Source organism: Falco cherrug, chromosome 11 (genome assembly GCF_023634085.1).
Source record: "Falco cherrug isolate bFalChe1 chromosome 11, bFalChe1.pri, whole genome shotgun sequence".
In the NCBI taxonomy this organism is placed as follows: Eukaryota; Metazoa; Chordata; class Aves; order Falconiformes; family Falconidae; genus Falco; species Falco cherrug.
The window spans coordinates 29,815,816-29,887,904 of NC_073707.1; the positions used below are offsets into that span (position 1 = coordinate 29,815,816).

A 72,089-nucleotide genomic window follows, 5' to 3' on the forward strand; every position below is an offset into this window, starting at 1 on the left:
TGTGCCTCTGAGTTATTTTGTCAAGGTTTAGGGACTTGGGGTCTCTGTTTGGGTTTGTGTCGTGGGATGGTCTTGCCTCTTGTGTCGCTACCCCCTAAAACTGGTCTCGTCTATTTAGGGAAAGTCTCAGGATCCAGCCTTGAATCTCAGCCAAGTTTTCTTTATACTGTCTCGTGTACAACTAGCAGGTGATGGGTTCAAAAGCAAACTGAAAGGAACAGTTTTTCACAGCTCATGTACTTAAGCAATGGATCTTGTCACCAGATGTTCTGGATGCCAAATGTTTACAAGGTTGCAGAAAGTGCTTGAACAAATTCAAAGGAAAAAAACCTCTGGGTGGCAATAAGATACAAAACCATCACCTCCTACTGAGCCTCAGTTTTTCTGGCTGGAAAATTATACCTGTATCATACATTTAGAAAGCTCTTATACTTTACTTTTGACAAAAATTCCCTTTTGTTGATTTGCCTTTGGTCAGACTTGGCATGGTCATTCTTACACATTCTTCTTATGTAAAATTTAGGTTATTTAGTGGAAGATGTTATTACTTCTCTCCAGTTAACATACCTCTTCAGTCATACATAGTGGGAAAGTCATTTTGAGTCACGCTACTGTCTGAGGTGATGAGTCCTGCAGGGGAACAACAACCAAAAAACCCCAAACAAACAAACAAAAAAACCCCAAAAAAACCTGTTCAGTTTGGTGGTGATTTACTTAGAAACTGTGTAATGGGGAACCTGAAAAATTAAAACTATTTAGAGATTAGCAAAAGAAAGAAACAGCTCAGGTATAAACTATCAAAAAGGGTAACCTGAAAGGTATTCTGGAAAAATTATGGGTTAGTCCAGCATGCCAGAGGCACTTGTAAGATTCAAAGGGTTGGTCTAGTGCCAGTGGCATTGAGGTTCCAACTGCAAATGGACACGGTGTCCAACATCTTCACCAATCTCTTCTTACTCAAGGTGTCCTTCGAGCTCTCCCCTCAGTACACTCCTGGTTCCTGAAACACTATAGAGTTTTGAAAAACTGAAACGGTCTATGCGGGGGGGGGGGGGGGGGCAGGAAATGCAGCAGTGAAAGTAAGCTGCAGTGATGAATGTTAATGGATGGTTTGTTGGGAATTGCACTGAGTGTAACACCAGCTCTCAGGTCAGCTTTGCAGTGCCTGCATCCTAAGCCTGCGCAGATGCATTATTTATTTTTCTACCTGAATGTCATGGCCAGCAAACACTGCCAGTGGTTTACTAAGGAAGTCCAAGTCCTATGAAAAATACTGAGCTGTATAATCAAAAGGAAAAATGGTCTGAGGGACTTGTTTTCTTTCTGGTTTTCTAGGATTTTAGGGTCTTCCCAGACAAATAACAGCCATCAGATGAGCAGAAGTAGCATATCTCAGTGGTGATGTGTATTGCTTCAGGGCAACAGCACAACCTTGTGGTTCATAGTTACTCTAATGCATCAGGTATCTGCACAAGAAAACACAGGACTTTCCCTTCCACAGAAACCAGCTCATTACCTGTACAGAACTGAAGCTGTTTTTCATTAATTTGTTTGTAACATACTATATTACCTGAGGATTTTGGAATAAATAGAAAATACTAGACTGCAAGGTCATAGGCAAAAAGATAAATTAATAGGTCCTTTCCAGTATCTGTGGTTCTGGAAGCTTGAGGCACTGTTGTGATGAGCCATTTTGTGTGGTTTTTGTGCTGGATATGTCTGAATTTTTGTTCCAAGATAATAGCTAGAGGCATTTAACTAAAAAGAAAAGCTTGCAATGTGCACTATGCAAAAATTTTAAAAAAAAAGACAAAAGGAAAATGTGTGCAGAAGAAAATACTAGTTTGTCTTGCTTGCTTCTTCTATTGTGATGAAGTGAAGCAAAGTATATAATACATTTACATAGATGGAATATTCAAACACCAATAATAATATTTATTCTCTTTCTTCTGTGTCTTCAGGGTATGTGACATTGGTCAGAGTGTATCTTCTGATGTGACAGTGAAATGAAATGGGTGCCAAATGTGCTCAGACAGAATTTTCAAATAAAATTAATTACATTTTCTATTTTGCTTGATTCTGAAGAACAGGCTATGTTATTACTAGCAATGCAGCTGGCGCTGGTGCAGTCGCTGAACAAAATTCTTGCAAATGATATATTCAGTTCATTTACTGATCATATAGAATGGGAGGAAAGCCACTAGCTGTAACTGGAAAAGAGGCACCAGTCTGATGCTGGGGCTGGTCCTGGAACTGTGCAAGCTTTTTTTCGTCTACAAGCTGTGCTGAAAACACAGACTCCTTGGTCCTGCTTAAGTTGATAGGAAGAGCCTTTGATTTCAGCCTGTGTGGGTTTGGACCCGAGAGAAAAGGGTTCTCAGGAGATGCTTACTGAAGCACTGACAGACTGAAGTTCTTTAAGCAAAAAGTAGCATTATTTTTATGCAGTGAAGATTCCTATAGGATTGTCACCACAAGAATGCCAAAGTTTCTCATTGCTTCATCTGTGCACTTTAGTCCTGTTCATGGCTGAAGTATGACTTGTTACCTTTGGTCCAAGAAAGCACTTTAGTCCACGTGGAAGTATGATTCATGCATTTAAATTTACACTCAAGCTCACACTTAAGTTTAATTTGTTTTGTTGTGATTGAATATATATGAAATGTAAAGTGCGCTCAAATTTATGAAAATGCTTCTTATTCTGCTTTAGTTTATTACAGAGGAAATATTTCATTACATAAATAAGGCAAAATACTCCAAAGACCACTGATGGTATTTCTCAATAACTGTACAAAGAGCTTTGTAAAAGTGTAGAATGAGTTTAAAAAAAAAAAAAAAAAAAAAAAAAGAAAGAAAAAATTCTTTTTTCTTTTCCTTGAGTGACTAATTAGAGACAGAATGGTCAAAGACCAAATTCTGTTGTGAACATGGGATAATAGTGTGGAATATAGCCCACTATACAGGACAGAACAGAAACCATACACATCTGAGATTAAATATCTTTCTTCCGGCTTCCCACACATTCTGCTTCACATGGAGAATCTCCAGAATATCTTTCAGCTTGCTAAAAATTATTGATGTGCATAGTGATGTCAGGTCTACTTGTTTTCTAGGTTTTATTTTCATCACTCAGTAATTATAATCCACCAGTTCAGGCACTGCTTTTTGCTTTGCTCATGAAGCAGGTGACAGTGTTGGTTACTGGATGGAGAACCTCAAATCAGCTGGGTTGAGCTGACATGTCTCCACTAGCCCCTACTTCCCGAGGTGCTGTGTAGTGTCTACATGGAGGACACACACCACTTGGGTAGGATCAGTCCTCCACTCTGTTTCCCTTACTGTTTCCTAAAGTTATTCCATGTTTTCATAGCAAAAAGAATTTGTTGGCAACAATTGAATGTACTGCTTGGGGACATCTACCAGTCTTTACAACTAAGGATCAAACACCCATTTGGAGAACAAGCACATATCCAATTTTTATGCTTGTGCACGAGAAAGTTCTCCTTTTTCCATGTTAAATGGAAGGAGCATAGGGAGGGTCTGCACTGCTTTCACAGCGCCAGCCATGCCACCAAAGTGGACGCTGTACCAGCGCTTACAGTACATTTAGAGGGTGAGTCATCTTTTACTCAGAAGAGTAAAAATGCTGTAGTACAAATTCAGTGTGTTCCCATATGTGTCCACCGAAGTGTGCTCTCATTGCTACAAATTTTGTATTAAATTATTTAGGTCAGCTTAAATTTAGAAAGCAACAAAATAAACACCATTTTGGCCTCATTTACATGTCAGTGATTATTGTAAAATGGTTTGCTTCCTAAATTAAACTGATGCAAGCAGTCTGCCAGGAAAATAAGCGGCAATATTTTTTGTTATATTTTTGAAAAGCTGGTTGTAACACTCAGTCATTAACCCAAGAATAGGTGGGCACCAGAAAAAATGAAAACGCAGATTACTTTAAGCATACAGTGCACCTGTGGGTGCTCAGGCTTGAAATTTCATAATTTTTCCTTTGAACTAAATGACATTTTGAATCTTTGCCTAATGGTTTTACTATATACTGTTCCAGACATGGGTAGCACACTTTGGCACCGTACAACTTTCAAGCTCTTAGGGTGGGTATATCAATATCCATGATCCGGTGATTAAGGACCGCCTAACAGCATGCATTGTCAGGGTATGGGGTATCACATCAAAAGTCATTAATAGCCCTGTCCTGTGCACTGGCATGATGTAATATAGCAGCTGTGTCGTGGAGAAACTCTTAAGGCATCCAGTTAAAGGTAGACTTGCTGATGACTGTGGCAGGCACGGGCATATTGCGTCGTGACAGCGCCAGAGCCCTTCCTGCTAACAGCACTACAGCAATGCCAAGCATGGTGTATATAGTGCTAAAAATCCATGCATTAACAGCTCCATTTTTAGTGACTTTCTCTTGCATGCCATGCCAAAGATTTATAGTAAATGAGTTAACGTGAGCCAAGATCAGGCTTATTTCATGCAACTTTGAGGCACCGTGGGGACAACAGCAGCTAGCAGGCAGATGCTTACGCTGCAAGTCTGAATGACTTGTCCTCACTGCCTGCCCTCAGCCTACCCCTTACAGCCACTGCTGTTGAGATGCCAGCTGCTGCCAAGAATTCCAGACTTCATCTCTGGCTGACCCTACCTCAGACAAACACCTCTCTGTTCTTCGGGGCATGGGAAGGAGCTTCCCGTAAACATTTCCGCACAGCTTTGTCACCTCCTATTTTCTTGCACTCCTCTGGGTGTGTGCTGTGTGTGCTGACAGATGTTGCTTTGTGGTTTTCAGTGTGTCCTCCATCTTTCTGCTTCCACCAGATGCCACTTATCTTAAATTGAAAGCTTTTTGTCACTAAGACTGCTCATACCTGATGTCCTTGCGTTCTGCATTACATGAAAGTCTTGATAGTGACTGATGAAGACCCAGCACAACTTGCTGAGAGAAAGGTTTGCTCTCTATAAACATATGGTAAAATTTTCCTACGATAATTTCAAAAAGATCTTGGTAAAGATCTTTAACCCAGTAATGGAGCAGAGGAAACACCTTCTAAAGGGCTACAAAACAGTAAATGAAAGTTACATTTTGGATGTTTGCTTTGTCAAATGCTGGCTGGGCATTGGCCGTGGTGTCACTGCCATCTCTGGCAGGTGTCTGGGGCTTTACTATGCTTGGAGAATCCTACACCCATTATCCAAGTGAGGCTGTTGGCTTTAGCAGACTGTGTTTCCCACCCCTCAGGATCTTTGGGTGAGGAGGAAGAGGCGGTATGTTTGTCTTTCAGCCACTTGATTGAATAAATATCCATTGAGGTACAGGAAGCACTTCTGCAGCCTCTGCTTGTTGAATCTGTGTGCGTAACGGGAATGGGTAAGCTGGTAAATCTCTGCTTAATACCTATAACCCCCTTGGGTTTGGCTCCAGTGTAGCGCACTAGATGGGCAGTAGCAGGCCTGCTGAACAGCCCTTCGATAGCTCATCCCATAGCAATCCCACATCCGGAATGGTGGAGGTACCAAAGGAAGAGTTTGAAAATCTCTCCAACTGCTTCAGGCAGGAGCTGTCTTCCCATGCTTAACTCCACATTGCTCAGGGGCAAAAAGCTCTTAGTCCACAGAACAGATGTCAAACCCCATGTAACCAGGGCTTGGAGCTGCTTATGTTTATTGATCCTATTGACTCCTCATTTGATAATCCGAAATAAATGCTTATTTACATTTACCCTGGCTCAATGCTGAAGGCTGTTAGGTACTGGCTGCGCACAGTCCCATTTTCTGGTTGCTGACCAGGTGGTCTTTGGGTTTGGTTGCAGAGATGAGTTGGACATGTCTGGGTGCTCATGTTGGGCTAGGGAGGTACCCATGGACACACTGTGGCTGCAATGGCAGGTAGGGAGCAACAAAAAAGCCAGTTCTGAGATCTGATGGTGTACACACTGTAGTGCTGCTTCTTTCTTTTTTATCTTATTCCTCCTTTTTTTTTTTTTTTTTTTCCCTCCTCTCTCCCCACCAGTTTGGAGAAGTTCTAGACTGATCCCATAGACTGAATCTCTATTGCCCATGCATGAGGTGCTTGGCACAAACTAAATTCCTACTGTCCAGGCACACATCATGGAAACGTCTGTCTCAGCATTAGCTTAAAATCATTTGCATGGTGGCACACTGGGATCACTTAAGCCCAAAACGACAATGATTTGTGAAGCTGTCATGGTTTAACCCTAAGCTGGCAACTAAGCACTACACAGTCGTTCACTTTCTGCCCCCCAGCAGGATGGGGCAGAGAAGCACAGGAAAGTGCCGGATCCATTCACTTACATTCCCTTTGGTCAAACACCTTGTTTCTTGTCTGTTCTGTTATAATTATCTCAGCAACATTTGATAAATTTTACTCCTTGCCCATCTTCTCTTGAAATAGCTTCCAGGTTTCTCCATAAAGTACTCTGATTCAACCCCTTTTCCTACTTCGTGCACCAATACTTAATTCTTGTACAGATTTTTATTGATTGTTTTTCTTTAGTGTTATTTTATTTTGCTGTTTTATGGCTGCTGTTAACATTTAGAAAAAACTATTTTTTATACTCTGCATGTAAGAACATCACTGCACTACTTTTTTGGCAACACTGAGAATAGCTGACTGAAAATTGGGGGGGTGGAATAAGAGGAGGAGGAGAAAAAGGCAATATAGGAGAGTTAGCAAATTGCTTTCCACTTTTCACATGGTTAAATTCTAAACAATGGTAAATTCCCTTTCACTGGGGAGGACGTTTTGTATTTGGTATAAGGACAAGTGTATTTAATCAGAAAGGTAACACCATGGACACCTGCATTTCTTTGTGAGACATTCAAAATCTTCGTCATTTTCATCAGCTGGTGGTAGAATTTCTTTGCATGAACACGAAAATTAAAATCACTTGAACGTTTTCTCTGAGCAGGCCTTAGCCATTGCACTTTATCCCTCCAGCAGCACTGGGAAATAGACTGACATTTTATTAAAGCTGTGTTCCTGCAGAACAGGCACTGAAAGGCAAACTGTGTAAAACTCACTTAGCAGCGCCTGCCTGCCTACCTGTGGGTTTTCTTCGACGCAAGTGCGTCGCTGCTTCGGCAGAAATGAAGGCATGCGGTTTTGCGCCAGGATATTCCATCTGTGCCTTCTGAATCTGTTTCCAGACCAAATCCTCAGTACAGCCTTTATTATGATTAATTATTTTGCGCAAAAGATTCACGGCTATGGTGGTGCTCCAAGAGGCACTGGCAGCTCCAGGGCAGGGTGCTTTGCAGTGGCTTCCCTTCCCCATGGGATGTCTACCAGCTCAGGAGCCCAGCAGTGTTCTGCTGCAGCTTCTTTTGATTATTGCCTGTAGTGACTTTTAGAAAATGCAACCTCTGAATCCCAAGGGCTGACTTCTATTTACTGTGGAAAATGGATGGAAACGCTGCTTTTGTTTGAGATTGCCACAAAGAGTCTTCAGTTTATAATAATATATTGAGAGAAAACCTACCACATTGCAGCTATATCACTGGGGGATTAAAAGAAACCAAGGATGGTGTTTTAAATTTCTGAATGTTTGAATGCAGTTGGGTCTTTCTTATGATCTTGGGTGCATCTTTCAATTTCCCAGTATCCTTGGACTGATAACTTAAATAGAAAATCTTTCAGGCTGCGAGCTGTCTTCGTGCATTTTCTACTGAACCTGCCTTCAGGCAAAAGTGAGAGATTGAGCAGAGAATTGTAACGTTCCTGCAGCTGCTAAAAATGCCTCTTCTCCCCAGCTGAGGTCCGCGAGGTCTGTCCATAGCGCCAGGTTCTCTACCAGTGCACTGAAGTTTTCCTCTCCTGTTCCAGCCTGCTGCAACCCTGGCTAAGGGAAAATGTGCTTAAGGATTGTTTTTGGTGTTCAAATGCTACTTCGTGTTAGGGGGAATGGGACTGGGAAAAGTCAGTGTTGTTTCAGGCTTGTATGATTTCCTTTGTGCAAACAAAGGTGAGAGGAAGAAAAGATAAGTTTATGGGGTTGGTTAATCCATCAGGAATCTGCATAGGGCTGAATAAACGTGAGCAGAAGATACTATTAATAGACTAATGGAGACTACTAATGAAGAGTAATTCTAATTCTTATATAAAATAATATTTCCTAAAAGTTATATACGATTAATGTTTTAAGGACACTGTTGGAATTGGAACGCCCTTAGTGTTTTGACTTGTATCCTTGAACCTCACATTGAGCGTCGTGTTTTGAACACCATATTACCTTTAAGTTAATGTTATATACTTTGTATATAGACATATAGCAAGACTTAAGGGAGTCTACTGTACTGTACCACTAAACCGCCTGTTCTGACAATTCTTTTTTCAAGCAGATGGCATTGTGATGAATTACCCGATATTCGCCAATCATGACGTCTCCCTGAAAAATGTGCACAGATGTTTATAATGAGATTTTCATGATTACACAACACTTGCACATCCACAGAACGGAGGTGCCTTCTGTTCAAAAGTCACTCACCCTGAGAAGTTTGCATCTCTGATGGGACTACAGCAGTGCTCAGCAGTGCCTGAGTTTTCCTAAGTGTAGTGGTCTCTGGGCATGACCCTACAGCCAGTGCCCAGCTATGTGTGTTGTGCCACACTGGCAACAAAATAAGCAGAACCTCTTCCAGTGTCATCTATTTTTCCTGAGGTTATATTTGTTTCATGAAACACATAGGCAAAGATGTCAAATCAGCTATAAATTAGAGGGGGGGGGGGAAAGGAAAAATGCCTCTGGAATAGGTTTTGGTTTTGCCCTGCTGCAGTTACAGTGAGTAAAAATAAAACGTGTGACCTGATGTTGACCAGCATCAAGGCTGCCTTCCTCTTACTTGAGCAAAGCTGTTGGAAAGGTGCAGCCCAGCTGCCCTTGTTGCGTGTAGGCTGCACAAACCTCTCCATCCTCCTCTCCCACAGCTTCCGACCCTCACAGAGCAGCAACAAGGCATCACTGTATCCGAAGTTTTACCTGGAGCCAAACACCTAATTATTTCTGCTAAAAATCCATAGCTGTGCTATATTCAGGTGCTGTGACCCATTTATTGGAGAGTGGACTGGGGTATGTTGAAGTTGTTTCCCCTGCGGCTCCCCACCTGCAGGTCCCAGCAGGTCCCAAGCCTGTAAGCTCAATCCTTCATTCCTATTTTCAACATGCTGGGCAAAACTGAGCTCTGAAAACCACAGTGGCTTAATCTAAACCTTTGAACATCTCAAACGCATTTTTCATTAGAGATTTGTATCTCTTGTGGATGCAGGAACTGAAAGGTGGAGGATCATAGTAGTGATAAGGCCTAAAGTAAAATGTGGGAATCGGGAACTGGGAAGAGTTCTCACCTTCCCGTACAATTTCTACTTAAAGAGATTCAATTAAGCACATTAATCCATCAAACTTCTTAATTATTTACAGAATTTGTATATGAGAGGACATATTATTGTGAACTTCACACTGCTGCCAGTAAGTGACTACCAGCAACCAAGCTTGGTTTTTTTGGATATCTTTACATAATTTTAAACAATTAGAGCTTTACTATCCGCAGGAAAGGGAAAAGAAAGAGAAATGGAACGCAGTTATATTGTCAATTAATTAATCTTCTGCAGAAATCTGTGAAAGCTAACTTATAATTTAATTAGCTTTATTATGCTCACTCAAGATTTCAGCTCTTTGCTAACAGTCCAATTTTGCATGTTTTCTTACAAGCTAATCACCAGGCTATAATAACGTCATGCAAGACATATTGTGTAAACATTAATCATTTTTTATTTTCTTTATTGAATCTATCTCTATATGAGACAAAACACTGAGTTATGTAAGAGTACCATAAGGAATTAAGAGTAAGTGAATATTCAAAAGAAATAATAATAATAATAATAATACCTTTATCTTTTAACTGTCTTTATTTTCTCATTGGCTCTGATTTCTTCAAGAATTTTATAAAAGTGCAGACCATAACTGTGCTAATAAAGAGAAAATCATGCCAACCTATAATTAGAGTAATAAGGAAAAAGGTACAGCGGATCATAATTGAACCAATAAGAGGAAAATATAATCATGTTTAATGGCTTATATGAGTGTTAGTGTCTTCTGTATGCTTAATAAATCGGTATCCATTTTCATGGTATGTATCTAAGACACCTTTCCTAATGTTATCACATTACCCTTCAGAACTACTGCTGGAAATTCTGCTAGGCCTGCAAGCTCCTCCGGGGTGAGGCTTCTTTGAATAAACCAGAATAACAACAGAATTCCAGAAGGGTCTGACAGTGTGCCCGTGTGTCCAAGAAGGCCAGTGGTACCCCAGGGTGCCTGAGGAGGACCATGGCCAGCAGGTCAAGGGAGATGATCCTCCTGCTCTGCCCTGCCCTGGTGAGGCCATGTCTGGAGTGCTGGGTCCAGTGCTGGGGTCCCCAGTTCCAGAGAGACAGGGAGCTACTGGAGAGGGTCCAGCAACAGGCTACGAAGGTGATGAGGGGACTGGAGCATCTCCCTGAGTAGGAAAGGCTGAGGGAGCTGGTCCTGTTTAGCTGGGGGAACTGAAGACTGAGAGGGGGGTCTTATCAGTGGGGATGAGGTCCAGCCAGCATGGGCTTATAAAAGGCAGGTCCTGCTTGACGAACCCGAGCTCCTTCTACAACATGGTGACCTGCCTAGTGGGTGAGGGAAAGGCTGTGGATGGTGTCTACCTGGACCTCAGATAGAAGTAAGACCTTCTTTGCCTTGAGGGTGGCGGAGCACTGGAGCGGGCTGCCCAGAGAGGCTGTGGGGTCTCCGTGTCTGGAGATACTCACAACCTGCCTGGACACAACCCTGTGTGACCTGCCCTAGGACAGCCTGCTCTAGCATAGTTGGCCCAGATGCTCTCCAGAGGTCCCTTCCAACCCCAACCGCTCTGTGATTCTGTGACCACCAGCTACAAACACCTGTAGCAATGCTTAAGCTCCCTCTGGGTTTCTTTAAGGTGTCCCTGTTTTACGTTCCTGGGCACACAGTGGTGCTGTGCGCAGTACCAAGTATGGTATTTGCAAAAGAAATACAGAAAAGGACAAAGGCGTAACCTTTGGGGCCATTGTATTTGGGCATGAGAAGATGCTCTGCAAGCAGGGTATACTCAACTTCAAAGTAAAGGCAATGACTTATTTCTTAATATGCACAGTATAACAATGTGATGGCAAACCCCAAGGCTGAGCTTCTGCAGTCCCTTGCTGCTGCCAAGCTCCCATCTTCTGTGGGTTTTACCTGAAATTTCACAGCTTGCAGCTTTGGTGTTTTTCCCTCTGGGTCCTTGAACTGCTAACTGTCCCCATCTCGGCAATCGTACCCCTGTCTGTAATTTCACCTTTCGTATCTTGTACAGCTGGAGTTTGCTTGCTCTCCTCACAGCTTTTTCTCACAATGTAGCAGTTTTCTCAGAGGTTTGAGCCAAGGTCACACAGATGCGCAGTGTGAAAACACAGCTGGGGATCGGAGGTGGCCGAGCACCCTCTGAGGGAGCTTACCGAGGCTAGAGTTTAAACAAAACCTCCCCACATGTTCATACAATAGCATTTCAATTTCATATAGTTGAGCTATAATTTGCCTTTTGATTTTCCTCTGAGCAATTAAAAGCAGTAAGATGATTTCCTACTTGTACATACTATTAGCACATAAATATTTCCTCACATGTGCACACACTTCATATGTGATATCCTTTACTTTGAAGTGACGTTTGCAAAGCTTTCGCGCCCAGTTATCCTTAGAGACGCCCAGGTGCTCTTTCTGATGGCTTGGAAAGGCAGGATCAAACCTGGTCAGCGGGACTCTTCACGTGCAAGTAGACCTTGAAAGCTCAGAGGAAACCCTGGGAGAGCGGTACGTGTTTTCCTCCAGAAATATCTGAGATACATCTTTTTCCAAACGGTTTTATCTTTCACAGATTTCTCAACTCTATTAGGTAAGTCCTGAAGATAACCCAGATGTACATAAAATAGGATATTCATAAGCAAAAACATCTGCATATGCTTAGGTAGTATCCTGAAGGGCAGTTTCATAGTGAACTAAATCACAACAGAAATGTTTGATATTTCCATAATCCATATTGTTTAAATTCTCTAAGCTTCTTAGCCTGCTAAATGTCAATCTTCCCTAGAGTTGGCCTTTGCTTTCATTTCTTAAGAGACTTGGACATCTCTCGTATCAAAATGCCAGTGTGACATCTATTTCATATGTACACATGAAATAATGGGAAGACTCTTTTATCTTTGGTGGCGATTTTTAAGAACATCACCATAAAAATGTACGTAACCTCAAAAACTCCCAGCGTTACAAATAGATAGGTAGATGGATAGAGATATCTAAAAGTACCTGTGCATGTACCTATAGATGTATGCATGTTTAACAGCACTTATAAGCATGCACACACACGTATATATGGTGTTTTGCCTGCTGGATTGTACTTCCTTTCCTTTCAAGCTCCCAAAGGAAAACTGAGAAAATGACCACTCTACACAGAATTACTAAAGGCATTAAATGTATTTAATCTCTAATTTTCTAGCAGGTATTTTTAGTAAGCTAAGTAATAACTAAAATAAGTGTTTCCTCTCACAGCACACAGTTGTGAAACTTTAATTTATATGTTAATTTTTTAATTAAAGGGAAAAATTATAGAAGAGGGCTTAGTTTTCTTAAAAAGTACAGCATAATAGTCTAACATTAAACTGAAGTATTATAGTCGAGAAGAGTAACAGTCTGAACAGTCTGTCCTAATGCTCCCCTTCCCCGAAGACATCCAGGTAACCCTGAGGCTGAACTCGGTGCTTCCTACTGCCCGAGGAACAGCCCGAGACAGCTGATTCACTTATCCCAGGTCACCTTGTCAGAGCCCATAGAAATGCTCCACATCTTGCATTTAGTGACTGTGCCTGCCTCGGAGCAGGAGGCTCTTTCAGGTGCCTTGGGCACCATACAGGCAAGCAGAGAGGGGCGAGGAGGGAGGAAGGGAGCGGTGGTGACAGAAGATGTAGGACAGCACAGCCAATGCTGGAAAATAGATGAAGTCAGGAACAGCACTTTTGGTGCTTGAGTCTCCTGCTGTTTCTCTACTGCTCGAGGCAGGAATGAGGGTTGAGAACACAATGGTTTGTCATAAGCGTCAGAAATACCTTATTTAAAAGTGGCCTCTAACAAGATTTGGGGCTTGTGATTCATTCCTCTGATGTCATGGAAATGAAACAAATGTGTGTCATCTGGGCATGTTTCCAAATGGGTTGAAGGGGCATTAGAGACAGTGAATGAGTGTGCACGTGGAAGAACGTTGAAGATGGCCTCAATCTGAAGAGGGCAACTTAGTGTGTCCTGCAGGTGAATGCACTTGAAAAGTTTTAATCAGCAGGAGTTCTCCCTAGAGTTGATTCTGAATTAATCCTGTTTTGTTATTAAATATTTATATTTACATTACTGAGATAACAGTCTTGGCTAAGAATTCTGAATTCCTAACAAGCAACTATATTGGACGCTTCCATGGTGCAAGCTTAGGGATTTATAACCTGGTTTAAGTTTAGACTGGGACATATTCTTTCCAATGGATGTGTCCCTGCAATATACCTGTCAAATGTCTGATCTTAAAGGTAGACTGTAAAATTATTGGAAGAAACTATATGACCGTGCTTGCTTGAGATTTTCTCTATTAGAACACTATTTCACATGCTAGCTTTTTAAAATCATTTGTAGTCTCCATGTTAAGGTCTATAAACTTCACACTCAACTTTTTATTTCTGCTTTATTTCTGTTCTATGCATTGCCAAATATTGCTTTTGTGTAATTGAAACAGAGCTGTAGTTTGATTATTAAACAGAGGGAAATTAATTGCCTTCAGCTCTAACAGGGGAAGCAAAGGCTTTCGGTAGCAGAAAACCTTAAATTGTGGAAAAGTTGTTTTTTCTCAGAGCAGAGCTAGGGTGCAGATGCTGCTGGGGGTCAGCAGCCCCACCACCAAGGGCTGGCTGCCTGGTTTCACATGGTGGCTCAGGGATATGGGTTTGACCAGGCATTTTCTAAGGGGAGTGTATGTAATTTATTTGTAGACTCCACCCCTCTTCTTTGTTCTGCCTTCATCTGTACCTTGAAATATTTGTACTCTACATGCCCCCCCTGTGCTGTGGGACACGTCCCCGGCTGTGCTGCAGCCCTGACAACTCTGCCCTGCGGTTTGGACTGGCTCTGCACCTGCAGCGCTGGGTTCTGGGGGAAACAAGGTTTTAAGAGGGTCAGGCAAAAGGAGGGTATCGGGTGTACTAAGCAGCATGGGTAATTTCCTATTTGAAGCCTAAGAAGAGAGAGAAAACAGCGTGTGACACAATGTGGGTACCATTTTTAACCCTAACATCAGGCGAGGACAACGCAGATTTCTGCCGCAGCCTGCAATTGGCCATGAGTTAAGTAACACAAACGATGCTTGCCAGTTGTTGACATGTCTGTGCAGAAGACACTCCTTTTTTATCTGCCACAGTTGCTTAAAACCAAAAATAACTACTTATCTTACAGTGAAAAGAAAAGTTTGAGGTACTTTAAAATGGTGCTAATCCTGAGCTGTACAATAGCAAAAAGGCCCAGGTGAGATCGGTGCTCTAAGCGAGATGAAGGAAAGAGGGGCAGGATTTTATTACATTTATAATTCTGTTCATCTTTTTACATGATAAAACTGTTGCCCTGTGCTAAAGAAAAAAATCCCTGTATCTTCCCTTTCCTGTGGAAGCTCACGCCTGACTTTCTCCCAGACGGATTTCTCTCTGTAGCATTTCTACAACGATACCATTAGCCTTTGAGCAGATGTCAGATAGTAAGGAACGGCTGCCGGCAGATCAAGTTGCTGCTGCCAACTCTCGCGAGCTCTGTGTCAGAAACAGTTGATTATAATGTCAGTACTGTCCAATTTACGGGCTTAAAGCAGCAGCTGCATACTGCATTTTCCCTGAAGTATTCAAAGATCCTGACTCTTAAAAACTTTGTAGTTCTTGTCATAGAAGTGGGGTAAGTGATTCTCTATTTACACATCTCTGTCTGCCAGGATAATTTACAGTTCAGCTTGATTTGCACGGGGATTGGGATCTTTTAAAATGTTATGCTCTGCCCATTTGTTGCTCTCTTGGGAAAACTCACTCTGCTCTGCAAATGGAACGAGTAAGCAGGCGTGTGTATCAGACCTTGATATTATTCAAGGGATCCTGAGCTAAGTAAATTAAGCTGAGCTAGAAATCACTTATTAATTCAACCATCTTTTCTATTTAAATACTGATTATGTAGTCTTGTGTATAGATTTTTTGGCTGGGTAAAGATTTGCGAGGAGAGGACATAGTGAAATAAACTGTGTTCCCTTGCTGAATGAGAATACAAAAGTGTAGTCAAATGTTTAAGTTTTGCTGGAGGAAACTACTATATAAGCAGCTTTTTAAAGTATGCAAGTGCATTATATGCTATATCTCTGCTCGGTTAAAGTTGAGGAGCTAAAGCAATCTTCCGACCCTTTTACTCTCATAGTAATAATCAAGTAATATTTGTTTTGCTCAGTGTGCTTTACGTTGTTGGGTTTGGTTTAATGCAGTCGTAAAAACCTTATTAAATGTAATATTTGCCATACATTCAATGTGTAATAATAATCCTCTGCCACTCGCTACTTTTATTAATATTAGCAAAGTAACTTAGGACTAGACAAGACCTCTCATTCAGAAGTACAAAACTTGTGTTTTTCAAACTTGATCTATTTAAAACTTTTTTTTTTTAAATGCCATCTGTTTTTTTGCAGAGCTAATTAAGAAGGTACAGAACTGATTTTTGGGTTTTTGGTGGTTTTTTTTTTGTTGTTGTTTTTCCCTTCCTAAAATTCTTGTCTAAAACTTCTTATGGTCAAAATCTGTGCCTCTGTGTTTTGCAGTACTACAGTATTTTCCTCCCACCCCGTTCCTTTCTAATTAACAGGAAAGTGCAGAGGGCAATTAATTTTAATTACTATTTAGATATTAAAAGCTTTAGGAACTTTAATGCCTCTCGCTTTTCTTAGTACCATTTTATCTTCTTCATAATGACAATGTTTGAAATCTCTTATTCTTTCCAGCTTGTTGTTGTGGTGGTGTGTTAGAAGTGTGTGAAGAAAGACAGTGTCAGGGAAACAACAAACTTAGAGAAATTACTTCTCCCATCTGGCAGTGCTGTGCATTGGCTGCACATTTACCCAGCTGGATCCCTACTATTAACATTTCTCACAGTTCCTCCATTGCCTTGGTTGACTGTGAGATAGGGTGAAAGAGTTTAGCCTCAGGCTAATCTTTACATACCTTTTCTCACCCAGCTCTGGAAAGATTTTGTGACAGGAATGGATGGAACAAAAATATGATTGGCACTTAAAGAGGGGGCCAGATGCCACTGAACGATGTGAGCATCCTGGTCAGGTGCTGCGGGCAGCCAGGGAGAGGCTCTGCTTACCCAAACTCCTTGGGAGTTGCTGGACCGTGTGAGTTGCCCAGATCGACTACGCACATCTGTAAAGTTTAGCATACATGAGGTCATTTACAGGTTTATATAAGTCAAGCTGAAGGCCAGATGGAATGTCAGACCAACTCTGAAGTCTATTGCCCCCATTCACTACCTTATCTTTTTTCTTTTTTTTTTTTAAAAAACAAGAGTGTAAAAGTTTGCTTTCTAAAATTTATCTATTTTCTACCTGTTTATATGACTGATAAAAATATTGTCTCTGAAGATTCTTCCCTGTTCCTTTGATGCTATCTCAAAGTTAGGAATCTCTCTGCACAAAATCTTCCTTTTCCCTCCCCTGCCTTTTCTTATTTCATTTCTAAGAATACGCAAACAAGTAGGAGGAGCTTAGATTAGGCCACAGCTGTACTTTCCACAGAAATTAGCCTCTTATTCCTTTTAAGGACACAAGTGCTTGTCATTAACAAAGAATGGCCTGTTTAAAGTGGCAGGACAGAGTACACTATGTACGGCAAGGCAACAAGCAAAAAATAGAAGGAAGCTTTGTTGACCATTTTCAAATATGTAAGCCATAGAAATGGGCTTATGCAAAAAGTCTTTTTCTGACTTTCCACTAAGATACTGGGGGTTTATAGCATTTGAAAAGGTTGGGGTAAATAGGACTATTAGTATGCTTAAATGTGGTACATAATCAGCATCTATACCTTTAGCTTTAAGGTATTACTAATTACTACTATGAAAAGTTCTAAGGAATGCCATACTCAAATTATTAGGCACCACCTACATATATTAAAAATTGTTGTCTTTTTAGTATTTTAATATTCATTCTAAGTAGCAAAAGTATGACTACTTCTTATGGCTATGGTGGTTATAACCTTGGTTAAGTTGCTTTAGAGAAAAAAGATCTTGAAATAAATGTTTCATGTAATTCTTGGTGTACTTCTGTACGCAGTTGCCCACAGGAGCTGACCTGCCGGTCAGGTCAGATGTCCTTCACATACCTCACTTGTTAAAACACCTTCAGATCTTAAGGCGTATGAGTAGGACAACAAAATCACCCTGTGCTTTGAGGTTATAGCAAATCGTGCCATTGATGGTTTGTTTCAGCCCAGGCATCTGTATGTGATACAAACATGTAGTTCAAAACTTACGTGGACCCGGAAATCCTTGGATTAGAACTTGGCTTCAAGCTCCTTTTCCATGTTCATGGATTGTGTGTTTATGTGTGGAAAAATCCGTGCCTAGTGATGTTTGTTATCACTCTTTATTGATTTGAGAACACAAATTGCGAAAGCAACCTCTAACAGAATGATGGCTAGTCAGGCATGGCATTTTCCATCACAGATCATAAAATGTCCTGTTCATCGCGCCAGTGGAAATGCAAGTGGTTAATTCATCTGCCAACTGAAGTAGTTCAGACTCTGCTTATATGACATTACCTTCCCTGGTCAGGCTTCTTCAGTTCTGTCTTTTTTTTAGCAAGAGTTTTTCTGAAGTACTGTACCAAATACTAAATACTAAACACAGTCTTTGCAACACAACTAACTAACAAGAACTTATGGTTAAAGACTGCTGACCTTTGTGTAGCAGCACCATGTTATTTTCAATGTCCTTGGGATGACCTACACCCTTTTTGAACAACCTATTTTGGCTTTGGTACTAATACATTGCAATACTAACTCTTGAATGTCTTTTTTCCTGTGTTTCAGGCATCATGACTTGGACAAATGGTACAAGTCTCTATATCAGGTTTCTCATCTGGCTTCTTCTACTGTATATGTTCATCAGGAAGGTAATCCCTGAAGATAACACCGTTACAACCAAGAAGGGCAGAGTCAGAGGAATGAACCTGCAGGTGCTGGGGGGAACTGTGACAGCCTTCCTTGGAATACCTTATGGACAGCCACCCATTGGTAGACTGAGATTTCAAAAGCCAGAACCTCGTGAGAAGTGGTCAGATGTTTGGGATGCCACAAAACATGCAAACTCTTGTTACCAGCTTATAGACACTACTTACCCGGGATTTCCTGGATCAGAGATGTGGAATCCAAAAACTAACCTAAGTGAAGACTGCTTATACCTTAATTTATGGATTCCTTCTCCCAAACCTAAGAATGCAACTGTCATGGTGTGGATATATGGTGGTGGCTTTGAGACTGGGTCAACTTCCCTACCAGTCTATGACGGCAAGTTTCTGGCCAGGGTAGAAAGAGTCATTGTAGTTTCCATGAACTACAGGACTGGTGCATTAGGATTTTTGGCTCTGCCAGGAAACCAGGAAGCTCCTGGAAATGCAGGTTTGTTTGATCAAAGATTGGCACTTCAGTGGGTCCAGGAGAACATAGCAGCATTTGGAGGCAATCCAAAAAGTGTGACTATATTTGGAGAGAGTGCTGGCTCAGCTTCTGTCAGCTACCATATCCTTTCTCCTAAAAGCCATCCTTTATTCACAAGAGCCATCATGCAAAGTGGATCTGCAAATGCCCCTTGGGCTGCAATAACAGCATCTGAAGCCAGAAACAGAACAGTGGCTCTAGCTAAACAGCTCCAGTGTCCCACCAGCAATGAGACAGAGCTAATTCTCTGCCTCCAAGACAAGGACCCAAAGGATATACTGGAGAATGAAATTTTTGTTGTAACATATGACTCTCTTTTACGAGTATATTTTTGTCCAACTGTGGATGGCGACTTTCTCTCTGACATGCCAGAAACATTGATTGAGAATGGCCTTTTCAAACAAACACAGATCTTAGTCGGTGTTAATAAAGATGAAGGATCAGCATTTCTAGCATATGGAGTCCCTGGCTTCAGCAAGGATAGCAATGGCTTGATCAATAAAACAGCATTTGAAGCCGCTTTAACTCTGTCCTTCCCAGAAGCAAGTCAACTTGCAATAGAATCGATCATTTTTCAATACACAGATTGGGAAAATGAGCAAAAGCCAGAACATTACCGTGATGCCATGGATGATGTTATCGGTGACTACAATATAATATGTCCTACAATGGAATTCACAAAAAAATTTGCACAGCTAGGACACAAAGCATTTTTTTATTTCTTTGAACACCGATCCTCAAAGCTCCCTTGGCCAGAGTGGATGGGAGTAATGCATGGTTATGAGATCGAGTTTGTGTTCGGACTGCCTCTAGAAAGAAGAGTCAATTACACCAAAGCTGAAGAAATCTTAAGCCGGTCCATGCTGAGATACTGGGCAACTTTTGCGAAAACTGGGTAAGTTTGCTGTGGAAGTTTGTTTGATTGGTCAGATGCTTGTTTGTTTCACAGGCAGAAAAAGCCTAACAGTTTTAATGGTGATCTGAAGCCTGATGAGAATGATTAGGAAGGATTAATTGTTTGGCTATCCAAAATTCCTGTTTTAGTTCTGATAAAAACACCATCTTAGTAAAATAAACTGTTGTTGCGTAGCTCACTGTATTAGATGAGCTTAAGAAAATAATGTGCATAAAAGCAAATGCAAAACATTTTTTTTTTTTTTTGCCACACCAGCAGTTGTTACAAAGGAAAGGTAATGGTTTCAACTTTTAGAAACAAAATATTTCAAATTCTGGAAAGACTTCCAACTGTAGAAGTAAGAGCCAAAAGCCCAATTCCCTTGAAGATGTAATTTGCTCGGAACATGCAGGTGTATAATACGGGGGTATATTATGTTCGCGTGATGAAGTGATTGGGACTGCAGGATGTTCTTTTCAGAAAGCCTTTCTTCCCATGTGTACTGTAAGTATAATCCTGGGTTTCACTGAAGCCGATGACAAATCACTTGCTATTTCCATTAGACTCATCTTTAAGTGAAATATATCCTAGCCTGTATAAGAAGCAAATAAGCATATTTCATTTGGATGTTTGAAATGGATTAAATACAACCCTTCATTCACTCTATTTAGCTGGCCAGGAGCAGCGAGACAGCCCTTGCTCTGCTCGGTGGGGTTGTGGGGCTTTCAATGCAGTATTCAGCTTGAAAAGAAAACATTCCAGTGCGGTGAGAAAACCAGTCACTACTGCAGTCATGTATGATTAGCCTCAAGGTTGCAAGCCTGATGGGATGGGGAGGTATCTTGTCTTCTCAAAAGCTTTGTTTCTGCTCTCCTGCCTGGGAAAATTATATATAAAAATATCTGTACCTGTGAAAGCATACAACCAAACACATAATCCATACTTTTAAAATATGTAATTAACTTAAATTTTAAAATCCTGCATAAATTTTATGTCCATAGTGGACTTTTCCTTTGATCTGTGAAGGATAATAAGATTTGTAAAGGCTAAAATCAACTTTGGAACAGGATTTAATCATTTTTCTTAATAGGTTAGAATCAGAGAAGATCACTATGCTTGTTTAGTCCTTATAACCTTGTACATAACAGAAAACACAGGTAGGATTTAAACATTTCCAGGGATGAAAAACCCAGAACAAATGTTGGTAGGTTGTTCTAATTCCACTTAAAATAGTTACAGTTATAAGAGGAAGTTTTGTATCTGGTCTGAATTTGCCTATTCTACTTCTGCATTTTCCAGGTGCTATATTTTACTTGCTAATTTCTAAGCTTTATATTATGAATTATGTTCCATATAGAGATAATTCTAAGCTCTATTCAAATAACCCTTCATCCTTTTTTTTTTGGTCGGGTTTTTTTTTTTTGTTTGTTTGTTTGTTTTGGGTTTTTTTAAATAAACCAGGTTATACTCTTGAGACTTTCACTATAGTGCATTTTTTCAAGCCCTTAAATAATAACTAGGCGCCTTCTTTAAAACCGTGATTCATCAACACCTTGTTGGAATTAATCACTGTCATCCCCAAAGAGTCCTAATTACAGGTGTCATCTATCGCTTCTAGTTCAGCCTGATATTCCCCTGTTTCTGCACCCAAGGCGAGTACTCTTTGCCCTGGCCGCGGGGTTACGCTAGGAGCTGCTGTGTGCCTGCCCGGCCCGTGATCCACCCCCACCCCACGCCTCTCCTTGGGCCATGGCACTGCTTCAGCTCCGAAACACGCTGCACTTGGTGGCTGCCAGCCCAGCCCTGCCTAGTCCCTTCATGTGATACCACGAGGTGGACTAACAGCTTATTTTTATGTGTATCCTTTTTTTAACAGGTTTGCTTATCAATAGGTGTGATGGATTGTTTGCCTTGATATAGAGGAATATTAATTACATTAACAAGTTCTATCCCCTGTATATGTCAGAGCCTGTAATTTTTTTTTTTGTCTAAGTGATGAGAGTATTAAAACTCAGATATTTAGGATACAGATAGCTATACTCATCAATCCATAATGCTTGAATACAGCTTTTATTCTCATAAAATGTAATGTAAAATTTAATCTATGAGCTCTTCCTCCTTCCCTCTTTACTCAGAGCCTGAGGACACTGTTCCATATGAATTCGGTGTGAAAGCCTGTAGCACAGAGGAATGCATTCGGCAGGGGTGTACGGTCTGGCACTGAGCTATGCGGTTGATTTATCAATGCCAAAAACGCATCTGATGATAGATTCCTAAGATGAAGTCTGCACAATGAGGTCAGGTAAAGCCTGGTAACAATTCCTGCATCACGGAGACATGCTATGACAGCATTGCTTGGAAAGCGGTGTCGTTAGGCCCTTAGTGGAGAGCAAACCGAGCGAAGGCTCCTTATTACATACTGCAGCTTTGCAACCTGCCCTGCAGGAGCGTGCAGTCAGGATCGTATAGCAGAGACAGCAGATCTTTCCATTAAACAGCACTATTCCTTAGCAGAAAGGAAAAAAAAAAAAAATCAGGTCTATAATAGATTTTGCAGAACAGTATTTACATTTCCATGAACTATTGCTTTCCACTGGATTAGATATACATATATGTATAAAAATCTCAATAACCTGCTATGCAAAATAGAGTACGCTGTCCCTGTCACTGTACCTAGCTAAAATTAGACAACATAAGGTACGTTCAGGTTTAAGTTTATAGACAACAGCCTCATCATCTAGTTTGACTATCATTCACACTATAATTAGATTAACCCACAGATTGAATTTCAAGTGGTTTCCACAGCAAACAGCAGCTAATCCCTTCCTCTGCTTCCACCACAAGTATCAAACCCATCACTATTAGGGTAAACAATACAGTCACGCAACTTAGGTAACAGTAAAAGATCAGGTCGGTGTTAACCCATTATGGGACACTTTCCTCATGGTCCAGATCAGAGACCCCTAAGGCTCCATAGTGCACAGTGAGGGGGGAAACAACAAAAATCGTTAATAACCCCTAAAGTGATAGGTAAGCCTTGTTTTCCCAGCACCTTCGAGCACACAGTAAACATTTATAAAGAACTGGGGAAGCCCTGTTTGACATGATATTTGTAGTAAACTCTTGCATGATCAAAGCACAAACATCTGAGGGGAAAACTACTTTACCATTGATGTCTCTAGTAGATGAGGAGAAAATCAAGCAAAAAGATGAAAATCAGAAATATTGTACAGCATAATTTTTAGTGAGAGTGTTTGACCTAATATTCTAATGTACAGAAATACAGAAGCGCAAGGGAAGGCAGAGCAGCCTTCAGAGGAAGGGAGATAAGGTAGAGTCAACAAAAGCTGAAAGAAATCAGTTTTCTCCTGGTACTTTCTGGCTGGGATGGACGGAGAGGCGGCTCGGCTCACCGCATGCAGGGCTTGCTCACAAGGGGTCTTCAAGCTCATACTTGGGCCTTAATGATCTCTGGGTTTCATTCTTACATGAGCACTAGGAATAAAACCTAGTCAAGTCGAAGGTATGCCCCGTAGCAGCATTTTCTGTTTCTGTCGTGGCTTAACCGCAGCTGGCAACTCAGCCCCAGGCAGCCGCTCGCTTGCTTCCCCCTGGTGGGATCAGGGAGAGAATCGGGAGGGTACAAGTGAGAAAACTAATGAGAAACAGCTAATGTCATGTAAGAACAAAAGAAAAGATGTTAGGGAGGAAAAAAGAAGTGACTCCTTCAAAGGATCCCAAGAGTGTAAGGGATGCTCTCGGCTTCTCCATTGCTCAGTAAACAGGAGGAGACTGTCAGCCAGCTCCGGCTTCCCACTCGCCCATCATCCCTGCCAGTAGCTGATGCAATTTCCCAAGTCTCTAGGCACTTTTTGTTTCACATCCTTGCTAAAAATAAATAACTGACCATTTTTGTTGGAGAATTATCAGGGGTAAAGATGTTCTAGTTTTCACTATGAATGGGGAATGCAGCTGACTCAGCAGGAGACAGGGCAAGGCACTTCGCCTGTGAGGCTTGAAGGTAGACGCTGGCTTTCTACACCAGTGCCTCTCTTCGGTACCCCAGGGAATGGTGTCGGGTTTAGGAATCTGCCATTATTTACATGGTCTGTAACATCTGTGAAGACCCTGCTGAAACAGTTGTCTTTGAGAATAAGCTGATGCTTTTCAGTCATGAGATTCCCTGCAGATTTCTTATCCAGAACAGGATTCAGTGGCTTGGGAACCTTTGGAATTATCGATACCGTAAGTGCTTCTGTTACTGCACGTAGGGACAGGCTGCAGTATTTACTCATATAAATAATGTTACTTCATGTCAACTAGCCTGAGAAGAAGCGAATAAAATAGAGAAGCAGATTGCCTCATGGGTCTGCCTGTTCAAGCAGTTGATACTGAAGAAAGGACAGACTGGGAGGCTCATAAAGCTCCTGGTAGAGATATTTAGGATCAGCCCTTTGGATTATATCTAGCTAATGCTAATCCTGATGCTTGTAGATAGACCAGCCACCATGGAGCTGTGGCTAAGCAGATTGGCACTGTGGGTCACTTACCCTCCAATTATACACCCCCATATCTCTTCCCCTCAGAAATATGCTCATGGTTTATTTCAAGAGCAAATCTAAGTAATCAGTGGTACAGATTGTCTGTTAGACTCCTGCAAAGACGTGCTACAGGTGGACAAAAATACCATGCTCTGATCCACAGTGTTTAGAGGACCATCACTCCATTATTCCGTGAGACATGCAGCTGGTTGTTGCCCTTCCCGGCGTGGCTGAAGTGCCTCTGCCTGCCAGTCCTGGGCATTTCCAGACACCAGCATGCCAGGGAGCCTGAACTCTGCTGGCAGCTGAACACTTGTATTTTCTAATGACCTTTTCACTTTTAAATTGGATTCAATTTACTGAGGGAGAAAATGCATAGGTAGGAACATCCTGGCTGAACAGTGGGAAGTTAAGTCCTGAGGTGGATGCTGATGTCTGCTAAGGTGCGGAGAAAGGTAACTATTACTGAACTGCCAATGTAGCCCTGGGATTGGAAGACAAAGGCTTCCAGGTATGGCATTTCCTTTTCTGTCACTTGAACACCTCTGTTGTTTCATTATCACTGCAATTTTAAATGAATAGACTTCTGATATCAAGTAAGGTTGACCAAGTATCCCAGCCGTTCCTAGTGCTATTAGCATAATTCCATAAAATACTTTTTTCTGCATGAATTTAAGCCTTGAAAGAACAATATTTTCATCACACCCTCAAGAAATCTCTGTTCTACAAGTGAGAGAAGAAAAAAGATTATTACTGGTGCTGTCTGAATAAATCAAGTATAATAAAATATTTGGGTTATAAGAAAGAACAGATTACAAAATCGATTCTCTTGATTTACACTTTGATTTAAAATTCATCCATTTTTCCTGACCTAGGGTCTCCTCAACTGATTCTTGAATTTAAGAGCATTGGCAGTAGAATATAAAATGTTAGCCTTAAAATAATTTGTTAAAATCCCAGACATCACCAGAATTAGACAGGCAGAGAGATGTAGTCAAATTACATTCAGCAGGAAACAGGAATGTGATTTCATATGGAAGGGGCTGGATGGACTCAGCACAGTTGTGTTTGTGTACAAGTTCATTTTAACAATATTAAGTTAGTTTACAGTGGACTTCTCTTGAACGTTTTCCAGCACACTTCATTTTAAGCGACATCCATGGTGAAAGAATTTAAATTTCTCTTTTTAAACACTTAAGGTTAATTTTTCTGCTGTACTTTTGTTATTCTTCAGAAAGCTTTTGAAAGCAAGCGACACTAACAGGTACTATCAATCATAACCAGCAGAATGCTCTGCTAACTCTAGTAAGAGGAAGTTTTATTTATCATGAAAAAATATATGGCATCCCAAATCAATTGTTGCTAGGTTATGCCTGTTGCATTACTTTATTCATTACATTTGTAACTGTATTCTTTAGACATGAGTGACGTAAAGTGACAAGGAGACAGACAAACCAGAGGAGATGAAAACTCAAGTAAGAATGTAGTGGAACATACAAAGATAATATTTTTAAGGCTTTGTGAAAAATGTTTTGGATAAAAGGAAACTGGCAAAACTTGTCTCACTGCCAGTTTTACAACTGCTGAAACAAATCTTTGCTGCTTTTTCTATAAAGTGAAGCCTTTGAAATATTTCTTCCTATGTTTTAGGGGAATTTGTGAGGCTTTGATTGTCCCACTAAAGCTCTGAAGTACTTTGCCTGGTTATTATTGCCTTTCCCTGATGTTCCACTGGTAGACATATAATAAATTTCAGCGCTCTTGCTACCAACTTATCACAACATGTTTATAGGGAGTAGTTTCAGAACAGTGAGAACAAAAACAACAGCCTCATATAGAGTCCAGACAGCAGATCAAACTGGGGACCTATATAGTCTATGTATGGAAAGGACAATATACTGGAGGGAAAAACAAAAACCAAAAAAACTCCACCCCCTTTTAATTTTCTAATACTTCAGAAGCTAGGAAGCTTTACATACCACTAAGGCATTTCGTGGTAAGACGTTTACTGTGGGTTGTATTTCTTCCAAAGATAAGCCCAGGTGCACAGGGACAGAGGCAGATGCCCGGACTGGAGCCACTCAGCTGAGACCTGGTGCTGGTCCTCACAGGTTCTTCAACCACACTGGAACTGTAGCTTATCTGGAATAAGTAATTTGTCATCTTAACCCGTGATTTGACTGGATCCGGTCAAGAATCAGAACAAAAGATTTCTGGCTGTGAGGTAAAAACACCAGGAGTATAAATGAAGCATGACAGAGGTTTCTAAAAATACAAAAAGATTAGGGAAAGTCTTCCTTTCCTGTGTTAGGGAAAAGCAAAGCTTTAATTCTGATCCAAAAGGGCACATGCATTCTCACACTCACTCTCTTTCACGGGAATAATTTCTGAGCCATAAAAAAAAAAAAAAAAAAAAAAAAAAAAAGAAAAGTGGAAATCAGTCATGAACAAAAAAGGTCAAATTTAGGAAATTTATTCCTATTTCTCCACCTTCATTTTTTGGTTTTTGGGTTCTTGAAAGTGATTAATCATCTTTTCATGGTCCATACATATTTTTTATATTCAGAAACAGTAATGGAAACATCTTTTTAGTGATCTATTTGGATGTAGTACATCATGGAAAAAATCAGTAACTAGAGACTTGCATTTGGCAGTCATGTCTCTCTTTCTGGCTTGCAAGCTGACAAGCTGTCATTGAATTTCAAAACTGAAAACAGGAGTATTTGATTCAGTCATCTTTTGAAAATAGGTCTGGAATACAAATTGTTTAGATTGGTTTAATATTATTACAAATATTGCAAAATTCCAAGAAGACTTCTTGCTACTTTCCATATGTGCAGCAAACGCAATTCCAGCCATACAGATTTTATTCTCTAGAACAGATTTTCAAACACAAGATGAGAGCATCTATTAAGGAAATTTCCAAATACTTTAGGAGCAATTGAATGAGACATAAAACTAAAATCTAAAACTATAATGCAAAGGTTTGCCTTGAACGTAACACTGGCAATGCTTTATGGGAAAGGGCAAGCTCTAATATAATTGTCAGGGGCTGCAGGATCAAACCCACGAATGCTAATGCACAGTCCTGGGACTAAGCAAGGGGAACCCCCAGGTTTTGCTGTCAGAGCCACAGACACACAAACATGCACACGCAGGCACAAGAAAAGAAATTACAAAGTGGATCCTTTTGAGGTGGGTTTTAGTAGAGCTCTTCTGCCTTTGGCTGTAAAAGGAGAGAGGGAAATATCTTGGATGTGGCTGTACTGGGCCCCTGCTGTGCCAAGAACCTGGCAAAAAGCCTACAAATGTTTTGGGGGGAGGAATGAAGAGGTATGACTGTTCCAAGAGTTGAAACAAAATCATGGTATGATTGCTACCTCTAAATTATGGAGTGGGATTAAGAAGCCTGGATAGAAATAATTTAGTTTGATGGGAAGTACCCGAGTAAGGAAGATGGGAAACAAGAGATGGAAATGATAACAGATGCAACAGGCTAGGTGAACAAGAAAAGACATTAAAAAGAGAGAAAGAACAAAAAGAGATGGAAAGATAAAAGAAAACATCTTAAAGTCTTGCTAACTGTTTTGGAGGGTAAAAGAATCTGTGAACAGCAAAATGAAGGAAATGCATGCATGAATTTATGTGTGAGGCAAGTTCACATAAAAGAACAATACACTTCAGAGATAATCTAAGGTTAGGGATTACATTCCTTGTACCATAACTTCTGCAGGCATGCAAACACATGGTTGCAGAAGACACTGTGAAATTCTAATTAATGTCCACCCACAGTTAAACCTCTTCTTAAGGGCACTCTTCTTCCATGCTACTTTTCCGCAGCTTAGTCCTTGTTTCATCATCAAAAGACAGAAATTGAAGTTTAAAAGGTCTGCAAACTCCATTTTTCCAGGTGGTTCTGGAACACTAATCACAAGTCCTACTGAGAAATTTCACATGAAGAATGGAAACCTTTCGGTACACATTTTAATTTACTCCCCAATACAAGAGATTGGCTTGTTTCAGGGAAGTGGCAAAGGGGAGAAAAGAGGAAATGAGGAGCAGCAGAGGTTACCCAACACCATATTTTTGAAGGTAGCTCAATATGGTGTTTAATTTTTTTTCAATCAGCTGTAAGAGGAGTCACTTGTGGATAAATGTAGTTAGCAATTTAGCCACAGGATTTGTGAGATTTTGTCCCCACAAATCTAGAAGCTGCACCAGTAGAAATCGGGCATTTCATGCTTGGAGTTAGTGACGTTACACAATTATATGCTAGCACAGATGTAAAATTAAAAGCTGCCATCATCTGCTTTCCCAGACATCTCTGGCCACCATCTGTGTTCTCTACCTTTCCTGGAGGGAACATAAGACAACTTCCTAATTTCATTCAATACAAACTATGAAGAGTTTACCTCAAATATACACCAAAGTGATCCTTTTTTCTACTGGAACTGCTATTCAAATACTGTGATTTTTATTTTAACTAATAAAGTTTTAAATATGAATGCTCTTATGAATGCTATTCACCATGGTGTTCTCAAAGAGTAGCATCCAAGTGAATTTTCTATACAACTGGAAATGTTTAGAGGTTTAACAGTTGTTTTTTCCTCATTATGAAGTAGCCTGCATACTATAATTTCCACAGAAGCCCCCTCAATTTTGGAATAGAAGGACTTTGAATAGGCTCAGAAATTCTCCCCTCTTTATATACCATTTCTTCTTGAGAGCATACCTTTTGTCTTTTCCAGTCCAAATGTTGGTATCTGGAGATCTCCCTCTTGGTGCAGGTCAAATCAGACTCAGAGGATGTCATAATGCTGGAACATAATTTGTGTTCATCAAAGAAAGAAAGGTACATGTAACTTCCACTTGTATGAGTCAAAACTACAATGACTTTGTAACAGAGATAAGTAAATAACTTTTTTTTTTTTAGAAAAAAATTAAATATTCGGCGAGGGGAGGTGTTTGTGAATACTAAAGCTTCTTATTTACATTTGGCATCATGAAGCACCAATGGTTCTGTTTCAGACGAAACAATAATGCATATACATGTTACTGAAAGCTATCTAATGGTTTCATTTTATAGGACTGCTCAATTTGGCCTAGAATGCATAGTAGCTGATGTTTGTGATTCATGCTTTTCCTACCATTCACAGAAATAAAACAGTGGCAGTAGTGGAAAATATCAAGAAAAATGGTACTATGATGAAGTCCATCAGGACACAATGAATCTAAATGATATTATTTGGTGCACAGTTATGTGGAGCATCAATCTTGAAAAGAAACCATGGTCAGAGCAATTACAATTGAAAACGAATCTCAAATATTATATCCTAGTACAGTATCTACTACAGAGTCTGTACTGAAAATTTGGTGTCTAGAGAGAAGGAAAACATTCAATCCATTTATCTAACAATTTCTGACTGTCTGGGATGAGCTCTATCAATGGGAGAGAAAGCAAGAGATGGAAACGGCAGTCATATAATACATGTGAGTACAGTACTCACTTTTTGTCACAACCAGCTGGGCTGACAAATTTTAGCAAAGACACTGGGAATTCAAAATACAGTATTAACAGTTCCATGGCAAGAAAAACATTTTTTCTCTCCTTTTACACACTCTCTTTAGGTTTCTCCTAGGAAGCAATTCTGGTTAAAATGCTATGTAAGTTTATGTTTTTCCAGGTCATGAGAAGGAGAGAGGAGGTTGTAGAGGAGATAAGACAGTTTCAGAGGATGAGCAAAAGGGCAAGTGCGATCGCCTTCCTGTCTACTTATTCTTTTGCTTACCTTCTGCTGAAGTTACTTCCTCCTTCAAGGTCTCAGTAGGGTTCAGAACCTTCTTCCATTTCCAAAGAGGCCTCTTCAACCTCTACAAGTAAGACTTAAAACTATAGTTACATTTGATTTCTTGCTTCAGACAAGAGGATGAAAAAATAACAGCTTTGAAAAGTGGTCCTTGAAAGCTAAAACTGATATCATACAAAAGGGCATAAGGATCTTATAAAATACTTTACAGGAACATTTTTTTTTTTAAAATATTCCTTTAGAAATAAAGGAGGACTAAGTCATAGTATTGCCCCTCTCGTGACTATCCAAAAGTGATGTAAACACAAACTGTGAATATTCACACCAGAACATGGAGTCCCGGAGAAGGTGCGACATCATTGTGAATTCTGTCCAGGATGAGAGAAGCTTCTTTTGTAAACAGCTACAGGTATTTCTCCAGCTGGGACCTGATCCAAAGCTTTTGAAGTCAATCAATCTGTTCCATTTGTTTGCATTTGGATCAACCCCTAACTAATAAGTTGATTCACCTCAAAAAGTGCTGGACTTGAAGCATCATGCAAAATAATGCCTCAGACGCAAGGCATGTTAAGTAGAAGGTATAAAATACTTTTGAAAATTCTTTACTGCTCTATCACAATACATAACCTAAATGTGTAAATGACTACAAATATATGTTATAGGTATGTTATGTTAGACACTTGTCACATTCAGCTTAGTGTGACTGTGAGCGTCAGATGAGTGATAAGTATTTCTTAAAACAAGACAGGATAAAACATATTTTTGGTGGATTAAAATTACCTTCATATTAATGTCAAAATTTCATCCATTTCTCTGAACTCAATTTAACTTCAAATCTTTTGGCTTCTTGAAGTCGTACCATGAGGTTGAAGATTATTCACTAGTTTGGAGTTGTTGGTTGTTGTTTTTTTTTTCTTTTCCTTTTGTCAATTGCCGTTCTCACTGTGGCAGCCTCCAGCATCGCAGACTCTTTCCATTTTCAGAGTTTTCTTTTCTTTCGCCAGAAATGAGGCTCTGTGATGGAAAGCTGGGAGATTCAGTCTCTTCTTTACACCCTTGTCAAAACTGTGCAGAACATGCATGTATTTGGGAGGTATCACCTGAGATATTGAGGGTTCTCTGACCCTCAGGGCTTTAGGACTGTAGAAAGGACAGGAGACACAAGTCTGATACTCACAGTCCTCACTCAGAGGGACCCAGATGATACCAAGACAAAGTTGTTCTCATTTAAATCAATGTAGATCCTCATTATTAATTAAAGGTAAATTTAGAGAAAGGTCTGGTCATGCTTAACTTTACTGGTTGCTCAGGAAAGGACATTTTAACTTGCTTTCTAGCGCTAGTGGCTTATAGAATGGTGGGATTGCTGTTCCAGACCTCGTATGACAATCGTATCTCACCATACGCTATAAAGATATTGGAGTTTGGGGCAGGGGCTCCTGAAATAACACTGAGCTTTGCTGGAACATTTTCACGGTGGAGGAGACTTACGTGCAGGAGTGCCAGCGTGGGCCCAGGAGGCTGGAAATCCACAGGCAGGGTCTGGAGGGCTCATTAGCTCTGGCTCGGCTTGCCCAGCTCGTTATTACTCCTGATACCAGCGCAGAATCCAGTCCAGGAGCCAGGGATCTGAAGCACTGATCTCCTAAATGCCTTGCAAGCATGCCCAAAGAGCTAAGGCAGCACATCCTGGATCTAAATTTCTCAAATACTACATTATTTATGGCCAACATCTTAAGATCTACCTTGTCAATCCCTGACATATGGCAGGAATTCACAAATAAGTACCAAGACATGCACAGGCAAGAATCATTTTGACTTGATGGGTGCTTCGAGCAGAACACAATAAGACCAAAAAAGAAGCAACAGCTTGTTGCTTCATTTCCTGAAACTGATATCAGTTGTAATAGTGCATACCACGATAATTTATAGTTTAAGACATTTAAACACACAACTGCTGTCACCAAGCTGGCATCTGGAAGGAATATCCTGAGCTTTTTTTAGCCTGTGAAGGTGTAAGAAAGCCTAGCTGCAAAGGTCCTTCTCCAATTTCTATCAGTTAAAAAGTATGCCAGCTGGATCCTGCAGGTTTCCTCAAGGATCAGCAGAAGAAATAATATTTACCTACGATACAACTTGCAAAGCAGTTTCCTTTTGCTGTGGCTCAGGGGCACTTTATAGTCACTAGATTATGAACTTGCGTGTGATCTGTGAGAGAGAACTGAACACAACAGAACGTAATGAACTTCCCATAAACAGCTGCTTAACAAAAGTAATTTGGAGGATTCAAACCCGCAAACTCTCTCCGGTTTGCAGTACTCAGTCATAGGAGTCCCTTTGTTCATTACAGCGGGAATCTGAGCAAGGCTCAAATGTCGCAGAATCAGGACCAATGATTTTTACAGCTTATTAAGGAACAAATGAATGAGAAAGGTTTAATTACTACAGACTTTCAGAAACTGGCTATTATTTTCTCACGAGTTTCAATTTACAAGAACCCACTTCTAATATTATAATTTATTATAATTTAATAAATAAAGCAATGTTTTTAAACGTGACCGATTTAATTTGTTTTTCTAAGTTCCCAGTTCTTCCTAGTGCTACAGGAGCACAGGCCTGATACCCTAAGAATGCTGATGCCAGGAGGCTGGAAGGAAGCTTAGTGTAGGAAACAGACAGTCACTGCTGCTTTCCAGTCACCCAGCACTGCGCAGGCTGGCAGCACCCTTGTCTGAGTTGCCACCTTTCAGTACGGTATTTTTTAGAGCTTTGTCATTATAAATGGCACCACTTACCCTTTTCAGCTAATAGGTTTGATGGCTGCTCTCTTTCCCATTAGTCTAAGAGGATAAAGACCTAAAGAGAATATTTTAAAATAAAATATTAAGTGTGGCACTGCATTTGTACAGAGGTTCCATCAGTTCAATAGATAGGATGGTTAGTGATTAGCTGATACAAAGGAATACTCTGAAAAGCTGTCTCAAAAAACCCCAGCCAACTAGCAGGGTAACTTGTTATGCAGTATCATGTACAATGAGCACCAGCTGGTAGCAGTAGTGACATCAAAAATAATATCTGTATTTGTGAAGTAATCACGTCAGCCTTCCAATTCACTCATATAGCAGTGGCACTTCACTTCACTTATTATTCCAAATGGGCCAATTCACAAACTTTTGATAATGGATAGAAAGATACCCTTGTCATCTTGCCTTTGCTTCTGCGGTTTCCCATAACAAAAAATCTCAAAGGGTACAATTTAATATAAAATATTTTGGCATAAAAATTCTATCCAGGGAGCCCATAAAACCATTTTAGTAAGTGGTAGATAATTAGCTGATTCAGGAAAATGTTCTGGATAGTTGTCTGAATTTTTTAAAAATCTAAGAACAAATTAATTATATTGAATCATACATCAGTGTACAGAGTTGATGATGATATTGCTTCAGATGCAACCTATGTATTCATGCAGCGAGAGCCTTTCAGATTTATACAGGCCCCAGTCTCTGAATGGAAAACCTATACAGTAATTAGAGCCTCTGGAGAGGTTTTTGCAGGGGGTTTTTTGGGTGTCTTTTTTTGTTGTTGTTGTTTGTTTGGTTGTTTTTTTTCTCCCAGGTGTTACAGATATTTCTTCATCCTTTCACTTGCTAACTTTCCTTGGAAAAGTTTCCAGAACAGGTTCATTTTCTCTGTTCCAATAGCTAGGACTGCTCCTCAGGTTAAGGACTTCAAGCCTTCAACCTCAGAGCCCTCTCTGATGTCTACTTAAGAGTGAGTCATTTGAACTAATAGCCCGGTATGAAGAAACATTTTGGCGTTAAGCCAAATTGTCTGAGGGTTTGAGAAGATTCAACCAGTAGATAATAGTAAAATCTGCTCCTCTTTTAAATAGGACTAGGCTGGAAAATATCCATGAAGCTCCCAGTCCTACCATCCAAGCAAGGCCTTACACAAACAGGCACTGTCGCTACACCATCATTCCCCTGGGGACCACACCATTGCCCAGAACTGATATTAACATGGCAGTTGTTGTGCTGCGATGAGAAAATGAACATCGGTATAAATATCACACATCGTGGCCTTTAGAAATTATGTGAGACATCTGGATGTTTGCCTGACTAATGCCGCAAACGCTTCCCACCCCTCTGCAGGGAGCAGCACTCCGGAGGGCTGGGGCAGCTCAGGCGTGCCTGGTGCTCCTCACCAGCTCTCCTGCTAATTAGGAGTGCCCTTCTGTCCAAGTGGAAAAGAAAGAAAACAACAGAATATTTTCTTCTAGACTGGGGAAGAAGGAAAAATAAAATAAAAATGGGTTCATCCATTTAGATTAGATAAATAAATATATTTCGATTGGGTATGTTTGTTCAGTGCCAGCATGATTTAATGATGCTCTACATGAGACAACCACTAATAAAGCAACTGCAAAACTAAGATAAATTTTTAAGATACAAATCTTGTGGCCTTTTTCAAAATATACAATATCCCTGTCATAACTCATCTGAAGTCAATGAGATCGGTCTTTGATTGAGGAGGCATCAGCAGGAGGAACTCAGGCTTTGGCAGTGCCACAGGAAGAAGCACAAAGGGCTGGCATAGCCTGGCCTTTTGAGGAGCAACACATTGGAGGCAAGAGCTTCGATGCAGACCCATCACATGATGGTGGTATTCAGGAACCCTTACCATCCTTCATTATTTAAATCTACCTTTAGCTTTATTAAACAAACAGATGAGTTGACTTGCGGTGCAGTGACAGCTCAGTCTGTGATGTCAGTTGTTAGCTGGCATCTTTGTTTCTGTTATAAACCACACCACTCTGCTTACAACCCCTCACTTGTCAGCTGTTGATACTATAGCCCAGTTGTCTTCTCACACTTTTGTTCATTTTTCCTGAACCTTGGATTTCTCTGCCCTGTGCTATCTTACTCCCTTTCACCTGGTAGAAAACACAACCAAAATTCACAATGTCACAGCAAAAGCAGGTTTTGTATTTATGTAATTAAAGGAGTTAATTATGTAAAAGCACAAACTCAAAGCACATTATTGACTACATTCACTCCTATCAGGTGTCATACCTGTGCTGTGCTGCTGCACAAGTGTTTGCAGGGCTGGAAACCACGCTGTGCTGCTGGTAGCCTTCTTGTAGCTCTGAAGCAACCTGGAGCAGAACCGCAGGAGCCTCAGCAGCTCGCTGTGTTTGCAGCAGACGCACGCAGAACTGTCCCTCGCTCCCTGGGGTGAAACATTTACAGTAGGCTTCTTATTTGGTGCTGAGCTGACTATTTCCATAATTCTTAAAGGCTTTATAATGCAACTGCAGAAAATGTGCAAGAGATGGGGTTATTGCTGTGGCTGCATTCACTCTAAGGCTGTCCCCTCTGCCTGTTATCTTGTGCCCATGGTAACACACTGTAAAATGCCACCCCATGAAAAAACAGCTGATTGCCAGTACTGTCTGACAGCTCACAAGGAATCATGAACACTAATAAAAATGATTCACGTTCACTGTCTCCTCCCTTTAAACCAGCTGTTTAAAAGAAAAGGGGGGCAAACTGACAATGAGCATCAGTATCAGTGGTTACAACCTGGGTGAAGTCAATAAAGTTGCACCCAGGAGGAACAAGTCTCCATTTCATTCCCATTCTTGCTGCATGGGGGAACCGAGGGGTGCAGCAGCATTATCATAACTTTTCATTAATCTCAGTGGGCAACCTTTTCAGCTAACGAGACACATGCCAGCAGAATGCCAGCCTGGTGATAACCTGCGGAAGGCACCGAGGAAGAAATTGCCTTACTGCGTATTTAGTGCCTGCGGCTGCTGGGGTTGCCGCTACCTTGATGAGGGCAGGAGGGAGGTGGGTGGTGTGCGGGGATGCTGCCTTCCCGATGCTCCACGCCATGGGGAGGGATGGGAAAGCCTCTGCTGGGTGAACTGTAGGCAGACGAGCTTGCTGAGCTCTTCTCAGAGCAGGTCGGAGGGAAGCCAGCTGCAACTGAAGAGACAATTAAAAGCAATAACACACTGCTCAGGTGAAATTAGTGTATGCTTCCTCTCAGGGAGCAATATCTCTATGAACAGCTTCAGCCAGGCAGAACAAATATTTGTCTGTCTGGAGGAAGGGGCTACGGGGGACTGGAGGTAAAATTGTGTTTCAGCCTGTGAATCTCTTAGTGAGTGTTGGGTTGGTATAATTCATCTCTGCTGGACAGCTAAAATGATGTAGGTTTTGTTTTGCTTTTCCTCTAGAGAAACACGCAACATGTTGACCTGATCCATTTACAAATAGACCAGCTAAATAAGAATACAGGGAAAGCTTGGGATGGTCTAAGCTGACATGTGGTACAGCTAGTGTTTACAACACTCATTAGGAAGGTAAATGATCCCTAAAACCACTTCCATGAGACTCAACTTTTTTTTCTTTGTGACCTATACCAAAATATAACTTAACAATGCAAAAGAACCTCTCTGTTAAATGGTGATACTGCACAGTGAAAGCTATTCAGAGCTTGCTCACAAAAATAGAGTATTTTATAGGAACTTTATATTACAAAAAACCAGATTATTATATTTTTTGTGTATGATAAAGCATCTATAAAAGTAATGCTATGTAAATATTAATAAATATGCAGTCATCTTGTATTGCATTTCAGGTTATATTGTTCTTATTAATGAGAATGATCATGTATTATATCTTCATAATTAACAGAATGGTGTTCAAGCGGTTTATTTTCCATCTGAACCAAATTTTCTTCTTCTAAAGGTGTTGAAGATGAATCTCAAATATACACAAATGATCAATGAATAAGCTCCTCTAAACCCCTCTTCACTCCCTGTCAAATCTGGTGTACTTACTGTAAGTGAGTCTTGAGAATTAAGTGTTATAGACAATTATAGCCATACAATGCCCAAAGGGGGAAGAACCTGATCTTAGTGACCATGAGTAATACCAAGCAACTTCCACTGAGCACAAGATTAAATAAGGTTCATGAAGTTCAATGAAAGCACATATATGTATAAAAGTAAAGAATGAGAGCAGCTTTACTGGAGACTGGGCTCACAAAGATACTGTTTTTCAAGTTAATGAGAAAATAAGTTTGGCTGCCTTAAAGACATATCTTAATGAAATAATTAACTAAAATGAGCTGCTCTACCACCATCAGAGAGTAAAGAAAGTCCAGCCTATAACTTCAGGGCATATAGAAAGGAAAAAAATAATAGGTGATATAATGAAACAAATTATGTTTACACTAAAAGTTTGAATACAGGTGGTTTACTGGTTGGTTGGGGTTTTTTTTTTGGTTTGGGTTTGGTTTTCTTTTACCTTTCTCTTGCATTTCCTCTCTGGGAGTAACTAAAATAATTGTATTTCTTAAATTGCTGTAAGACTTGTTCCTGCAAACATTTAAAATCGTGTAGAAAAGGAGCTAGCTTCCTTCTAAAAATCTTCAGTAACTCACATTTTCTGCAGACAAAGTGAAGGTCTTCCCTAACTAGAACTTCTAGGTATGGACAGAGGTCTAAGCAAGGTGACTTAGTGTTTGACAAGGTAGGTGCACCAAGCAGAGCTCTGTGCTGAAGATGGGTGGCCCAAGCCCTTTCAGGCCCCACTGACAAAGGCACCGAGGTGGGCAAAACTGGAATGTGCCGAAGGAGAGGTGATCCAATAGCACCAGAAGATGAAAGAGCAGAGGTTTGGGGAATTGATAAAGGTGATGTGATGGAGGTTTCTGTGAAAAATTTGAGCTTCTTTCAGTAGAAACAAGTTCCTATAATCTATCAGCAGTTGTCCATCCAGATGGACAGAGACAAAGGCTGTTTGGATTCTTTTCTGTTCAGTAAAGGTATTCCCACAATACTTCTAATTTTCTATATGAATATTATTAAACTTTTAATTTGGTGCAAAGAACAGGCAACTTTACAGCTTATTCTGTGCACTACAATTCTCATCATGAAGTTACTAGCAAGAAGGAATTAATAGTAATTGTGATAGAAAACAAGGTTGTAATTGTAACTTGTTTTTACCAGTACAAAATTATACACGTGAGCTATGTTTTGCTGTAACTGGGACTTACCTTTTAACTTGGGAAATTTTCAATAATGGAGCAAAGAAGGAAGTTGATGGACATTTCTTTGAACAGTAAACCTCCTGGAAATGTGGAGAGAATGCAATAATCAGCAGGTTCACGTATTTCAAAATTCTGTGTTCATCTGACAGTTCTTTCAATCATTTTTGGTAAAATACATCTGTAGCCATTGTGTAGTCCCCCCCCCCCCCCCCCCCCCTGTAAATTATAATACGGAATGTCATGATTTATTTCATAGCATAAAAGCTGCTAAATGAATACTGACAGCACCATTAGCGTTCTGATCTTGAACTGAAGTGCAAGTCAGCTCTGCTTAAGTCATCATTCTCATGAGCCACAAATAAATGTTCAGTTAAATAGGGCACCATAGGTTAATCAGAGCTGAATTAGAAAAGAAAAATTAGTAAAGAAATGAGCAATTCAGGAAATGAAATGCTGAATCTCTTACTCTAACATTGTTTCTGTAAGCAGCGAATGCCAAAGACTGCAGAACACTAAAACATGGGCCAAATCCTTGATTCTTTCTGAATGAACTAAGATACCAATATTATTTCAGAGCTGCATCCCATGCTCTGCATGCTCCCCCTACACCCGGTACCTCGCTCCCACTCTTGGCAAGCACAACTCCAGTGGGATCCACACAGCCTGGACTCCTCTCTGACCACCTTCTGCGAAGAGTCCTGGCCAAAAGAAGTAAAGCAGAGAGAACCAAATTAACTTAGCTAATAGCATTCTTAATCTATCCCACTAAATATCTTCAAATACTGTTGTTCTGCCTGAAGCCCCAGATTCCCTGATATCAGCTTCTAGAAAAGAAAATTAATCCTTCTGCTCACACTGCAACAGGATGTTTAATTTGTAATCTTAACCTCTTCTGAGCTAATGATGATTTGTGACTGTTTAAATCGTAAGTCTACTTCTTTTTCTGAAAAATCATATTCTGCCTCACTTGTTCCCTAATGCAATGCTTCCCATTTTCTTGTTCTTCTACACACTTAAACCAACTATTTTTTTCTATAGTCATATAGATACTACATATCATCCTTTTTGGAGGTGAAACCCTGGATGCTTGTTCCTAGAGTCTTATGAACTCTGTTTAATTATAAATATTTATCATAACTATTTTAATGCTAACCACTGAAATCCTTTAATGTGCAGAGCTTGTTTTACAAAGAGCCAAGCACTCTGTACTTCTTCCCAATTTCCAAAAGATTTGAGAACAAGCCCCATTAGCAGAGTGCCAAACAGAAACAACACACTTCAAGAAGGAACCATTCCTTCTTAATGGGAAATAATTTTTTTCTCTCCCCATATGTCTCATCCAAAGTTTAGACGTTATTTGAACCTTTACTGGCTTTATCATCTGAGCTATTTAGTCCAATCTATTTTTCTGTCTGAAGGGATCAGCAACATTCAAACTAAAACATGAACAGCTCGACCTCCCAAAGCGGTTGGTTGGCTTGTTCTTAAATCATCCAGAATGATTTCTGCAAGAATTTCCAGACTCAACAAGTGTAGTTTGTGTATGGCTGTTCATTAACCTTTTTCCTTAGGTGAACTCAGAGCACCCTGAAAGGGGAATATAGATTTTTTTTTTTTTTTTTTCTAATGGAGTTAAATCAAATTAACCTTCCTTTCCCCCCTTTACTTAAAAGAAGTATACTTCAGTAATTCCAAAATAACATACTTAAGCAGAAATAGCTGTTAAATAAAAACCAAACAACACATTATTGACATTCTGAAGTGATTTCTCATTCCAATTAAAATGTTTCTTTTCTCATTTAGAACTCCAAATGGGACTGTGATCAATGGAACGAGATGGCCAGTCTTCACTACTACTGAACAAAAATACTTGACATTAAATACTAACACTTCAGAGATACTGACAAAATTACAAGCTCAGCAGTGTCGATTCTGGAAAATGTTTTTTCCCAAAGTCATGGAAATGACAGGTAAAAATACTTTTCTAGATGATTTTCTATAGCTTTTATACAAGGATCATTTCCTTGATTTCAGTTTCAGTCTTTACATTCCTATTTGTAACTGAATTTCCATGATATGCTGGACAAAACTGTCCGTGCTGTGGTGAGGGTGAGCCCTGCAACGTGCCCTATGCATCTGGCCATGGGCTCACCTCCCTGTAGCACCCTCTTACGTACTAGGACAAAACCTGAGGACAAGCCAAAGCCCAGGACTTATGTGGTGTGGAGCTTCTCTGCCCCAAAGTGCAGATGCAACCACAGCATGGGACATTTCACCCAAGAGTGCTGCAAATCTCTGTTCTCAGCCCGTCCCCCACCAGGGTCTTGGCACTGCCTGGCTCTGGGTTCCTGGAGACAACAGGAAAGACCTTGCTAAAGGGGGGCTTCTGGAGGCTTTGGATGTTCTCTATAAACTTCATGTATCCCAAGTGCATTCTGCAATGTTATACTGGGATTATTTTATCCATTATTTATGGGATTACATTATGCAGCCAGTCCACAGGGGATACGAAGTGCATCGCTGCTGCCAGGAGGGGATTCTGTTCTACATCTCACATGAGAGCGCCTTGTGTTTTCTTTCTAGACAGTCAGTCTTTGTTGACAACCCAGAGACTTCAGGGTTTGCCTATGCAAAATAGAACTGATTTGCGCCCAACTGTGTATACATTAAACGTATGCGATTTCACTGCCTAGAAAAGTATTTTCTGGGCTGTTTGAAACTTTAAACTCAGTTGAACACAAAGGACTCAGGTTTTCTTTAGAAGCCCTATGCCACTGTTTTTGCAAAGCCGGCCCAACAGATGAAGCCTCTGTGCTTCTGGACTTCAAAAGGAATTGGTTTTATAAAGTGATTTTGCAGTTCTGGAACTGCATTCTGGGGAGGAGGGGGGAAATCTCATTTCAAAAATAAGATACACTTTTAAAATGTTAATTAGTTATCTACAAGCTTTCCATAAGATTCAGTTTGGATGTTAGTCTTAAAAATATGTAAACTTTCATGGTGCACAGATGATTCTATGTGAAATAATTTATTCTTTCCTCATTTGAGCCTCTAACTGTATTATGGCTCAACTTTTATCCCCTCTCCATTTTCTCAATTAAATCAAGAGAAGAAAATCAGCAGGTAAAATGAATAATTTATAAAGTATAGTCTGTGATTTTAAAATCACAGTATAACAAATTATGGATGGATTTTAGGGAGGTTTCAAAAATTCTGACAAGCCTGTTATGCTGAGCCAGGAGAACCAAACTATTTTACAGATTTCTTTAACCTGGCTGTGAACCCCTGTTGAGTAATGTGCATCTTACAAATGGGCTGTGCATCACCAAATGCTCTGTGGCAGATCAGAAGAGAGCACATCACCAGACAGAGTTCAGCACACCTTGGCAGGACAGCAGAGTTACTTTGCATGGTCCTGTGGTGTGAGGGATGATGAAGCAAGGCTCTGAATCTGCCAGGACTCACAAATACATCACTTAGCCATATTCAGTAATTTAAAACATGAATTTACATAATTTAATTAAAAGAAATTCCTGAGTATATTCTTAGCAAGAAGGAAAGAATAGTTGTGCCTGGATTCTAAGACAGAAATGAGACAAGAACATTATCAAGAAGTAGTGCTGTTTGGTCACGTACCCACATCTATCTGTGCTTGAAATACTATAACAGATATATAATTTTTTTATATTGGTTCCCTATACAATCTTATACAATTCTGACAGAGAAACCTTTAAGATCCTGCTTACAACCACCATATAAAACTTTATATTGTAATAATTCTTTTTACTGAGATATTATTTTGAATATCCTATCTCCTTTTATACCCAAAGGACAGTACATGCCATAAACACAAGTATTTCATTTTCTGAAGGTCTATCTCTTCTATTGCTTCTTCCACTGAACTATTTTTAGAAAAAGAAGGTTGCTTTAACATGATATGGTATAAGATGACAGAGAACAAGAAGCCAGGAAAATTCATGTTATCATTGTCGCAAGTTCTAGTTCAAGTAGGGTTCAGATAGGCAAAGTAGAATCGTATCAGGTAGAACCTGAAGAGGACAATCAAACCAACTTATTTTGGAGAAACTGCAAGGGGATTTCTCATTGTGCCATGAGGTCAGAGTTGGCATGGGTGTGCTCGGTAACAAACCACTTGTTAAGTTACTGGTCAGCTCCTAACACAAACCTTGCTACCCCCTGGAGGTCCCCTCAGCACAGCACGGGTGGCTCTAGATGTGCCCGGCACCTGAGCGAGCCTGTTCCCATGACAGGCTGGGTAAGACAAGATCCTTGAGGCAGTTAAATATATGAGAGAGGAAAATATTTAGTCCCTGCCATCTTTATGGATAGATATTTTTCTTAAGCAACCAAATCAGGTACATTCCAAAACAAACAAACAAACAAAATTGTCATAGTTATGGATTGAGAAAGCTATTAAGGAAAAATACTTAAGCCTCACACATTAACACAACAGTAAGAGCCGTGTATAAAATACTGGCCTTTATATCTCTAAAGCACTTTGTATGATTTTGGAAGATTTCTCAGTGTCTTCTCCTCCCATTTCAATATATGAAAGTATAATTGAAGCCATGAATCAAAAGTTGTCGTTTTGTGTCCAGCTTGATAATAATCACTGGACAGCTCAACTGGACCCAGTCATGCCTTACGTGGGCTCTCAATTCCAGCTAGACACAATTTCTACACAGATTTCAACCCTATTGCCAAGATACCAAGTATATACACTGTTCGCCCTCACCCCAGGAGAAGCTGGGAACATCCAGTAATTAATATTTCATTCGAGGGCATGAGCACTGGGACAATCACAAGAACTTTTTCTGATGACTGCTTCTGAAAGAAACACACCAAAGGGACAGTAAACGATGAGTGACTCTTAAGTAGCTTTTAGAGCAATCATCTGTTAATTATAAAAGGAACTATGTTAGACTCAACCTCCTTTACACAATCTTTAATGCATCTAGAGCTCTAACTATTTATATATGCTGTTTCCTGTTGATTATAGAAAGTTGCAGGCAGCCAAGCTTTCCATTTATTGTTCCATTACTATTTTAGTGTGCCTAATACATATAATGGATAATTTTCTATTTTATTTGATGTTACTGCATCATATAACATCTATAGAGAAATCAAACTTCCAAGTAGGTAATATAAATATATTTTAAAACAACCCTAAGAAGACTTTGAATGTGGAGGCAGAGATAAGTCCAACCTATTGACCAGTGAATAACAAATTGTGTTTGTTATGATCTTCCAAACAGTATGTGGATTCTATAGAGCTTAATATTCTTCTTACCCTGAGTATTTAAAATATGACTATTTGGAAAATTCACCATCAGAAGAAGCGGTCAGTTTCCACAGAGCTAGATGATGCGCTCATTATACATGCAGAAAGGTGGACTACTCAAAAGTCACCTCACCTGCTGCACCTATCAACGGCGCCTATGGGCAATGAGTTGTGTGCCTTAACCCTATTTCTTTAACTCCAGTACCTTGCATTCCAGGCCATAGGAAAGATAACAGACCTTACAACATTTCATTTCCCAGAGAGCTCTCTTGACTTTTGGAAGAAGGAAATAAAGACAGAAAATTAAAATCTGCAGTCCTTAAAAATACATATTAAAAAATATACTGTTGTGGTTAAAAAAACATTGATATGCAGAGTGGGTAATTAAAGAGCATTGAACAGGGGTACTGAAGAATAGATATCATTTGTTTTCTTTTTTTCTGAACATTTATGTAGAAATTATCACCATGAGAATCTACAGCATAGATAAACTTGTAACATTTATCATATTAATGAAACAAGAAGTTTGCAGGTACCCACATTTATGAGCTGTTGAGGACAGCAAAATCAATTCTAACTTGTCATCCCTTATTAATTATACTATATCATAACAGCTATATGGCCTTTGTCCCAATCTTAATGTTAATACACAAAAATACATTTAAGATTAGCACTTTATTGGCACAACTAGCAGTTCAACAAATGATGGTATGGAGATAAATTTAACTTTGCTATAATGCCATTAAAGTAAGGGCTGCGTGCCCGTGTGGAAAGAAAAGAAATGCCAGCTGTCTGCACCGACACTGCCAAAGAATCAAAAAACTTTTTTTTTTTTTTTTTTTCCTCTGGTCTGTTAAACTGGGACCTTTCTGAGCAGTAAGCAATGAATTATACCTCAGTGAAGTCTCCCCTTTCCACCTTGTAAACTTCACTGGGCTTTGCATTAGGCTAATCACTATTACCATAAAGTTTGGGCTTGCCTGAATGACTGCGCATAACAATATAACCTCACTGTATTATTAGCTGACTTCCGTAGTACTGCAGCACATTGTAGTAACCCACTGCTCTGAGCTGTAATTATCGGTCAAGTTGAATTCTCTAATCTTTTTTTTTTGCCTTCCAGCTGTCAGCTCATCTAAGTCATGGGTGGTTGCTTCAAAGAGATTGATGATGTTGGTGATAATGGGATGCATTGACTTGTGACTTCAATTTGGATCTTATCACTGAAAAAAAAGCAAACAAATGGGAATCCAAGTTCCTCTTTCAGTGTTTTCCTTCCCTCTTTTGTCTTTTAGATTCATAATGGTGGCTACTCTGAATTTCTTGTTGTCTGCTTTTTCTAGCTGACTCACTTCTTCACCATGATCTTTAAGAAGCACTGAAATGCCTCATAATTTATGCTCTAGAACATTGACTTTTAATTGAAGACATGTGTATATTAGAGGTATTACAGTTTCTAAAGTCTTTGGGCAAACTTCAAACACATCTAAACCTGAATAATTAAAGGAGGAATAGGTGGCTACATCTTTGAATTAAGAAACATGTAAAGGCAAGTTCTTAGAGTTAGGAAAGTAAAACGTTGTGCACGTCTTCTCCCTATAGTCCTATGAGCTATACCAGCATTTACAAATCCTCTATGAGTTAATGGCAGTTGTGGCCTGTAGAAAAAATTTAAAAGTGATCTGAACTTTTCTTTGAACTCTGACATAATCAAAGATTATGTCATATGATCATCTTTGAACTGAGGGAGAGTGGTTAATTTTATCCCTATATTTTCTTCACAATTTTCCTTTTGTCTACAAGCAGCAGTAGAGAACTTCCCAAGAAAAAGTATCTTGGTTTTATTTCTGGTCTCACTGAAACCAAGTAGTAATGCAAATCTCATTTCAAAGTCTCATTAAACTGCCATCTGGACTTCCAGACCAAACAGGTTTGGATATGTTGAGCTAAACTGCAGATAAGCAACCAAATTACTGGATGCTTCTCCAAACTAAATCTCCGTTTCTGTTTACTCTCTTTCCACAATACTTTCTCTACTGATGTGTAAAACACAGAAGTATTTCATTTTCACATAACCAGTTAAACTTGCAGTGCTGGCAGATCATAAAAAAAAAAGGGGGGGGGGGGGGGGGGGGAAGGGTGTATGGATGGATGGGAAGGGCCTGTGCTCTACTGCAGCAGAAGAACATAAAGTCAAAAGAGCATAAAGAAACCACAGAACCGTTATCTCATGGACACCATTCCCAAGTTTTTTTGGAAGCAAGCTATGTCAATATGGGACACCAAGTTAATTAGGTCCAGAATGAATAAAGTATTCATAGAGCATAAATGGTTTCTAAACTTTTTCTTAAAGTCTACAACTGATCCAAAATAAGCCACAGCATGTGACACAGCCTCCGTACGTTAACTTTCCTTTAGCTATTGTATGGATTGTTCCTGCAAGGTCACTGCATTTCTCCCTAGCATTAATTACTTTTGGGACTGGAGGAAGTGATCCCTGTCCGTAAAATACTCTGGGAACCTTGTAATATGATATATTTTTATTACTCTTCTCATCCTCACCCTTTGCCTTGATGCCCATAACAAATTTGGCAATAAATATTGCCCCGAGACACAGGATTAGTCGGCAAATGCTTTATAGACTGGAATGAAAGAGAAAAAACAAGATGGTTTCATGTTGACCCAGTGCACATTTTACAGAATCCTTCTCCAAACTTGCACCCCTTGCACTTCCAACTTGCGGTTTGATTCCACAGTAGGGTGAAATCCTGGCCATCCATTGAAATCCATTAAAACTAACAATAACGCTGTTGCCTTGAACAAAGCTTTGATTTCACTATATCTTTACAAGCACTTATCTCAGTTTGTGTATCGTAGTCTTTGGGGTATAGAGGTTTCACTGTGGGGTATACTGAACCAAAGTAATATTTTTTGTGATTGAAAGGAAAAGGTGGCTTTAAAATGATGAATTTGATGAACAGAAGTATTACCCCAAAGCAAGAAGCCCATACATCAGTACATTTATTACCCTGTGGTGTGCCAGAATGATACCTTTGTAGTCCTTCCTTCCTGGTGTAAAGATAAAGTGTTAATCACCGAATTTTCAGTTATTCCAGGTTTAAGAAAAGAGGCAAAAGACCATCCTATAATTTATTTGGAGCAAATTACATTGATAATCAAAATTATTTTTCAATTAGCATATAAAGAGATTCAAATTTAGATTAATGTAACCCATTTCATGTTTTACAGGAAATATTGATGAAGCAGAACGAGAGTGGAAAGCAGGATTCCATCGCTGGAACAATTACATGTCAGACTGGAAAAATCAATTTAATGATTACACTAGCAAGAAGGAGAGATGTGCAGGCTCTAATTAATATGTTTTCCCTTTCCAATATGTCCGTATTACTGTTCATCAGGCAAATATACAGGTAGCTTTCTAACACATCTAGCATTAAATACGTTATGCAGATTAAAAAAATGTTATGGGTATAATTTTGATTCCCCAGATCTTTCATTTATATTTTACCTCATATCTCAATAAACAATATAAGGCATCCATACCCTTTGAAGCTTCACTGGGTTAAATAGGACTATAGAGATTAAAGTCTGAAGATTAGTGATGTACATATTATAAACATTAGCTGCTTAAATTCACACTTCAAAGAAACAATGTAATCTGTTACAGAAAAATGGATTTTTTTTTAATAGAAATAGCAGTGTTTTACAGTATTGCTATGCAAAACAATTGGTTTTGATCTTTAACTTCAATGCCACAGCACTTAAACCTTGCTACAGACATAATTTAATTGACATAAACATAAAGAGATAACAACTTTGCTGGACACACCAAATGATACCTGCTTGTTAGACCAAAAAGTTTTAAGACTGCCATTAAAGCCTGAATCATTGCTGCTTTACAGCCAAATCTGTAGGACAAAGCCATAGCAGGAAAGTGTTCAACGTATGTACCGAAGGTCTAAGTCACTGGCAGTCCCTGTGCAAGCACAATAACTAAACAAGCCAGAAAAACTGACACCTCTGCTGCTATCCTCATTTTTCAAGGAGTAAAGAGCTACAGATTCACATCATGAACTCACAGCTCTCCCTGGTCAAGCACCCACTGCCTTCAACTGGTAAAAAGTCTCTGCTATGGAGTAAGCTTCAGCTGTGATGTTTTTTTGGTCCTCCAAGTTGCCTCTTAGTTCGAGGGACAGCCCCATGTTTACCGGAACACGACGGATAAGTTTTTATACCTGCAGAAAAGCATTGATCTGCACATCATCAGGTTCATCAGAAAGGAGCCCTGAAAGCCCTGCTTAGCCAGCCAGCTCTCAGCACCAGGGTGGGACCTGGCCCTGAAGCCCTTGCTCCTCCTGAGGGAGGCTGGGAAGGGAACCACTGCAGGGAGACATCGTGACCTTGGGTAGGAAGGACCCAGCTCTTTGACTTGGTCAGGTGAGCTCTAGTTGGCACACAAGTAAGCATTTTCTACACCTCTTCCTACCTAGTTGAGCTGAATCTATTAGAAGTTTTTTTTAAAAAAACCAACCAACCAAACACACACACCCCACCAAACCCCTTAGATAATTCTTCTTCCTATTTCTCAGCTTCTGGATAAGGTTGGAAGTTGTATGCCTGAATAACACCTTAATTGGCTGCTTTTTACTGGCCCAACTGGGAAGAATAAATGCCAAAAATTTGATAAACGTAAGGATTATGTAAAAGCAACAACCCATCTCATAAATAAATTATCCTGAAGCTTTCTGTAAATGTAATAGCATTTCAGTGAATCTATTTTCTGTTCTGGTGATTGCAAGCTCTTGCAAAATTCCTTCTCGAATTGAGTAGACCAAAGAGATCTAGATAATGAACAGAGAGCATTCTCTTCCTGGCAATCATTTTGACCACAGAGGATACCTACAATTAAAAGATTTATTTTTGCAGAAAGGCCAAATTGTGTGAGAGATGATGGCTTATCATCTTTTCAGTCATTTCTAAGAGAATACAATTATTTCCTGACTAAATTATGGAAAACCACCTTTTAGCACGGTATTTCCAAAGACTAGAATTAAACCTACAATATCAAAAAAACTGGTCATTTTTGAGCAAGCTGATTAAAACTTGAAATTATCTGGGATTGAAAAGCCCCCATTATGCAGCACTTCATGTTTATACCACAGGTAATTAGCTCATTACATACATTAGCACAATTACTGCTATTAATACTTGCATGGAAAGCTGTATCAGTTTATGTTGTATTGAGTTTTTATTGGATATTCCTCCTGCCAGTGATGAGCTACTGAAAAAAAACAACAGCAAACCAAACAAACCACCACCAAATGACAGAAATATGAGCTTTCTGTCCATCACTGAGCCAGTTCTGGCATTGCCCATTTTGTTTACGTGGTGTGCTTCACAGACATGTTGGCTGCCAATCTGCCACAGTGAGCCTTGACAGCACCAGCAACAAACACCTAAGCACATTTAAAAACAGCATTTGTTTCTTTTGATATCCTCCTCTTAGCTATATTTCCCTATCTATCTGTCTAATCAGCCTAATCAAGGGAGAGGAAAAAAAAAAATCAGAGCCGATTAAAATGCACAAATAACCTTTGGGAAGGGCAGGTTGCAAAGCATTTTGGCAAATGTTTGGCTAGGGAAGTGTGCTTTGTCCGTGTGAGCTGTGAGCCAGGCTGGGAAAGGTCTGCTGGAAGACTAATATCCTTTCCACAGTATGCACACTGTGCCTGTGACGTACTTAAGAAGGAAAAAGTATGGAAGGAAGAGAACAGAAAAGCAGAATAAAATAAAGGTTAAACCACTTTTTGAAGTGTGGTTTTACTGATTTTCTTGGTGTTAACAAAATTGCTACCTTTGTATTTTTTCATATGCTGCAAAATGATATCTTCATTTATCATTCATATGAAATCAATATATCATTTAGTCATATATTCATATCCCACGCTTAATGCAGAAACAAGAAAGCTTTAAGTACTTGGATGTAAGTTTCTAAAGTAATGAAAAGTGAAAAAAGACCAGTCCCTATCGTGGGTAGTTTCAAACTAAAGGTCAGACAAACATAGGCTGGAAATTGTTTGAGGATACTGTGTTATTGCAAAAATCATGATTCCATATTAGAGGGATATCTCACCCAGACCTCACTGAAGATGTAATGCTGCTTCTTAAGGTTTTCTTTTGGCTCAAAAAAGGCAAGAAACCAAGATTTCTCTGTGAAACCAGCGAAAATGTGTTGATTCTTCTTTACTATTCTTGATATCCAAAGCAAGAATTCTGCATTTAGTCCCAGAGTTGCTGAAAGATTAGAAGAAAATGAACTCCAGTGCCAACAAAAACTCTGGCATTAAACCAGTTGTCATTAGGCTTATAAACTAACAGCACACTGATTAAATTACAGACATTTCACACATATTTTAGAGAGAGTCATGAGATGAGTGAATAAAAAAAAAAATCCCAGCAAAACTGTGTTTAATTAAAATCACCAGGTTTTGCATTTTAAATGTTTTGTGTAAAGGAGTTTGGGTTAGATAAGCATTATGTGAGTGAAATCCCACCTGTGCTCCTGCTGCAGTATCAGAAACTGAAGGAGCTGGGATGGTCAGGGTACCTGGTCTTGGGCAGCCAGGTCTAGGTCTAAGGCTGGTCTGCAAAGCTGGACTGACCAGGGTTGAATCTTTCTGGCTTTGTACAGAGGCTCTCAGTTGTCTCTAGCAAAATGACACCCCTGCAGCATGTCCAGGCTTCCTCCTGGTGGCAGATTTTACACTCATAGCTTGGATTTTTGGGATGGGTGCTCAGGCTTTGCTGTGTGAAGCCCTGGCCATCACTCTAGGTTTCTCATACTGATAAAGCCAAATCTCTGTTTAAGTGGAAGCCTGGCTTTTTGGCCGCCTTTGGTCACTAGAGGCTCAGGCTATTTATAGAGCAGAGATTACTCTGCTATAAACACATAGATATACATGCCCAGTTTAGATCTCCATGAATAGACAGCTCCTATGTGTCTCTTAATAGCTAGAGGTGGAGGCAAGTCTACCAGCTCATAGTTGGAAAGGTATCTTTGCAACAGAAGGTCTTTTTCTTAATTATTATTCTAAGTAGAGTGCTGGGGAGAAAATTCTTACATTATTAAGAACTGATGGAACTGGCAGAAAGATGTATACACATTTCATGATGTATAAGCTTAATATGACATCTGTAGGCCTCTCTAATGTTCCTATCACAACAGATAATTAGCAAATGGTCCATTGTCATATGCAGATATCACATAGACTAATCTGAACATAGCATTAACAGCAGAGAGATATATATTTGTCTCCATCGACATGATAATGTCGTCTTCTCAGGCTTGATTATGGTTCATGTATTTCTACTGGCTCAGCACCAGTTCTGCAACATCAGCAGCAGCTATTTAGAGGGACATAATAAACATTGCTGTACTTCAATTACACCTGCAGCATGTCCAGCTAGTAAAGAGCAGCCAGCTCTGCCACTGCCACATGCCAGCCTCTGCACAGAGGGCTCCTGCCCTAACTTCCCCTCCAGGGGAAAAACCCAAGGAACAAAAAAAAAAAAAATCCAGAAAAAAAACCAACCAAAAGATAAGATACCAGTCCCTCTAAAAGAAAACAAACCAACCAAATAGAAACAACGCACCAATCCCAAAATAAAATCAAAACAAAACACAAGGTGGGGGGACACCCCCAAACCAAACAGACCGTAAAACCCCTGCACAAGCACTTCTGTCCCAGAACGATCAACAACTAAAGGGCTTACTACTGTACACAGAGGTACTAAGTATGCCAGTGTCCCTGTTCCAATAACTCCGGCCAAAAAAGCCTCCCACTGAATTGCAAAATAAGTTTAGGAATTTGACAGTGATTCAGAATGTGGGGTGAGGAACGAGACTGGTGGGTTTGGCTCAGGCTTGGGGGCTGCTATGGAAAGCGGTGGTGCCAGCTGACTACTCTCTCACTGGCTTTTTTCTTCCAACCTGTGGAACTACAGGCACTTGCCAAAACCTCTGACTGCTCCTGGCCAGCCAGCAAGCCCAGAGCTAAGCACCTGTGTAACAGATATGTGCAGCTGTACGTGTTTGCCACAGCTGATCCATCTGTAGTCCATGTCACATGCCTGTTGGCTTACTCTGGGTGGATTGGGAGCAAGAATCCATTAGGAAAAAAAAATATCATCAAAAAGGATTCCTGGCTACATTGCGTATATTTCTCTCTTTCTCACTGCTTTCTTCTTATTATCTAAGTTTCTAGGTGGGTTTTCCATTGCTAGGTGATCACTGCTGTATAAAGGTGAAGAAACTTTTTTAAAAAAAAAACCAACCACAAACCTCTAGCAAAATAGAAAATTTTAAACTATTTCAATTCTGTATCTTTGGGATCTCCTAGAGGTATTTCACAGCTGTGTGCTCAAGGTTAGTGTTTAACAACCTTGACTCCGTTCTGTGAGCTGCGAGGCCCACTGCTTTAAAACCACGTGTCCCTTGGAGAACAGGCAACCATGCATACACAGACACAGAAACACAGGCTCAGCAGCAATGCCCCTCAGACGTATGTTCCCAGGCTTTGCAAGCACCATGGAGGCTTGTGCGTTACTGGGTTTGTATTTTTGAAGTGTATCTTTTTGGTCTATCCTGAAGAAGAAAGTGATCCCAGGACTTTCTGATAGAAATCAACACAGCCAAATTAGTCATTCACAGTTAACAGTTCAAAAGCTTTTACTCTCATTTCAGTTGTTTTAGGACCAAATTTTAGGAACAAACATAATTAGCCATTTTGAAATGCTTCATAAGACAAGATAATTCCTTCCTGACCCCTGCTGAAATCTTGAAGCATGAATACTGATTATCTTGTTTTAGCACGTAAACCTTCCAGCATTTTGTTGATAAACTAGATTAGTTGCACTCATAAAAACTTTAACTCATAGACTTAATGACTATGAAGCAGTGATGTGAATCTACAATTAGAGCAGGTGTGAATTTTTGAGAGGGTTTTAATTGGATTGCAGGTGAGATTAAATAAGGCTTCCAGGCATGTTGCAAGCAGAAGTGCTGGGCTGGAGGAGGGGCAGGTTTAGCTGCATAATGATTTCAGTTAGTTTGGGGAGAATTAGGAGGAAAAATAAAGCTTAATTCCAGCATAGGGTCTGTTACACAAAAGTGGATGACGAAAAAGTTTCTTTCCCGATAGCATCGCAGCAGCTTGAGAACACAGAAAGGCTATGGCACTCTGTCTTTTGGGATTTACTGAACCTGGTCATTACATATATCACTGTCTTTTTAAAAAATACTGTCGTTCTTGTCAGGGATCTGGAGATAGCCAGGAAATTATTGTTGTTTTAAAACTGAAAAGCATCTAGTCCCTCCAAACCCACCTATTTGCCTGGAAAAGAACACCAGCTTCTGGTCTTTTCATTTCTGCTCCATTTTAATATCATGCCATGGTTGCAGGAGCTAATGTTTTAGCCACTATTAATAGAACAATGTACAAATGGTGTAGGTGGTTCTTGCGATTTGGGAGTTCTGTGGTTAATATCTTTAAAGTATTTATAAGTCCTCAGTTATACTGAGTAGTGGTAAGAGTCTGTAGGCAGAAAGCAGTTATCTCCACACCTCTCAATCTTCTAAATTAAATTCACTCTTGCAGCACGTCTAATCACTTCAGGGTACCTCATCATCCTCTCTCTATTACAGGCTATGCAGCACCGTTTCTTACAAAATAGATACATTTCAACTGAGTTTTTAGACTGATCTTATTTTATTATCTCATACGTGAGACAATTAGGGTATTAACCCAGAAAAAGCAGCAAGAGATGTGACTGATCATTTATCAAGAATTGTTTAGAAAGTAATTCGCAAGGACCTTATTTAGAACTGCGAGAACCAGCTGGAATTGCACATCCAAAGTAATACTTCTGAAATATTAAAATTTTCTCACTCACTAATTAAGAGCTACAAATTTTATAGATACTGCTAGCTGAAGCTACATCAGTCATTAAATAACGTTAACCATGCCTCATTTTTCCTGACTTAAAGCACATGTATTTAACATTTATTTTTTTAATTATGAGTTAGAATTGCAGAAAAGTGTTCCTTAGTTATCTTTCAGCATACACTTTTTATCTAGATGTTCATTCCATTTCATATTTCATTTTCAGTGCTACAATGATTTGGATAGTTGTGGATTTTCCCATGTCTGCTCTCTAAAAGAGCTTGATCTTGTAGCTCTTGCTGCAGATGTAATTCTTGCTCCAGGAATGATTATTACAAACCAAAACTGCAAGTATATACATATGTACACCCAGGTGCCTCCATTCAATAAGACTTACACCATCTCTGTCTTTGGGAATGACCTCTGCACTACCAGTTTTAGACCGCAGGGTGACTTCCAGTTAATTAAAGTTCTGTCATTGCCTTCAGCAAAAGCATAAGAGCTCTTTGACCAATGTTTTCTATCTTCTCTATCACTTAGTAATCTGGGAGGTATTTACTGTTTAAGAAAACATTACCACACCTCGGAATGTACTTTATTTCACAGATTTCTCTTAATGACAATCTAAACGGGAGAGTAAAGCTATGAACAAATTGTATTTACATACTCCTCTTTACAGAGGAAAATCTCTTAAATGCCAACTAAAAATGCCACTGATTAACTTACATGTTTCTATTATTTTGCTAATGAATGAACTCTGAAAAATGGAAGCAGAAACCAAAACTATCCTCTGCCAATCCCTGACAAAGCTGGCAGTGTGCCTTCAGGTCCTGTCCTCCCTCATCAAGGCTCTCAACAGATTATGTTAATCGTACCATAAATCTGATCCACTGCAGCAGTTCCCATCCTTACCCACATTCAGATAGTGTTATGCATTATTAAAAATGTTAAGATCAATATATCCAAGGTCTCCTTTCTGAAGAGGGGTACTTGACAACCCACCACTACCGGAGCTCCCAAGCCTGTGACTATCCCCTGGGGGTCCAGAACTGCAAACAGGGATCTTGGTCAAAGCTCAGCCTACAGGTCTCTACCCTTACTCCAAGAAGCATCTGGACTGGGTCTGAGCAATGCAATTTGACAATACTTCAGAGCAAAGAAAGCAATAAAGAAAACCTTGTTGAATTTCCTTTCCTATCCCTGGGCACAAAAATGCCAGATTAATGACCTTAGCTACCTCCAACAGTGGTAAGGCAGCAATAGCACAAGGTTTCTTTTAAGGTTTTGTGCTGTAGTCAGGAAGTCTAGAGTACAAATGGTCTTACCTGCTCCTTCCACCCAGTTAACCTCTGGCTAACCACATCCCATGGCGTCAGCCATAGCAGGAGTCAATGTCTGTAGCACAGTGGGCTGAAACCTTCACTCAGGCAGAGGTCTAGCTCTTCTGGCAAGACAGTCCTTCAGGGGACTATTGGGAACCCCTGGATCCTCATTAGCTCTTCACTCATTCCATCTGACCTTGTTACTGGTGAGGCAGGTGTGCTGTAGCACAGTAATAGATGGTCTTCTGTCGGCAGACTTTTGAAGCCTTTTGGATAAGGGAGGGAATAAAACTCACTCAGAGTGATGGGGACGACTGATGGAGGTTTTAACACAGGCTGTCACCCACTCCAGAATAAACTATGAAATTTAAGTTGATATAAGAACAAGCCTTATGCCAAATCCTAGAAAAATCACGTTCTATCTTAGTTTTATATTCCCTTGACCGTGTAACCAGCTGCTGTAGCCTGATTTCCTTTGTTTCCCATTGGTGTTACAAACTCCCAAAAACTAGAATACTGGTAGCGCAGTCGGGCTTTACAATGCATTTGTGGCATTTGACATTAATAACTCTGCATTTATAAAAATAGACTAGTCCATTAAAAACCTTGTTAATAACGGTTCTAGCAAAGCATACATTGCCTAAAGCAATACAATTATTGGTCAATAATTCCTCTTTAGCTGTCTCTATTACTACCACTTTGTTTCAGCACTTGGCTTCTTACCCTTTGATCTGCTAATTATCTTTTTACCCTCTGATCCTCTTTGCAATTCGTTGCCAATTTGATCCACTAATTACAGTGCCCACATTCCCTATTTTCTGTAGAATGTGCATATTTTCTGACCCTCTTGAGCTTTCTTCATACAAATACTTGCCACCTTTTTGTAGGGTATATCTACTGTAAACATATATTTTGATACAAAATGTTATAATTAAAAGTATCTTTACACTTTCCTTGCAATCCTTTGGGCTTCATGAAAATGTCTTAATAGTTTGTCATTGACCTAAATTTTGATGGAAATGGGCACTTATCTCTGCTAAATTCTTTGGCGCTCCATCTTCAATTATCACAAATGCTTAGATTTTTTTCAGTTGTTAATAAACATTGATTGTATTTCTATCCTGGAGACTCTATTTAAAAATAAGCACAGTTTCTGCTATGTTTTGGATATATATTATTTTAAAAAAGCATTTTCTGATATAAGGCTTTTCTCACTTTATGAACACATGACTCACTAATTACTGAATTTTTTGCACTGCCAATTTCCTAGTCCCTTCTAAGGCAGATGTAGACTTTCAGTGTAACCTCGATATGTTTTCAAGTGGTAGGATTTTAGGAATATAAACTCAGGCTGTTAACTTGTACAGTGCAGAAATGATAGTGCTATGGGAGGGGGGCACTTCTGAGGCTGGGAAGCAAAAGTTTGGCAGTTGGAACACAGCCTCAGTGTTTGAAAGCCAGATTTCATTCATTTACTGTGATCGGCATATCCTGTAAGAATTAAAAACAGTCATTTATTCTACCGGGCATTCTCTGACACTGCGCTAAAGGCAGCTATGTAGCTGTGCACGGCAGCATCTGCTTGTGAGGGAAAGTGGGGCAGCATGAGAAAGAGGTTTACACTCAACATGCATCAGTTTAGGATGCAAACCGGTGCCACAGGCTGCCCTTCGGAGATCAGTGGGGGATGGCTTCCCTCTGGGCAGGTCAGGCAGTTGTGCTGACCCAGGGTCTGGGAGGAAAGGGTTGGCTCACGTCAGAGTCCTTTGTCCTCCTCCTGGCTGACCCAGGCCCACCGTTCCCATTGGGATGTGCCGTGGGTCAGTTGAGAAGCTGCTCACTCACACACACCCTGTTCAGTGCAGTGCTGTGGTTTGACAGTGAAGTTGGTTTTGGTGTTGGGGTTTTTTGGGGGTTTTTTTTTTTCCCTCTCACTTAAATTATCCATTTTGCAAACCTTGCAGCTAAAAGCCTGCAAGCTCAGAAGGGACGGCAGTGGTTCCTCCTGCCTGCTTCACGCAAGAAAGAAACTGAGTGCACACTGGGTCTCTTCAACGTTTGTGCAAAAGAAGGACACACTCATTTAAATCTTGCCCGTTGGTGGTGTGGGAATTTATCTGTTAATATTTACCTACCTTTTCAACCTCACAGTGAGCAGATTTAGGTCAGTACTGAGGGCTTGGGAAATCTCAATCGATAAAGCACAGCAAAACACGTACTCTACGATTGTAAGTTTTATTCAGTTTTTATGTGGCACTTAGCTGCAAATGCTCACTTAGCCCTTCAGCCAAAGTTACCAGCTGTTTAAAGTAATGGTTTTGTGGTGTGTCCACTCAAATGAACTCAACAGTTTCTCATTCCAGAAGAACCTCTACAGAGTTGCCAAATAGCTATCATTAATGCAACATTTTTCTTTTTGACCTCATTTCTGCTTTAAGAAATGATTGATTGAACACCTCCTCTCTTGTATAAATAATCTTTGCAATTTTTAATATAGAGGATTCATTTTAACTTCTCCAGTGTAAAAAAATCTCTCATTTCTGTACATCCAATTCTTTTCAATCAATTGCTCTTACAAACTATGAGGATCGCAAGGGCAAAATACATGTTACAGAGTACAAGTATCTTCTTTTACAGTCCAAAGGAAAATCTCCTAAGAGATAACATTCTTTGCTCACAATTTCAAAACAAAAGTGTGCTCACTGAATACAGTCCTGTCTAATCGTATTGACTTATTCTTCCCTTTTCCCCTTTTAGACTTACCTGATAGTGTATAAGATGCCATTTTTCACATTAGTTCTTAAATAGCTCACACTTCCTTGCATCACAAGGCACTTAACAGCTTTTCAGTAATCTGATTGTTCAATTGTCTGAATATTTCCTGACATACAAAAGTGAAGTACAAGATCAGCTTGAAATATCTTGAAATACAGTAGGCCATTTCACTGTAACTGAAGCAAGTAATGGAGAATTTGTAAAATAAAATGTAAAGAAATGAATTGTGGTTTGCAATAAATACATGTACTGCTCCAAGGGTATTTTTGTTTGAATTATGGAACTTCTCATTCATTGTTTGGGACTCAGGACTTAGCTGCTTGACTTCACTTTATAGTCCCCTAGCCAGGTATCTTAGCTGCTTCTGAGACACACTATAATTCAATACTGTATGGAGAAGCTCAGTTCATTGATTGATTGTAGGACTCAGAGCTGCCAAACATAACCAGGAAGGTGGTCAGAACTGCTGACGACGTAGTTTACCTCCAGTACCACCTGCATTATGCAGGAAAAGTTTTTGCTGTTTCCTTTGGTGGAACTTGGTCTCATCAAGTACTCCAGCCAGAGAAGCAACACCACCAACAACCAGATTATGAAGTTCAGCCCTGGATTTGTGACTAACCTGAGATGTACAATAATAAAAGAAGAAACTCATTAATCAAGAAAGTCTTCAGAGAGAAGTACCATTTCCTCTAGTCAAATAACCTCTCTTTTGTGTGTGTCTGTTTGTGTAATGCTTATCCCAGTCAATATTTAGATTATTAAAATCCAGCAAGTTACATAATGTGAAGACATACATTTTTTTCTACAGCAGAATTGAGAGTTCACCTGACTGTGATCCAGTTTTAATCCAAATTCACATAACCAAAACAGTTAGGTAAATTTCCTTTGACATTAATTAACCTTTCTCACTAATAACTAAGTAATCTCTCTGTTTTCCTTTCTCTGCCTCTAGCAAATTGCATCAGGTAGCTTTCATTTACTCATGTATTTTCCCCTCTTTCCTTTCGATTTCTTGCTTTTCCTCTCTGAGTTGTCTGGGCTGTTGCACTGCTTTGGGCTGGGGTACAGTTAATTTTCTTCACGGCGGCCGGCACTGGCCGTGTCTGGGGTTTGTGGCAGGCACAGCGTCGATAACCCCGGGATGCTCAGTCCCTGCTGAGCAGCGCTCACACAGAGCCCAGGGCTCTGCTGCTCCTCACCCCACCCCACGGCGAGCGGGCTGGGGGGCACCGGGAGCTGGGGGGACCCGGGAGCCGGGGGGACCCGGCCGGGACAGCTGACCCCCCTGACCCCAGGGTACCCCAGACCATATGGCGTCACGCTCAGCACGTACAGCTGGGGGAGAAGGAGGAAGGGGGGACGCTGGGAGCGATGGCCTTTGCCTTCCCAGCGCCCGTTATGCGTGGAGCCCGGCTCTGCTGGGGATGTACGTAAAGACCTGCCTGCCCATGGGGATGGTGAATGAATTCCTTGGATGCTTTGGTGGCGCACACAGCTTTTGGTTTACCTATTAAACTGTCTTTATCTCAACCCACAATATTTCTCACTGTTACTTTTCCAATTCTCTCCCCCATCCCACTGGGGGGCACTGAGTGAGGGGCTGAGTTGCCAACTGAGTTTAAACCAAAACAACTGTTATTTGGTGTTCTGGAACTTTAAGAAATCTGAAGGATTCCTCTGTATTGTTTTGCTTTATCATAAATAAAAAAACAAACAAACAAACAAAAAGACAAGGTAATTTTCCATAATAGTTGCCAGCCAGGGTGTTCCCATACACAGAATTCAGCTGCAGTTCATTTCTTAAAAATATCATTCTGTCTTTTCTACCACTCCAAGTTGTTTATAACTATTTAAGCTTCAGGCTCCTAGAGCTTACCTCAGCTCTTTTGTTTGCCTTTTTAGCACTGAGAAGCAATTAAAAAACAAGATTTCAAGAAAACTTTATGATTTTATTTTCAGTCATCCTTTGATTTCATTCTCTACTTTTTGCTGCAATAGGTTCAATATTTTTGCACTAGAACCCTCATCTAAAGGTGACTGAAGTCAACGAAAACCTTTCAATTGAAGTTGGTAGGCTTTAAAGTGAACCCTATTTTAGCAGCTGAGCCAGCCCCTACTCTTTCAACAGAAGTCAATAACTCTTTCAGCAAAAGTCAATGTACAGGTTATGCTTTGAGACACACACACAGAGACACACCAACTCCAAAATAATTAAGTGTATATTTATAACTAAGATGAATGTATGGGTAACAGCACGTCACCCATGCCCAGGAACTGCAATGCTTTGTTGACTATGACCTTCATCACAGGACGATTTAGAAGAGAATGAGATGCCAAATTCACTTTTGTAGCACACATAATGAGTTCTTTATGGCTGCAATGTTTAGATATCCTTCCTTTTTTTCTTCCTGTGCTTTGTAAGCAAGAAGCATTACTTGAACAAGAGGTCTTTAACCTCATCACAGTGGTTTTTTTTTCTTATTTCAACCCTCTTACTCATTATTATAAAATCCAGCGACTCCGCTGCCCATGCCTTGCGGTGCACTGATAGTTTGCTTTTTGATGAAGACAGATAAGCAGGATTCGCCAAACAGAGCCAGGGCTGCTCAGTCTTGGGGTCTTATTAATGTATATAAATACCTGAAGGGAGGGAGCAAAGAGGACAGAGCCAGGCTCTTTCCAGTGGTGCCATGGGACAGGACAAGAGGCAATGGGTAAAAACTGAAACACAGGAACATCAGGAAACTTCCTTTCTGTGAGGATGACCGAGCACCAGAACTAGTTGCCCAGGGAGGTTGTGGAGTCTCTGTTCTTGGACTTACTCAAAAGCTGCCTGGACAGAGTCCTCAGGAACTGGCTGTAGGTGACCCTGCTTTAGCCGGGGTTGGACCAGGTGATCCCCAGAAGTTCCTTCTAGCTTCAACCATTCTGTGATTCTGTGAAAGATGTCCATTAGTTCAGTGCCTAAACACGAATCATATCAGAGCTGAAATATGAGGATGTGGATCGTCTTTGAAGCCACAGTAAACTGATTATGTGGTGTCAAGAACCATAAAAAAAAAGGCATAAGTCATATAAGATTAGGTTCCTCATATGCTATGGCGTTCCCAGACTGTGTAGCACCCCAAATATCATCAGCTTTTGATCAATTTTTTAAATGTCCTTGCTGCCTTATCAAGCCTCTTGTCTCATTCTTCTTTGCTCTCCTATTTCTATAATAAGAAATAAACGTAACTTTGTCTGACCAATTTCTCTGAACTGAAAAATAAACCTGTAACTTGGGGCATACTTGGGAATGTTTACAGATGCTCAGTAACCCCGTGAAGACTCTCATGTTCCTTTGAATTTAATGGAAGTTGACACTGAATTCAATGAAGTGCGAATTTCCCTCTCAATTTCACTAGCACTTTCTCTGGATTTATTACGCCTGTGATTTCACACAGTGTCTGTAAATAGTGTTATAATGCAGCCACCAACTCAGCCATAGTATTTCAGTTGAGAAGTTAGAGACCAAAGTCTTTTGCCATTAGCCGCCTCCAGTTCACCTCTGCGATAGATAATCTGGACTCAATGGTTTTGAGATCTGTCTTTCATTATTTATTGGTTTCATTTATTTTCTAGCAGCTTCTCATAATTAGAAAGGTTGACTCCCCCTCCTTTAGGGAAATACTAATAATATACTATAAGACATGATTAAGTGATGTGCAAATGCCTTGTAAACCAGAGACATCTCGGTGGCTTCTACTTGCTCCTGTAGGGCCTTAGGGGCGGTGGCATGGTAGCACACCTCACCCTGGGATGGTACCCGCGCTTCTCTGTGCTTCTTCTCACCTCACGAGTAGTGACGGTGACACTGCAAAGCCCAGCGTGTTAGCTGGTGATCCTGCGGAGGTCCCCGCTTTGCCATGGCTTTGACACTGTGATGAACAGTAAGATGCTAAATCATAGTTGTGTAACAGTAGACTTGGAATTCTTTCTGCTTTTTTATCCTTGTGTGTGTTTAAGTAAATTGCCATCAACAGGATTACTGCAATCCTGAGTTATACGTGGCACAGAACTTGGGGACTTTAAGTGCCCCTAGTTCCTCCATTACCAGCCTTGCAGACCTGGCAGGGTAAGGGTTTAGCTTGTTATCCTTCTAATCCTGTGGAAGTGTTTGCTGCCCTTGACAGTTTTCAAGAAAGCAGGTGCCTGGAAGGAAATGGAGTCAGATATCTGATGACTGCAAGCCATGCTCTGAGGAGTGACGAGAGGAGTTATGCTGGGGTAGATGCAAGCGGGAAACGGAAGGGAATAGCAGGAATGCCATTGCCCTGGGTCACACACCAGAGCAAAGCTGCTCTGGTAAAGGCATCTCCTCCCCAGCCTGGCGCAGTGACAGACCTGCCCCTTGGCCAGCGAGTGAGCTGAGGGTTTGGAGAAAGGCAAAGGTGCTGCGCTGGCAGGGAGCAAAATCTCATCTCTGCTTCAAGGTCTCAAGAGAGGGGAGCTAATGTAAGAGCTAATGTCTCCTGGCCTCTGCCAGGAAAGCTGGATGGCCCTTGCTAAACTGTTTTTCTGGGTTTAGTTTCAACAAGCTGCATCTATGCAGCAAAGACCTATTAAAATCCACTGACTTGTGCTGGTGCTTGAAGCTACCCACAAAAATAAGTGCTTTGCTGCAAAAGGATGGACTTAAGCTGAAGCACTTTGCTGCATAAAGTTCTGAGTCAATATTTTAACTGGGCTGTGTAATCTCCCATCATTTAATGTGAGGCACCTCCTTGTGCCTTCAGTTCAGAATAGTCTTATACATATCATCGGGAAGACTGTGCTCATCCTATGCCTCACTACATCTTATTATGAAATTATAATGCCACTCTATAACCTTGCTGGAGGGAGATTTCCAAGCTAATGCGGGAAAACTGGCCTCCCATACTGATGAACAAATATTTTAAAATAGGTATCTCTGAATATCTATCCAGTGCCTCAATGCAGCCAGCCTTGGTGGATATCTGTTGTTTATCTTAAGAGCACTGGCATTTATATCCTTAACTGTTACCACCCAGTCCCAAAGTCTGCTCAGACTTTTAGAAACTTAGTTCTTGGAATTTCATCTTATATGGCAATTGTTGTGTTGCCTGCTCATGTTGTTTACGCATTTCAAACCTGAAATTATACAAGGTTATGGACTGTAGAGCAATCTCGGGAAAATATTTTGCTTGTGTGTTTGTTTCTGATAAAAAATTTGCAAAAAAAATCAGACCCACTCCTAGTCAAAAAGCTTTAAAATATAAAATTAAAGAGTCAGCGCTTTTTAAAAGCCTAATCTGGTCTGAGCTCTTCAAAGCAGGAGAACTTCACCAGTGCAATAAACAGACAGACATTCCCTCTGAGCCCGATAAAACCTAGTGACGTCTGCAGGGAACTATACTACTATAGAAATATTGTACCTACTCCATCACTGCTAGCATTACATACACAGTCCTAGAGCCAGCTTGAAAATGTTCAAGCAAGATATTACCAGTCTCTTTGACAATAACCACTTGTCTCATGTAAAATATCTACGTAGCCTGCACTATGTGCTCATAACAGATACAGCAGTTTCTTTTCCTATGCTGTAATAGCCATGATGTCTTATTGTCCGAGTGACTAGCAACTATGTGCAAGTATAGGGAAAAGGAAAATCTATGGAAAGTTGTAAAAACATTATGTGCAGTCTCTGAAGTAACTGAAATAATTCTGTGAAAATTATTCTACCTTTCTTCATGTAGACCCAACCTTTGTATTTCAGTACCAAAAAAAGTGTATTTGGAAAGTAGACTGGCATAATTACAGTACAAAGAAACTTGCAAGAAATGGCAAAATGTCACTAAAAAGATAGCCACTGGGAATAACACCAGCAAAGACAAAAAAGAAAATAGTTATTTGTACAAAGAAATATTTGTGTGTAACAAACGAAGAAAGGAGAACGCTACTAATTAAATTCACTGTAGAATTGTTGTGCTGACCTGTGCTATACGTTAGGAGGAGTTTAGCTAGGACACTTAAAATGTGATCTGTATTATTTACTCTGTGAATGCTTTCTGGGCATGTAGAATTTATGAAAGACTTTAGATTGTGCTTAGAAGTTTGCTACAAAATCTGCATGGTTTGAAAGTATGAGCACGATGACAATGTTAGGGCCTGGCAAGAGCCCATTTGAAAGCTGCTCTCCAGAGCAAGTGAAGGTGAGCACATGGGCTCGTAACAGGCAGAAGCATCCTTGGAGATTGTACAGCTCTGACTCATTACATGCTTCCTCTTGCTTAAGCAATAGGAAACACCAAAGAAAAGAAGAAGAAACATTTTCTGAGAAAAGACCGGTGTTGATAACATGTGCACCTGGGTAAGAACCCATCATGTTTTCCAGAGCACTTGCTTTGTGCAGGCATGTAGCTGAGGGCAGCTCTCCCCTCCGTCATCCACTGATGATCCCCGTAACCCGAGCAGCTGTGTGTTTTCTTAAAGTCCTTTCAAGTGGAGATCAGTTATCCCCACACCTCATTTCTGGAGCAGTTTCTGTTCCCTCCACGTGCTGGTGGAAAGCAGCTGCAGTGTTCCTGCTTGGCTCCATCTCCCCTGGGGACTCCTTGGGGCCCTCCCTCCATCCCAGCACATTTTCCAAGGGACACTGAGACACAGGAATGGCACGTCTCAAAATGCAAGAGGAAATCTGGGGATCCTGAGGTTCCTGTTTGAGCTGTCACGCTGTCCCCACTGACACTACCCCTGCTTTGGTCTGACCCAGAAGAGAGCAGCAGAAGAAACAAAATTATGATTTGAGGTGCCTGCAGGGAGGAGTACTGTTCGCACAGCTTGAACACAGCAGGTTCAGGCCAGCCCCAAGCCTCCTGAAAATTAAAACCGGCCAGAACCGCAAGTTGAACAAGTTTGTTATTTGAGATGATATAAGTTGGTCTTTTCAGTTAATTTTCCTTTTCTCTTGCTTGAGCCCCATCTTACTTGGCCTGTGTTCCACTGCACATTTTCTGATAGGAACACCACAGATAAGCCTCTTGCCGGCAGTGGCCTTGGTTATCTGGGTCTGTTCGGGAACAGAAATGTGCTACCGGTATCTGAAAAAAAAAGTCTGCTTAATGTCAGGGAGTATGTTAAATTATGACATGAGAAAAGGAGAAAATCTCTTGATATGATTTTGTTCTTTGAATAAGCTAGAGCAGGAGAGATAAAAAGCTGTTTCTCAAAGACAAATACCAAAATAAAATTTTGCTAGCCACAAAGATGCATCGCTATGTGCAGAAAAGGTAGATTGTTCTCAGAATCTTTAATTTAGTTATTTGTTCTGTGCTCTGCGGTTATCACCAGCCCTGCATCACTGCTGTCGGCTCCAGCAGGACCATACACAGTTTGGGACCGGGAGCCAGAGCCTCTCTTTTTGACTTTGTGCTATGTGCAAGGTTGTTGTAAGAGGGTAAATATTTACCAAGCTGCAGAGAGAGGATAACAGAAGCAAGGAGGGCTTTGCCTCTCAGACAATACATCAAATTGAACTTTTCATAAAATTTTCCAGATGGGCAGAACCTTTGCTGTTCACAAATTATCTGTGTGTGTTCTGGACCCAATTCCCTTGACGAATTCCTGTTCCTCTGCATCCCAATAGATTTGTGTCTGTCTGCACTTCACACATTTCAAGTTCTATAACATTTTTACATTATATATAAGATATCCATAGTCTGCAAAGGGATAGCTAGATCAAAAAAAGAACAAGATTATTCTCTTTTCTTGTCAAAACAAACAGAAACAGCATTTCTCTTTTTTTTTTTTTCTTGTAGACTGACAATGTGTGATAGAAACAGAAACACAGCAAGTAAATTTTTCTGTCTCTTACAGCTAGATATGGTTCTTATGAAAAGCTCTCGGTACCTTCTAGCTGATGGAACAGCTCAGTCTGAAATATATCACTTGTATCTATTAAGGGGGAGGGGGCGGTGTAAAGAAAATGCAATGTCAGCAATAAAAATGCTGACAATAACAATGTCTTAGTCCGCTGAGATTGAGCAATAATCAATACGTGATGCCCTCTCTAAAAAACCTTTGGCTTTTGGCAGCTTTAAAATTTTACTTCCCATAGGTATATATTGCCTAAGGATTAGGGAAGTTGAAAAACTCAGAGAAACTTTGAGAAATTACTGAAAGAACAATAAATATTTAAATCTCAGAAATTCATAGAACACCTCCAGCTGGGCAGGAGCAGACAATATTCCAGATCTGCAATAGCATAGAAAATCAATAGGATAGAGGCCATGGTTATTCCTGCTGCAAATGTAATTCTGGTTGCTTTATCTTCAGGCAAGAAAGAAAGTTTATTGCAAATATTATGGACCTTCCTTTTTCACAGCTATATGGATAAGGAGTGTCTGCACTGAGACCTAGAAAATTATCTCAGTGGAAAATCAACTCCTGTTTTTGAAGAAATGAGATGTGTAAAAATGTAGGTGTTAAACTTCAGTAACTCTATTGAAGCACCACATTGCAACAGCTTTTTTTTGCTTTATGTTTGGTACAAAGGGTCAGAGAACATCATCAGAGGTGTTTAATGTCCTCTAGTAAGAACGATTAACTAGCAAGAGAAATGAAACAGTACTGGTTTTAATTCCTTACCATAATTTCATTATTGTTTATAAAACAGGGATGTTTGGATGATTTAGATTAATTTATCAATTCTGGTACATACACTTCTCTTCATCCTTTTGAGCCTCAATACAGTCTTCACTTTTGGAGCACCAAAATATTTTCCTCATGATATCTTTCCCATGGTTCTTCACTTCAGACTTCTAGCCTGGACCAGAAATAGAAATTACCAACCACCACAATAAGAACCATCATCATAACACTCCCAGTCAATCTGAAATCAAATCCTGTGCCGTAGGATGGAACACCACTTGAAGTCCAAGTCCAAGTCCCAGCCAACTTAGGGCTCATTTTCTGCAGAAACATTATCCCCAAAATACCACGTTCATTCATTCTCTATTTGATTTACTATAAACATGATGTCACCCTGCCACTTTAACCATCTCATATGAAACGTGCCTTGACTCATGGAACCATCAAAACTTAGACTTCTCTCTTTCTTTTAAGGATACTTAATGAGTATTTTTAGGATTTTCCCCTACACCCTTAAAGAACTCCCTTGTAGGTTAGTGCCAAATATTTTGTAGATGTAAAAGATGATAACAAAAGTTCATCCAAAAAATGTAGAGTAGAAAAATTAAACAAATATTTCTTAGTGTGAGATTGGCTTTTAGATTCCAAAAAGAGGAACATAGGAAGAAGAACATAATTATAGAATTGTCATTATAAAATATGTCATTCTTTTTCATACTTAGATGAAACAGCAAGTTTTTAATATTCAGCAATTAATTTGATGACTGTAAAGTATTCATGACAAATCAAAAGTTCCTAAATTAAGCATTTGTATACAGTTCTTTAGTGCATGGTTAGTAACAAAGTTACCAAATACGATGGGAAAATGGTATATTGGCAATAATTGCAATCTATTTGTTGTAAATGGTTTGATTGTCTGCCAGGCTACCAGTACTTTCAGTTCAGATCATGTTATTTTACATTTACAGCAAGCATTTTTTTCATCGGATAAATGTAAGTAACATAATACTGAGGCAATGAAGGCAGTAGATTGGAGCTTTCCATATTTTTTTTAATGCAGCTGGTCTTTACCTTTTTTTTTTGCTAAGGGAATCCACTTGGGAATTCTGACTGTGAAGGATTATTTTTTTTTGCTCTGACTAGTGGTGCTAGTGGTTAATAAAATAAAGACCTGAAAAGCTTTTATTAATGAAATATCTTTCATTTTATCACCTAGCTTTTATTCATTTTTCACACACACATAAAAGAGAGCAAAGAGGAAAAAGCCACCAAAATATACATGCACACAGAAATAACCTGTAAAATCTTAAAAAAAAAAGATTGTTGAGGTAATAGAGATAACATCTTTAGATTGTAAGGATGGAAGATGAAGAAACACAGAGCCTTTAGGAAAGAAAAGTTCCTTTTAAACCTTTTCCCACCGCTTCTTGTACTACAACGATCTTCTTTTGGTTGTAACATTATTTAGCTCTAACATAACTTATTCTGGCAGTAACACCAGTTCAGTTATCTCAAGAGCCATACACTTCCTAAGATACTGCATACAATAAATACTTTGGTCCAGGTGTAGGTTATACCAAGCACAGAAGAGCTACCATATGTATACTCTGGGATCACCTCTAGCTGTTAGAGGTCTATGAAAATAGGTCCTTGTTTATATCTTCATCTGTCACCTATTTCTAAAGTTGACCTGACAACACTAGGAAGGAATACAAACCCTGGAGGATTAAATCCAGTACATTAAAGGCAATATAGCCGAGCTCCTCTTTCAAACATGAGTGGTTTGCAAGAATTCATCTTCATGGGTCAATCCCTGTGAATTTAGGAGAAATTTTAGATTGCATCCTCCTATTTATAGACCACCTCTCCTAGACAGCTTTGGAGATTTATAGTTATAGTGGGTATCTAAAACGCCTGCAGCTCATTTGGGGAAAAAAAATGAGAAGGGGAAGTGAACAAGTATTACTCAGTTGGGGATTGTGTGTTCCTGCATAGGTAAGTTCATTTAACAGAAAAATTAATTGACGTGCAGTTACGCAAAACAAAATGAATAATAACAGGGTTTATGAGGCCAACAAATACCAAGTGGCAACTACTGTGTATTGATATTTCCTAAAAACTTCTAAAATCAGGTATTTTATTGCAAGATAAAATGCAGGAGATACCATAATTGCTACTTTTGAAAGAGATATTGGAAGCACTTTGCCACCAATTTGTCAGAAATGTGAGCTATATAACTATACAGCTACAGTTACCATGGTTGCCACCTTTACAGAGGATGCTCTTGTGCTGTGGCAAGCAGAAGAGGGACAAGCTGCCCATGGTAATAAATTCCCTCCTCATCAGGAAACATAATGAGAGGCTGCCTGTCTCCCAGCACCCATGATGGAGCAGACACACCTTCTTCTGTGGGGGCACAGGTGGTGGGGAACAGGGCGAAGAGACAGTGCTGGTGGGTCACAGTGCCTGCAGTTGCTGGGGTCGTTGCAGCATGGGGTCTGCATACGGACTGATGGGTTGGGTATCTCATGCAGGTCCCTCAGAGAGGAACTGACTGCTGTTTCCATGAGCTGGATAATGTCCATCTGAGTCTCTTTTGATGTTTTCACGTATAAACTCAGTGAGTTTTTTAGGTCTCATTGCATTCCACTCAGTGTTTTGAACATTTCTTGCATCTTTATTGTATCACTTGTGACTATGCTAGGCAAAAAATAGCCCCTGCCCTTGAGATGTTATAAAACCTAGTTGTCATCCACTTGCCAACATTATTTGACTTTTCCTGTTCCTGAATTTGTCTGTAGGTGTGTGGCCATGGATCCAGTCCAGTATGCAACACATTTTAAAAAATATAAAATAAATCACAAAGGACTGCCATAAATATATCTCTTTCATCCCACCTCCTTTTGAAAAAGTGATGAGTGAAAAAGAGTGGGGGAAAAAAGGCTCTGTAACTAACCCAGAGCAAGAAGTAATAAATTAGGCCACAATCTCATCCTGAATTTGAAATTTCAACAAGAAGATGTAGAAAAGAACTAGGAGGAGTAGAAGTAGGTCTCATTTAAAAGTACATTCCAGTCAAAAATACCTCCCAAGTTTCATGTCAGCCTTGTAGTTTTCCTCTAAAAAAAGAAATCAAGCGAGCAATAGTTATTTAATAACAAAGAGTGACCTATTTTAGAAATAAAATTAATATGGGAGTGTTCTTCTGAGAATAGGAGCAGGTTTTATGAACCTTTCCCCACCTTTTCATGGTTGAATTCTATGACGAACATTTAGAATTCTTATTTCGACTCTCTCTGCTTATCTCACAGAATCCAAACTAATTTCTGGTGTCTGGTTTTCTTCTAGGGTTGAAACCTGGTAGTTTATGTACTCAGTATTATATTTCTATTAAAAATATTTCCATATTACATATATTATTTTTTGAACAAATTTCCACACACTCTTCCCTTTAAACAAAATGAAGTCACAGAACTTCAGAAGTGTTTGAATTAAATAAAACCTGGTGCAACTCCAGTGGAGTTAATGAGGTAGACCTAGGAGACATCCTGATTTAGCATGCTCAGATTTTAAATAGTGACATAGGAGAGACTGTTCAGTGAAAAACAGCAAAAAAAAAAGGTATAATAATTGACTTATATAAAAGAATGGTGTTATGAAATCTGCTTTAGAGATTAACAAGACTGATTGACTTTGTCATATACTTATCTGTTATACCAAATTATTTGTAAGCTTTGCAGAAGATATGCTAGCACCAAATGTTATTCTAATGGATCACTGGAGAAAGGCTGTTTTCAAAAATAAAAGTACAATTAATCATTATTAGCATAAAGAAGCTGCTGATATTGTACATTAATAATGTGCTGTTAATGTTAATAAAACAATCACTGTAACACTGATCTATTGAATGCAATGTGGTGAATATATTGTGCCTTGTGTAAGCAATTATTATGATTTAGCAATTCATGCACCCAGCACACTGGGGATAAAACTAACATGATTAGAGAATGGAAGATGTTTTCCTGAGATGGGATTTTCAGCACTGTCTTTTCTTTCAAGCAACAAGACAGGGGCTCTGTGTACAAGGAACAGAGGAAGATTCAGTCTTGGTAGAAGTATTAATGGATGATTAGGAAAAAGAAATAGTGTAACTGTATCACATGTCTTTACAACAGTGCAATATTTCTCATAACTTTAAAAACTTTAAAAAGGACAGTTTATAAGGAAGATCACGAATAAAATTACTATCTGAGTTTGTTTACCCTTATCTCTGCCTTTTTCTAGCAGCCATATACTTCCCCCTGCTTAGCCTGAGCATACACACACTTCTAGTCCCTGCACAATCACTCTTTTTATCTACAAACAGGTTTCCTGAACACCGATAATTTCAAAATTGTTTCCATGGACATTTGTCTTGGTAAAGCGTTACTCAAACACCAATAGCCCCAGTCCTAAAAAATGAGTGCTGGGGCACGAGCAGTGCCAAAGGAAGCTCGTTCCAATACAACAGTTAGCACAACATTTGCCAGTCATTTGACATGGTTTTCAAGGGTCTTCCTTCCATGATGCTGCCCTGACTCATCATTATCACACTTGTGATTTAACGATACTAAATGATGTCTAAGCTTTAGATTAAGCATGGTTCCTTGATCAAATCCACAGATTCAAGAAGAGGGACAGATGGGGATGAAAAGATAGAAGGAGGTGACCTAAGGTGGAAATGGCAGAGACACCAAAATTTATACTTAGCCAGTTCTAAGAGATTGGGTTTTGCTTGCTGAGCAATTTCTTTAAACATCACATTTAAAATTGCTCCTTTCCCTTTTTCTCCCCAGTCACGCTTATGACTTCTTTTCAGGTAAATATAGATAAACTGCATATTCTAAAAAACTCAGAGCAATAATGAAGAAAAAAAATGGGTGGCTTTTATTTTAGCCGTTTATCCTTTGGTAATAAGGTTGAGGTTTATCAGATAAATTGCTGTAGGCTTATATTTGATTGCTGGGTTGCACGTGACGTGGAAAGATTTGACAATTTTTTAGTAATCAGGTTTGTCAGAATTTTGTGGAAGGATTTGCAGTCTCTGGCCGCTATGCTGCTGAGTGCTAAAGATGCCAAAGGGCTCTGGCTTTGCATCTATTACACACAGAGACAATGTTTGGTTTTGAAATAATTTCTGTGCTTCATACATAATCTCATGACATGGAAAGGATTGGAAGTTCAAGACCCTGTATTCTCTTTCATCGCTTCTATTACAGGCCAGAAATTTTGTTTAGCCAAAAGATTCCTTAAAACATAGTAGAGGCCATGGATAAAAACACCATGACAAACTCATCAATAATTCTCCAGAGTTTTGTAACACGCTTCTAAAAATATATGTATAGATAGATAGATAGAATCATTAGCTGATGGGCAAGATCAGGAATACCCCATAAATATGCCTGTTTAAATCTCAGTACTTGGACATCTGTGGTTTCTGCTGCAAAATACAATAATATGTCATTCAGTGACATTTTAAAAAGTGCCGGATGGAAAGCAGTCCCTGTGCTTTTGCCAGACTTTATGTAGGCCTATTTCTGATTTTGCTGACTATATATTAAGCAGTGTTGACAGATAAATACTGATGTTTTATTTTCGTGGAGATTATAGAGTGGCATGCTCTAAAGTCTGGTGAAGTAGATTACTTAAACCACTATTACTTCTAGTGGATTTTTATTATTATTTGGATTTTCCAGAATCATCATCTTGTGTCTGCTGTCCTTTCCCTTCTGTCAGCTCTGGCAAAAACTGATAGCCAGGTGACTTGTCTGAATAAAATAAGTTTTTCACTTCCCAGGCTACCATTTCACTCCATCTTCATGCTTATGAAAACCAGAGGTGTTTAGGTCGTGCTTTTGGGCCATTGACTCTGCTCCGCAACCACTGCAC

The 72,089-nt window shown here is 39.9% G+C and overlaps 1 protein-coding gene and 1 long non-coding RNA gene across 2 annotated transcripts; one reads left to right on the top strand and one right to left on the bottom strand.

Moving 5' to 3' along the window:
- The first annotated feature begins 14,852 nt into the window (after positions 1–14,852).
- BCHE (butyrylcholinesterase) lies at positions 14,853–47,016 on the top strand. The gene is made up of 4 exons (XM_005440132.3): positions 14,853–15,050; positions 18,218–19,739; positions 39,955–40,121; positions 46,703–47,016. The coding sequence occupies exons 2-4, from the start codon at positions 18,223–18,225 to the stop codon at positions 46,828–46,830; spliced, it is 1,812 nt and encodes a 603-aa protein (XP_005440189.1). The 5' UTR covers positions 14,853–15,050; positions 18,218–18,222; the 3' UTR covers positions 46,831–47,016.
- Positions 34,456–39,663, bottom strand: LOC114016096 (uncharacterized). Its single transcript, XR_008734467.1, has 3 exons — positions 38,768–39,663; positions 38,158–38,231; positions 34,456–36,077 (listed from the first exon to the last, which is right to left on the bottom strand). It is a non-coding gene; the product is annotated as an uncharacterized LOC114016096 (long non-coding RNA).
- Positions 47,017–72,089: the final 25,073 nt, after the last annotated feature.

Excerpts from the sequence above, each read along its gene's own strand:
- BCHE (XM_005440132.3), top strand. The coding sequence starts at position 18,223 with ATGACTTGGACAAATGGTACAAGTCTCTATATCAGGTTTCTCATCTGG. Across the intron at positions 19,740-39,954 it reads GCAACTTTTGCGAAAACTGG|AACTCCAAATGGGACTGTGA; the intron begins GTAAGTTTGCTG and ends TTTCTCATTTAG. Across the intron at positions 40,122-46,702 it reads CAAAGTCATGGAAATGACAG|GAAATATTGATGAAGCAGAA; the intron begins GTAAAAATACTT and ends CATGTTTTACAG.